The sequence below is a fragment of the Lemur catta genome, chromosome 13 (genome assembly GCF_020740605.2).
Source record: "Lemur catta isolate mLemCat1 chromosome 13, mLemCat1.pri, whole genome shotgun sequence".
Taxonomy (NCBI): domain Eukaryota; kingdom Metazoa; phylum Chordata; class Mammalia; order Primates; family Lemuridae; genus Lemur; species Lemur catta.
This window is the reverse complement of record NC_059140.1, coordinates 4725991-4798079: the sequence shown is the minus strand read 5'-3', so window position 1 is coordinate 4798079 and position 72089 is coordinate 4725991. Positions and strand designations below refer to the sequence as shown.

Sequence of the window (72089 nt, the reverse complement as noted above, 5' to 3'; positions counted from 1 at the left end):
ATGAAAAAATAAATTAGAATTTTTGCAACAAGTTTTTCCTACAAGAAATAATTTTCAAATTAATAAAAGTTTAATGAATTTATGTCCACTAGACCTTCCCTGCAAGAAATGCCAGAGAGTCCATTTTTCACATTAAAATAATGATGGAAGATAGCAACAAGTCACATGAAAATGTAAAGTTCTCAGGTAAAGGCAATTATACACTCAAATAGATTATTCTGTATTATTATAATCATGGAGAATGGAATGCTTTTAGTTCTCATGAAGACTTCAAAAGACAAACCCTTACAAATAATCATACACTTGTCCAAATGGATACAAAATACAAAAAGATATAGGTTGGATGTGGTAGCTCACACCTAAAATCCAAGTACTCCCTGGGAGGCCTTGTCAGGGGCATGGCTTGAGATCAGGTGTTCAAGAACAGCCTGAGCAAAAGCAAGACCCCATCTCTACTAAAAATAGAAAAGTTATTTGGGCATCACAGTGCACAACTGTAGTCCCAGCAACTAGGACATTGAGGTAAGAGGATCACTTGGGCCCAGGAGTTTAAGGTTGCAGTGATCTATGATGATGCCACTGCACTCTACCCAGGGTAACAAAGGGAGATTACATTTCAAAAAATATATATATATATATAATATCTGTGGTAACCATAATGAATATACCTATAGTAAACAGATACACAAAAGTTAACGAGAAAGAAATTAAAACATATCACTACAAAAATAAATAAAAGATAAAGATAGTAAGAGAAAAAAACAGAAACAATGTTGATATAAGATCTACAAAATATGCAATAGTAACTAATTCTCTTTCACTGATCATTTTACATATAAATAAATAAAATCGATCAAAATATGTAACTTTGCTGAATAAATTCAGACAACAAAATCCAATTCTATGCTTTCTACAAAAATATCACTTTACATCTGAGGACACATGGGGTCAAAATGAAAGCATAGAAAAATGCATTTTTTGGTTTTTCAGAAGGAAAAGAGACAGAAAAAAAGACTTAAAGATAAAATGTCTTAATACTCTTCAGATCTAGAAAAGGATATGGAAATACAGTTTCATGAATCTCAAAAGAACTAAATCAAAAAAAATTAATGAAGATTGCCCCAGGACACACTGTAATTAAAATATCAAAATTCAAATCAAAGTGAGAATCTTAAATGCAGCAAAACAGAAGAGACATTCACATACAAGGGAACATCTATAATGTTATGAGCATATTTCCCAGCACAAACCTTGCAGGCCAGGTAGGAATTAGGTAATATATTCAACGCACTACAAAAGAACAAAAACACTGGCACCTAAGAAGACTATATTTGACAACCGTCCTTTAGGAAAGATCAAGATGGTCTCAAATGACAACAGTAAAAAAAGTTGAGGGAATTCATCACCACTAGACCTGTCTTACAAGAAATGATTAAAGAAAATTCTTCAAGTTAAAATGATGGAATGCTAATTAACAATATGAAAACATAAAAGTATAAATCTCTCTGAAAATAAAACTATAATGGTAGTCTATAAATGACTTTCAACTCTAGTAAAAGCTACAAAACAGGAGTATTAAAAATGAAAACAACCACAATAATTTGTTAACTTAGATATACAATATAAAATATGAAAGGGAATATATATTGTATAAAATGTGTAGAGGGGAAGAAAGTGTTCAATTTTTTATGCATGGAATTTAAATTGTATGATTTGATGTGTTAAATCAATATATGAGTATACAACAAATATATAGTTATATAAATCTACATGCTACACAGACAATCATACATATACACACGTGTGTATATATATGAGGGACAAGGTCAAGGTAACCTTCAAACTAGAGAAACATAAAAGAAGAGTTATTAAAAATGTAAGATTATAAGTGAGAGTTTAATATATGCTCAGCAGTGTTCTAAGATCCCTAATGACATATTATATTTGAGAAATCTAGGAAGTGAGTAGATACATCAAACTATATTACAGTTGAGGAATATAAAAATATGATATAAATTATTAATCTGAGTTCACACAAAAGAATAAAACTGTGAAGTAAAATAACATTAGATTTGTTTTATATTTAGGGAGCTTCTTAGTGCTCTGATAAAATTTCTGAGCATAAATTGCTGCAAAATAACAATGAAAACTTCATATGATAAGAAATCATAAAGCAGAAAATGTACATCTGTCTCTGATGTTCCTGGGATTTCTGAAGCAAATCCCAGTAACAGCACTACTCACACATATTTCAGACACGATGTGAAAAGGAACATAAACAAAGGTGTAGGGCTCCTCTCAAAAATACACAGATACTCCTTTGTTCCCAAAAGCAATAGAAGATCACTCAGATCGTGCAGTTCCTTATAAGCCACGAAGAGGAATTAGGCTCAAAGGAAGATCACTGAAATAAGTAGGGTCCTAAGAGAATTTTAGAGCATGGGACAGAGGATGTCCTTATGTGACAGCAAGCAAAAGAAATCTAGGCTTCTCAGAAAGCATTTCCATTGGAGTAAAGCTTTGCAAACCACATTTGGAGGTTTGGCTTTCTCCTAGGCCTTTGGATCTCTCACCTATATTACACCTACCTGGGTGTTTGGCTACTGTCTCATGTCTCTCCACATTCCAGGGCTCTTTCCTTTGCTCCAGACAGATGATCAGGTCTGGCTTAGAGGCAGCAAGACCTATTTTATTAGAAAATATAACATGACTCTTGCTAGGATTCTCCAATTACCAGCCTAGTACTGTGCTCAGTAGAGAGGAGTGAACACTGTAGCAGTTTCTAGAAATTTCCCAGAATACTCTTTCCTGGGAGAAAAAAAACATCTAACATTAATATTTAGGAAATATTTTAAATTTGTGGTTCCTTCCATCCAATATCCAGTACTACTGAATCAAAAATTGGTGGTAAAAATTGGACTTTAAAGTTTGGGCAATAATGTTTTATATCACTGAATTTCTGCAATTGTCACCAATCTAGAGTGAAGTATTCATATTAGTTTGATGTAGGGAAAGGTTTATGTCAAGATGAAACATCTTGAAAATTTTATATTCTACACCAACAAGCCTTCAAGTATCCCTTGAAAGCAGGGATCTAAAACACATTCATGCAAAGAAGAAACTCCCAAAAAACATTTCACAAAGAAAGGAAATGAAACCCTTAGGGTGTATTACAAATCTTAAAGGAATATTATCCTCACCCAGGAAGACCAGGTTTCTGTAATTCTGGAGCATCACATGCCTATACAAATTCTGTTCAGCAGGACCCAGGCATGCCCACTCCTTTACAGAGAATTCTATGGCCACATCTCTGTAAGTAACCCGTCCCTGGAAATAAAATACATATTTACCAAGTAGCCATGGGAAGCATTCTCAATTTGACTAACAGTGAAATTACAGAATGAAGAGAACTAGCTCTGATTTACAATAATGAGTAGAATTATCCAATAATTAACATAGTAATATTCACTAATGTATTCTATAATTCTGAAGACAGAGGATAGCAAAAAATCTACAAAACAACTGTAGATACTATAATTTTCTGTATAATAAAGTACAAAATTTAGGGCATCGGCTAGGCAGGGTGGCTCATGCCTGTAATCCTATCACTCTGGGAGGCTGAGGTAGGAGGATTGCTTGAGGTCAGAAGATCAGAGGCCAGCCTGAGCAAGAGCAAGACCACATCTCTACTAAAAGTACAAAAATAGCTGGGCATGGTGGCATGCACTTGTAGTCCCAGCTACTCAGGAAGCTGAGGAGGGGGATCACTTGAGCCTAGGAATTTCAGGTTGCTGTGAGCTAGGCTGAGGCCATGGCACTCTACTCAGGGCAATGGAGTGAGACTCTGTCTCAAAAAAAAAAAATTGAGGGCCTCAACATAGGCATATGTATTTTTAAGTGTTGTCTATACCTTACACAATAAGTTGTATATGTTTCTCATATGGAAAAGTCATTATGAGTTAGAAGGGTACTTCTAAAATTTTAATGTGTACTACAGTGAATTGGAGATCTTGTTAAAATGCAGGTTCTGACTCAGAAGATCTGGAGTGGGGCACAGGTTTTTGCATTTCTAACAAACCCACATGTAATGCCAACTCTTCGAGCCCAAGAAAAAAATTTTGTCAAACATACAGTAAGTGGTAGAATCTGGGTTTTATCCTAGTTCATCTGACCAGTAAACAAAGACGAGAGCTTTCATTTCCCAAAGCAAGCTAAAGAAACTAAGAAGAAGGGGGACCTTTCAGATTAAATGTAATGGTTTTTATACATCACTCAGGAAAACTCCCCAGGAATTTAATAAGAAAAGTAAAAATAATTACTTGATAGTGGAGGAATCTGTCAGAGAGCACCTTATCCAAGTGAATGAAATTAACACCAACTGTCAGAGAAAACATTGGTGTGAGTTGCTGATGAACACATGACACACCACTGCTGTGAGTTTTTGGGCCAAAATTTTTAAAAAAAGGTAAATCGTAATCTGAATCTAAGCATGAGAAAACATCAGTTTTATGCAAAGCTTAAACCACATATATTTCCAATGATCTGCAATCTCTAATGGTGTAGTTAATCTTTCTTTAGCAGCCTAGAGCAGTGGTCCCCAACCTTTTTGGTACCAGGGACCATTTTCATGGAACACAGTTTTTCCATGGACAGTTAGGAGGGGTGATTTTGAGATGATTCAAGTGCATTACATTTATTGTGCACTTTATTTCCTTTATTATTACATTAAAATTTATAATGAAATAGTTATACAACTCACCATAGGTTGGGGTCCCCTGTCTTAGAGGACACAAGTCTTCTGATTAATCTCCTTTTTAGAATTTTCTATCTTTGGCAATTAATACCATCCTTTTAAAATGTGTTTTTAATCCTGTTTGACATACAGATACTGGTGCATTCTGATGTGACCTCAACCATACATATGCTTTTTCTTCACTGATATCCAAGGATCTAACCCCATTCCCAAGAGGAATCTTGGGTATCCACATTTTCCCATGTTGATCTGTCAAAAATGGAACATTTTCACTATTGCAGGTCATAAATGCATGGTGAGCATTGTTCACAGTGTACAAAAAGCCTGGGTGCAGCAAATGGAGGGAAGGCTCTGGCATACAGGGGAGAATTATTTTAAAGAGCCTCTTCAATATGGTAAGAAAGAAAAAAAGCTGAGACAATCTTGTTATCAGAAACGTCAGAAGTAGAGAAGCAATGATCTTCAAGTCCCAAATACATGACATTCTAGGAGTAAAAATGATCACAGCCCTGGGAGACATTTACCTGAGAACCAGTCATTTCTCCCTCTTCCTCCTCCTCTAGGGTTCTTCTCAGGTGAGATTATCTAAACAAATCACAGCTGCATCTTCAGAATATGCTTTTAAATACATCAGCACCATCCCTTCACCTGCTACCACCACACCCACAGGCAGAAGAAACTTAAAGTGCAGAAAAGCTGACACTCATCTGTCCTTTGTCACCGGAGAGATTCAGTAATATTGAGCTCCTACATAAGATCAAAATGTGAGTTTCTTCTTTCCTGCCCTCAGGTGCCCACCCCTGCCTCAGACACCAACGATTTCTGCTGCAGCAATGGCAATATGGCCCACACTGACTCACCTTCACAAAACCCAAGCAAAGCAGACCCTGTGACCACCCTTTGGAAAAAAAGTCTGAACTCAATTCTCATAAACAGATCTGGAAGCCCACATGCTTGACCCTGAACCTCAGCTTAGAAGCATCTGAGGTACTTAATTAAAACCACATGGATGGTATCACCCATACCAATAGATAGACTCCGTGGGGGTGCACAGGTGATGATGTTTCTTCAAACTGGCCATGTGATCCTAATTGGCGGAAAGCCACTTTGCTAAGCATTGCCTCTCAAGCTTCAATGTACATATAAATTGTTTGGGGTTCCAGGTCCCAGTCTAAGGAATGTGATCCTGCAGGTGTGGAAGGGATCCCTCGATTGGCTTCATTAACAAGTCTCCTGTTAATGCTGATGTTGCTTCCCCTGACCTGTCATCAGTAGTACTCAGCTAGAGACACCAGGCACAGCACACAGTCCCTTACACCCAACACTTCTATTACAACATAAATACTTCTGCTCCAAGTGAAGACCACCAATCATCATCCTGAAACAACATTCTCTGCTGGCCCTTTAAAGCTTACAGAGACTGGGGAAGGCAATTATATCAGAGGAAGTCTGCATTTGGAAAACAGTATGTACACATGCACTAATACAACGTTTGTTGAGCACATACTACATGCTCACAAGTACGCTACAGTGCACTGTGCTGGGAACCTCACATCGTCTGTGCTAATTCTCATAACAGCCTGGGAGTCAGGCACTGAGTGTCCCATAATTCCCAGCAGGATCTAGATGTGGGCTCCAACTTTTCAATTTTTCTCCCATTTATTTCTCCCTGATAATATAAGAATTGCAAAGAATAAAAGATATACATGGATGGGAGCGATATGGAAAGGAAGGGAGGAGGAGTAATACAGAGGGCCTTTTCATTGTTGCATTTATATTTACTTACCTGTGTCTTGTAGAGCAACTACTGGATCTGAAAGAATGGAAATCAGGTTGCCGGGTGAAATGTCTCTAGAAGCACAGGTTTTAATAAAAAATAAATCACCAAAATACACAGTAATATGTGAACATTTACCTGCTTTTCCATTGTGGAAAATTATGAGCACCCGCGCTGGAGAGATGGCAGGAGCAGCTGCCCTCACTTTTGTGCTGCTGCTTTATTTTTCTGTCTAAGCTTGTCCAAGAGAAATTCTACTTCCAGAATTTATATGCTTTTAATCATTTCAAAGTACTTCCTTATCTATTTCACAACATAACAAAACAAGCCATTTAACATACTGCATCAAGGTTTTCTAGGAAAATTATATTAGATACTAAATATTTATTCTGAACAAAGTAAAAGCAATAGAAATGCCAACAACAATTCTTTCCATGGATGGTGACATCAAAACTCACAACCGGGAAGTGGTCTCTGTGAAGCTGAAGTCCCCTGTATATCTCTCCCCTTCTTTGTACTGACCACACATGTTGCTGATTTTGACCACTTGTCCATTTGCTCTTTACTGAAAGTTCCTAGACAGTAGCTACTGTGACTGCTTTCCCACTGTGTGTGTGTGTGCTTTTTTTTTTAATGGTCATTTGAAATCCTTGAAGCAGTAGGTTTATTTACGAGCTTCAAACTAAATTTCTTCCTTGTTCTTCACTCAATTACCAGGAAATTGTAGCAAGTCCCATCTAGGGACCAACCAAGATTTTTTCTGTGAGGGGAGAAACAAATCCCAGGTGACACATTCCTCTCCCTCTGAAACGGAGAGAGGGTTAGACCCTGTTGTGAGCCTGACCTCAGTCTCTAAAGGACATCCCCAATGTCTCAAAGACTCCCAGGGGCTTGTGACAGGTTCCCTGGTGAGCCTGGGCTGAAGTCCATGTGGTGATCCAGGCAAAAGAGACTCACACGGACTCTGCAAAGAGGGATAGAGAATGAACCTGCCCTGGTGGAGCAAACATGGATCCAGGTGTAATGTTGCCTGTCCTGTGGGCTAACTCTGGGGTAAGTGGAAGGAGGAGAACACCCTACCCTAGTAACACAGGCTCTAGGCAGGGGAAGTTGTCATCAAGGATCTGGATATTTTGTGGTTCTGACCTTTGTATGTTAACCCATCTTCTCCTTTTTTATGATGTACCAAGGTAGGGCCTGGTGTCCCTGGAAGTGTTGGATTTGATTCTGTGATAATGGTTATAGGTTATACTCGGAGCACCGGGAGCCACTTACAGAACTAAAACAGGTCACTGGACAAGATCTGGAAAACTCCACAGGATCCACCTCGAGAGCCTTTCCACGCTTACAAAGTCAATGTTGGTCTCTTCTGCTTCAGAACATGTCTCCCCTGAGGACACTTTTGTACATCCACAGTGTGACGTCTGGCTCTGTCTTGTGAATCCCAGATGAAGGCCAGATCTTATGTGTATATTCAAGGAGAAATTACACTTGATTTCTTTCTTGGGTTTTACAGTGAGGGGAGGGAAACTGAACTCTATGCGGCCTGCTCTAGAGCATCCTGAGGAACCCCAGGCCTTGGATTTAGAATTTGAAACTGCAGACTCAGGGACCTAGAGAGGTGGGGAAGCAGGAACACCCATTGCACATTCCCTGGCATTTGGGCAGGAGGATCCAGCAGACCCTGAGGTTCTCAGGCTCAATCGGTGTGTGTGCAAAGATGTGGGTAGGCATCAGAGCCCCATGGTCTCTGATCACTGTGTCAATTTCAGGTCAGGAACACTGAAAGACACAGCTAGAATTGATGATTGTCACACCATGAGAGTATATTTTTAGGAATTTGGTCTAATTATACTCTGGAAGGTACTGCACTCCATAAATAGGCAGAGAGGCCAGAAAGCCTATGTATTTAAAAATTATAAAATATGTATTCATAAAGTGGTAGGATGTGATTAACAGTTAAAATTGCTTATTCCAATCAGATGCAGTGGCTCATGCCTCCCATCCTAAAACTTTAGGAGGCCAAGGTCAGAGGTTCATTTGAGCCCAGGACTTTGAGACCAGGCTGGGCAACACAGTAAGACCATGTATCTACAAAAAATAATAAAACAAAATTATGTGGGCATGGTTGCACATCCCTGTAGTCCTATTCAGGAGGTTAAGGGAAGAGGATCACCTAAGCCCAAGAGTTTGAGGTTGCAGGAAGCTAGGAAATTGCCCCTGAACTCTGTCTAGCCCAGGGGACAGACTGAGCTGCTGTCTCAAAAAATTGCTTATTTCTTAGGTCTTGGCTATGAATCAAGGTTATTAAAAGTTAGAATTCTGACTAACATATGGTAACCAAAGCTAGAGATAAGAAGAAAAACAATTCTACATCAAGAAAATAGGATGTGATTTTAGGTGGAAAAGCTTATCAAAAAGAAACATGAGAATGTGTTTTTTTCTTAAAAAAAGAAATTTTGCCTAATTTAGAGGTTATATGAAGGTCATATTGAATTGAGACAATAAAAGAAAGGAAAATGACATAAACTGGATACATAAAATTGGAGAAAGAAAAGGAATGGGAAAAATTGTAAAAGGTTAAAAAGGTTTATAGAAATTTTGTCTCATGTAGTTAGAGCTGATTCAGATTAACTAGATCTATTTAAAAGATTATATTAAAATTAGTTTCCTTAATAATACCATAATACAAGTATGAAACTTGGTGTTCTCTTTTAAACAAGATTTTCATGAAGTATTAATTAAAGATAATAAAAGAATTTTGAGTAAACTATGGGGAAAAACATGACCAAATTTCTTCATCAATAGCTTCTTTATCATGACCATTTTAAATCCTGTCTTATTTCTTCTTGGAGACTTCCTTCTCGTCTTCACAGAGATTGAGACATTCCTTCATTGGTAAAATAATGTGTTTATAATATATGTCCAGTTTTTTACCTTTTCTATTGTGTGTACCACCCTCAGTCTTCTAGACCAGCAAAATACATAAATGGGGTAATAAAAAGTCACTGGCAAAGTTTACAGAAATCCTTAAACTTCCCTGGCCTAAAATTCTTCTCTTTCTATTATTTAACATATGTTTTACTGTTTGAAAAACATTAGCTGTCTTTCTTTAAAATAATAACAGAAAGGTCCATGTACCTAGATGAAGTAGCCTACAACCACCTCTCTTCGAAGGAGATATTCTTCATTATCACCAAGGTCTTTAAAAAGTTGCTCACAAAAATATTCAAATTAATTAAAGTTTCTTTTAACAGTGAGCTACAAGGGGATGAAAACATCAAAGATCATGGCCTCCAACCTGAAAACTTTGCTTACTGGAAACACCATCAAATAAAACATTCCCTCCAACACCGTTGAAAGGAATCATATCAGATATTGTTGACTAATCCCTGTGCTACTAAATTTTAAGGCAATGTCTCTTCATATATTTGGTCACTCTTCTACCCACAGACAGCTCTGAGGAGAGCCAACACTGTACTTGTTCCCTCTAACTTTTCTCTATACATGACCGCCAATCTATTTTAGACGGAGATCCTATTGAGAAAAAAATGCTCATTTATCTGCCTGGCCATGACACAGAGAGCTCCATGCATTTCACTGAAAGCATACATTTGCCCTGGTGGGTGTCACTTCCCAGAACACAGGATTAGAAATCCTTCTATAACCTTAAAAAATTGCTCATAAAACTGCTGCCTCCATAACAGCTCAACAAAAAAAACCCAAAAACTATTGATTCAGTGGCTGAGGTTATACTAGGCAATCACATTGCTTTATATTAGATATTGGCTGGGCAAGGAGGTGTGTGTATGGTGGCAAACACCTCTTGTTGTGTATATATAAGTACTTCCCATCAAGTAGAAACTCATCTATGATAAATTAGAAAAAAGACACTTGGCTACAATAAATCTCTAAAGAAGAACATGGACTTAATTTTCCTCATGTTTTTAGTAGGCTTCCTAAGGGAATTGGTATTTTGTTATTGTTCTAGCATGCACATTCTTTTCTTATCCTTATAAGCTTTATATTTTTGATTCAAATTATTAATCTTTTACTTCTTCCAAGAAAATTAAAATCATGGTATTCCAAAGACTGGAAAAATTAAAACAAGTGACAGCAGTTATGTAAATCAATGATGTGGCTGAATTCTCATTTTTGCCACTCTGTGATGCCATCACAATTTGGCTTTTGGATGCTCTTATAATTCCTCACTGAAATGTCCCCCTTTTCCCCCATCCGAACATCAGACAGGACTATACAGGAATGACCCTTCCCATCAACAAGGAACCCCTTAAAAGTCCGACTTTGATTATCAATGCTTGTAAAAAGAAATATTTGGCTCAAAAGGAGGAGACGAAAAAGAAAATTTCAGCCAGATGTGGTGGCTCACACCTTAATCCTAGCACTCTGGGAAGCCCAGGCGGGAGGATCACTAGAGGTCAGGAGTTCGAGTCCAACCTGAGCAAGAGCGAGAACCTCTCTCTACTAAAAAAATAGAAAGAAATTATCAGACAACTAAAAGTATATATAGAAAAAGTTAGCCAGGCATGGGGGCACATGCCTGTAGTCCCAGATACTCAGAAAGCTGAGTCAGAAGGATTGCCTGAGCCCAGGAGTTGGAGGTTGCTGTGAGCTAGGCTGATGCCACAGCACTGTAGCCCAGGCAACAGAGCGAGACTCTGTCTCAAAAATAAAATAAAATAAAATAAAAATAAAATTATATTTTGTAGCTTGGTTTCTTCCATTAGGCCAAGCAACCTATAAAGGGTTAGCACTTTGGGACAAAAGCAAGAAAGACATTGTCAACAGCATCAAGATACAAACTTGAAACCATGCATCTCCCATTAGCAGTGGAAGGGGTGAGTAAACTGGGTGCCCAACAGCTGCAGAGAGTACTTTGTGTGCAACACACTGAGGCAAAGAAAATGTAAAATCCTTCAGAACATAATACCAATGGGACCGTAAATATACTAAGTCACTGAAAACTTGAAAGAGGCAAAACTGAGAAAAACTGTGCTTCATTATCAATATGTGTTTGAGCTATAAAGAATAACAAGAATCAGGCTGGGTGAGGGGGCTCATGCCTGTAATCCTAGCACCCTTAGAGGCCGAAGCAGGAGGATAGCTTGAGGTTAGGAGTGTGAGACCTGAGCAAGAGCGAGACCCCGTATCTACTAAAAATAGAAAGAAATCATCTGGACAGCTAAAAACATACAGAAAAAATTAGCCGGTCATGGTGGTGCATGCCTGTAGTCCCAGCTACTTGGGAGGCTGAGGCAGGAGGATTGCTTGAGCCCAGGAGTTTGAGGTTGCTGTGAACTAGGCTGATGCCACGGCACTCTAGTCTGGGCAACAGACTGAGACCCTGTCTCAAAAAAAATAAAATAAAACAAAAAAATAGGCCAGGCACAATGGCTCATGCCTTAATCCTAGCACTTGGGAGGCCAAGGAGGGTGGATCATTTGAGCTCAGGAGTTCAAGACCAGTATGAGCAACAGCAAGACCCCCATCTCTAATTTTTAAAAATAAAATAAAAAATTAAAAAGAATCAGTACTGCAGTCACCTCAGGGTGTAGAAGGCAGATGAGATCACTGGGAAATACCAGAACTGCCCAAGGCTGTTATTTGCCTGGATGTGAGTACATGGGGGCTTATGGTCTTATTTAAATTCAGAATAAAATGAATTGATTTCAAGAATTCTCTTTGCTCCAACCCACAGAGCAGCAGGCAAAAAAAAAAAAAAAAATTCTCTTTGCTTCTTGAGACTATATTACTCAATCCACTCAGATTTTCAAATAAGGAAACAAAAACCTTACCCTCATATCATGAAGTAAAATTGTTATTACAAATGTATGGCAAATTGGAATTATATGGCAAAAACATTTTATAACAGAAACAAAAGGGAAGCAGCTAAAAGTGAGCAGCTTAATTCACCCACACTTCACAATGAACCCCAAACTCGGTAGATTAAACAGGCTTCCAAGCTTGGGGACCACTCTCACTGTGGAGATGTAGCCCAGGGTTTCTCACTCTTAGGTAGAGAATGACAGAAACCTGAACAGCTGGCAAATTGAATTCTGGGAGCTCCACCCATCCTGTCCCCTCCTCTATCTGGAAGCACTCCCTCCTCCAGGATCACAATTGTCACCACCAACCAAACACTCACCCAGCGTCATTTCAAGGTCTGACCTGTATTATTTTTTTCTGACAGCACAATATTTAAAGTTTGCTGTACACCAACCAATTCTCCAACACTAACTGGGTGTCCCACAGTTTAATTCTGACACCACCCAGGGTCAGTTCAGACCCCACAAGTTCAGGGCTCAGTCCCACAGCACTGGCCCCACCGTAGATGCCAGCGGCAAGCCCTGGGGCCCGTCTGTACTTCCGAGCAATTGCCTATAAATCAGGGGCTCCCACAGCCCCTCCTCAAGTCTAATAATTTCACAGAATCACCCATAGAACTGTGCAAAACATTTTACTTATGGTTAACGGTTTATTATAAGGAGATAGCTCAGGAACAGCCAAGTAAAAAAGATGTGCAGGGCAAGGGAAAGTAGCAGGGAAAGACGGGTAGATATCCTGGTAAACAGCTGTGAGTCAAGAAATCCCACATTCTTTATCTGCCACAAGAGCGGCCAACTGCAGACCAAGATTTTCCGTTATGACTTAGATGATGTACTTGTTTTCACCTATCACTAAGCCAGACACAGACTCTGCAAATTCCCATTTTGCCTCATAAAAAATTAGCTGAACAATTTTATCTTCAGTGGTCAGAAAAATATACTTGTTAACCAAACATTCCTTACATTTCTGTCCTCCTTCCAGGCCCTTAAACTTTGACTCCCACACACCTTGAGCCAACATACAACTCCTCTTTCAGCCTCTCCTAAAAAGAGGCTGACTTCAGGGTGAAACATTTTCTGATCTAGGATCTAATTTTGCCCCCTTCCACTGTGCCTTCCCCTTCCCATATACTTTCTAATCTGTTTGTTCTTCCCTATGGAAAAAAGCCCTTGGCTTCCTAACCTTTGAGATGTTTGAAGATTTCAAAGTTGGTGCTTTTAATCTATTGTAATACTCTTAGAATAAAGTTACTGTTAAGCTCAATTTGAATTTATTTTATTTGGAGGTGTCTAGAATGAGCCCGAGGACAATAACACCATCATACAGCACCAGAAATGGCATCACACCTCCACTTTCATTCAAACCCCAACCACAGCTGCCTGTGGATCCCCAGCTCTCCAGGTCTCTGTAGCTTCTCTCAGTATGAAGGGCTCCTTTTCGTGGCTGGTGTAAACAGACTGGGTCACCTGGAAGGAGGCTCCCCAGGAAGAACTAACTGGGCCTTCAATGATCTTGTTTTGCTGGATCAGGATTGATCTTTACTTGGAGGCTCTGAGCCCAGGTCTCTGCTTCCCAATCAAGGTTATTAACTTAGTTTTAAATGAGAAAATAGGCAGTGTTTGAAGAATCCAGCAAAATCACTCAAACTCAGTGCTTATGTTTATAGGACGGAAGAAAATGATAAGGCAGTTACATTTCACATCAACAGGAAGAGCAAAAGTCTTTATCTCCTTCTGACAATAAGCATGTCATTTAATTATGATTTCTATAAGAAAATATTTACTAAACAATTAGACACTTGTGAACACTTTTAGTAACTGACAAGTCCTACCCCCTAAAATGTAGCTATAAACACTACCATCCAGATAATAGGATACAAAACAGAGTCATGCACTATCAAAAATTATCCCCCTTGCATAAGAGAAGATCTGATGTTTTGGTATCTATTTGTAATTCACTAATATATCTACCACAGTTTTTTGTGGAAATATATTCATTTTTCTGCAGCCATGATGGTAGAGACATTTTCCCTATTTCTTCTCCTGGTAGCATTCCCAAAGTTAAGTCCTTGTATACTGTTTGAAATCAAACAGACCTCAGAACCTTACAACACTCACTCTGGACAAGAAAAAAGGTAAACAAGAATTTTCTACAAATGAAATATGAGGAATATAAGACTACATTCTTTTTTTTTTCCTGAAAGCCACCTTCCATGCCTCATTGAAAATACTTTATTATCTTTTAAGTTTTACTGATAAAATACCTTTTACAGTCAATGGACAAATCTTTTTAAAGTGACAAATCCAGGGAGGGATGGTGCTGACTGCAACGCAGACATGTACGGCTCAAGTGTCAAGTCGGGCCATCCTATCCCTTGGGACGTTCTCCCACTCCCATCCTGCTCACTGAAGGACTCAGTGACCACCGTCCCAGGAGACACTGCTCTACGCCTCTGTGTGCCTGAAGTGCAAATTGTTTTGCGGGTTTTTCCACCGTTTCGTTGGGGTGGGTTTTTCTTGTCCCTTTGGGCACTTTATCCGTTCTTCACAAATGTAAAAAAATCCAGAGAACCAATGTCACTTCTGACCTTTCCCATCAATACCAGCATCCTATTGGCTGAGCATCAATGTGTCCCCAATCAATGGAAGCTCAGGTTGGGGAGAGAAAAACTTAATGTCCCAAGGAGTTAGCTTTTCAGATGATGGGTATAACAGGAGACTCCTCTCAGCACCAGGACAGCCAGCTGCCTCCCAGACAGGCTCCACCCTCACACCCCAGTTTGTCCTCTGAGACAGCATCCAGGGCTAATGTTCACTAGACACTCCAAGAGACACGGCTGCTGTGGGCATCTTGGGTCACCCTCAGACACTTGTGAAACCAGGACCAGGAAAAGACAGAAGGTAGCTGAAGACACTTTATTCTGTAAAGTTTCCAAAGCGTAACCTCAACGTAAAGATACTCTAATAAGATGCGTGTGCGTGTGTATGGAAGATTTTTTTAACAGGGGACTATCAAGTGATTATTCTCTGCTTTCCTCTCATGTAAAATGTTTAGAAAGAGAAAACAAATATTTTTTTAAAAAAGCACCCACAGCTCTGTGAAAAAACAACAAACAATTAAAATACTATGTCTGTTTGAAAAATAATGAACAGTTAATAATGTTATGAGCTGGAAAGCAGTATGAGGCATTCAGGAATGTGGGAGAAGGAAATTGAAATTTAGGATTTCTAACAGTCCCTACAACAGTTAGGCTGGGCAAACTGGATTTCTGTCTTGGATTTGAGACCGTCCCTGCTTGTGATACATTTGGAAAAGACAAAGAAAACCAGCATCCCTGGGGAGTGTTAAAATAATTAAATACGGAGCAATCAGACTGAATTGACTGTAGTGCCCTCCGTTCCTACTTAAGAAAACTCAACTCTAACTCAAATGCATTTCCTGTCAATTACAACTTAGAAGAAAACAAAACTTAGGCAAACCACCCCACACTGCCAAGAAACCTCTGCTTACATAACCAAAAATAGCCACCTGGACAGTCCAAATAAGGCGACTACACAGCTGTAACCAACACTGAAGTAGGCCAACTTCCTCATGCGTCTTATAAACGCCTATTCTTCAAGCCCGTCCAGTAGCCCCAAGACCACAGACCACTGTTGGGGCTTCTAGATTCACAAATGACCATTTGCTCAGATAAACTCTTTCAAGTTTTTACTCTTCCCCAGTATAATTTCTATTTATTTTTTTATTTTTTTTATTTCAGCTCATCATGGGGGTACATAAGTTCAGGTCATATACATTGCCCATGTCCCGCCCATCCCCCCAAGTCAGAGTCCCAAGTGCGTCCGTTCTCATTCTCCAGACACTGCGCCTGGCACTCACCATGTAGTCATACCTCCATCCCCTCCCCCCCCCACCTCCCCGGGTCTGCACCTTCAAGCATGACCATTTCCCAGAGGGTGTGCAATGCACTCATCATGTAGACATACACCCATCCCCTCCCCCCACCCACCATCCCAGTCTGATATCCAATTGGTATCCTTCCCTGATGTACATTTATGTGATGATCAGGGAAACCAGTTTTCTGGTGAGTACATGTGATGCTTGTTTTTCCATTCTTTGGATACTTCACTTAATATAATGGGTTCCAACTCTCTCCAGGAGAACCAAAGAGATGTGGTATCATCGTTATTTCTTATAGCTGAGTAGTACTCCATGGTATACATATACCACAGTTTACTAATCCATTCGTGGATTGATGAGCACTTGGGTTGTTTCCACATCTTTGCGATTGTGAATTGTGCTGCTATAAACATTCGGGTACAGGTGTCTTTGTTAAAGAATCACTTTTGTTCTTCTGGGTATATGCCCAATAATGGGATTGCTGGATCAAATGGTAGGTCTACTTAAATTTGTTTAAGGTATCTCCATATTGCTTTCCATAGGGGTTGCACTAGTTTGCATTCCCACCGGCAGTGTATGAGTGTTCCTGTCTCTCCGCATCCACACCAACATGTGTTGTTTTGGGATTTTTGATAAAGGCCATTCTCACCGGAGTTAAGTGGTATCTCATTGTGGTTTTGATTTGCATTTCCCTGATGATTAGGGATGTTGAGCATTTTTTGATACTTTTTTTGGCCATTCTTATGTCTTCTTTTGAAAAATTTCTATTCATGTCATTTGCCCATTTTTTGATAGGATTGTTTGATTTTTTCTTGCTGATTTTCCTGAGTTCTAAATAGATTCTTGTTATCAGTCTTTTGTCTGATGTGTAGTATGCGAAAATTTTTTCCCATTCTGTAGGCTGTCTGTTTATTTTCATGACTGTTTCTTTGGTTGTGCAGAAGCTTTTTAATTTAATCAGGTCCAATTCATTTATTTTTGTTGTTGCTGCGATTGCCTTAGGGGTTTTCTTCATAAATTCTTTGAATAGACCAATGTCTGTTAGAGTCTTTCCTACATTTTCTTCTAGAATTCTAATCGTTTCCCATTTAAGGTTTAAATCTGTTATCCACCGTGATTTGATTTTTGTGAGAGGTGAAATCTGTGGGTCCCGTTTCAGTCTTCTACATGTGGCTATCCAGTTTTCCCAGCACCATTTATTGAATAGGGACTCTTGTCCCCAGAGTATGTTTTTGTCTATTTTGTCAAAAATTAGATGGTTATATGAGGATGGTTTTATATTTGTATTTTCTGTTCTGTTCCACTGGTTTGTGTCCCTGCCCTTGTGCCAATACCAAGCAGTTTTAAGCACCACAGCTTTGTAGTATAGTTTGAAGTCTGGCAAATCAATACCTCCCATTTTGTTTTTATTGCTTAAAATTGCTTTTGCTATACGGGGTCTTCTCTGGTTCCATACAAAGTGTATAATTATTTTTTCTAAATCTGTGAAAAATGATGTTGGTAATTTAATAGGAATTGCATTGAATCTATAGATTACTTTGGGTAGTATAGACATTTTAACAATGTTAATTCTTCCAATCCACGAGTATGGTATGGATTTCCACTTATTTACGTGTTCTGCAATTTCCTTCCTTAGCGTTTCATAGTTCTCTTTATAGAGGTCCTTTACCTCTTTAGTTAAATATATTCCTAAGTATTTCATTTTCTTTGTTGCTATTTTGAAAGGTATTGAGTCCTTAATTTGGTTCTCCGATTGAATGGTATTGGCATATATGAATGCCTCTGATTTGTGTGTATTGACTTTGTAACCTGAGACATTACTGAATTCGTTAATTAATTCCAGGAGTCTCTTGGTTGAGTCCTTGGGGTTTTCCAGATACAACATCATGTCATCAGTGAAGAGTGAGAGTTTGATCTCTTCTGTCCCTATTTGGACACCTTTGATTCTGCTCTCTTGTCTGATAGCTCTTGCAAGGACTTCCAATACTATGTTGAAAAGTAGTGGGGACAGTGGGCAGCCTTGTCTGGTTCCAGTTCTGAGTGGGAATGCTTTCAATTTTTCCCCATTCAGTATGATGTTGGCTGTGGGTTTGTCATATATGGCTTGTATCATTTTTAGGTAGGTCCCATTTATGCCTATGTTGTTAAGTGTTTTTATCATAAAAGGGTGTTGAATTTTGTCAAATGCTTTTTCTGCATGTATTGATAGGATCATATGGTCTTTATTTTTGCTTCTATTTATGTGGTTAATTACATTTATAGATTTTCGTATGTTGAACCACCCCTGCATCTCTGGGATGAAGCCTACTTGGTCGTAATGAATTATTTTTTTAATAAGCACTTGGATACGATTTGCTAGGATTTTATTAAGAATTTTTGCATCTATGTTCATGAGAGAAATTGGTCTATAGTTTTCTTTTTTTGTTGCATCCTTTCCTGGTTTTGGTATCAATGTTATATTCGCTTGGTAGAATGTGCTGGGGAGAATTCCATCCTTCTCAATATTGAAGAATAGTTTATGTAGGATGGGCACCAGTTCATCTTTGTATGTATGGTAAAATTCAGGTGTGAACCCATCTGGACCAGGGCTTTTCTTTTTGGGAAGGTTTTTTACTGCTGTTTCAATTTCAGTTCTTGATATTGGTCTATTCAGGAATTCTATTTCTTCCTGATTGAGCTTGGGAAGGCTGTGTGTTTCTAAAAATTTGTCCATTTCCTCCTCATTTTCCAATTTGTGTGCATAAAGATTTTTGTAATATTCATAGATAATGTCATGTATCTCTGTGGCTAAAGTTGTGATTTCTCCTTTCATATTCCTGATGGAATTTATTAATGATTTTTTCTTTTCTGCTCTTGGTTAGTCTAGCCAGTGGTGTGTCTATTTTATTTATCTTTTCAAAGAACCAACTTTTTGTTTTATTAATTTCCCTTATAGTATTTTTGCTTTCCTTTTCATTGAATTCTGATTTGATCTTAATAATTTCTCACCTTCTACTGGGTTTGGGGTCAGTCTGTTGTTCTTTCTCCAGCTCTTTGAGTCTATTCATTAAGTTGTCTATTTGTAAGTTTTCTGTCTTTTTGAAATAGGCATTTATGGAAATGAATTTTCCTCTCAGGACTGCTTTAGCTGCATCCCATAGATTTTGATAAGTTGTGTCACCTTTGTCATTTAATTCAAAGAATGTTTTGATTTCTGACTTAATTTCTTCCTTTACAAAATTGTTATTCAGGAGAAAGTTGTTTAGCTTCCATGACTTTGAGTAGGAATGAGCGTTCCTGTTAGGGTTCATTATTACTTTTATTCCATTGTGATCTGAGAAGATGCAGGGTATGATTTCTATTTTTTTAAGACTTGCTTTATGTCCTAGGATATGGTCAATCTTAGAGAATGTCCCATGAGCTGTTGAGAAGAATGTATATTCAGTGGATTTCGGGTAGAATGTCCTGTAGATGTCAGTCAGGCCCATTTGTTCTAGCATTCTGTTTAAGTCTACTATGTCTTTGCTTATTTTCTGCTTGGAGGATCTGTCCTGTGCTGTCAGTGGGGTGTTAAAGTCTCCAACTATTGAAGTGTTGTTGTCTATCATTTGGTTTAGATCGAGTAGGATTTGCTTTATGAATCTGGGTGTGCCTAGATTGGGTGCATATATATTAAGTATGGTTATGTCTTCTTGTTGAATTGTGCCTTTCACCAGTATGTAGTAACCGTCTTTGTCTTTTATTACTTTTGTTGGTTTAAAGACTAAGTTATTGGAAATTAAAACTGCCACATCAGCTTTCTTTTGGCTACCATTTGCTTGAAATATCAATTTCCATCCTTTTATTTTCAGTCTAAATGCATCTTTGCTGGTTAAGTGAGTTTCCTGAAGGCAGCAGATACTTGGTTTCTGTTTTTTTATCCATTGGCCCAGTCAATGTCTATTGATTGGGGAATTCAGGCCATTGACATTTAGTGAGAGAACTGATAATTGGGACAGATTTCTGTTCATCTTATTGAGTAGAACTTCATTGCTATGTTTTCTCTCTTGAGCCATTGTGGTGGCTAGAATTTGATCTTTAGCTCTTGGGTGGTTTTACATTCATGGGTCTTTGTTGTGATGATCCATGTGTAACTCTCTTTTGAGTACTTCTTGGAGGGGTGGTCTTGTCTTGGTGAATTCCCTCAGTCCTTGTTTATCTGAGAATGTCTTAATTTCTCCTTCATATAGAAAGCTTAGCTTAGCTGGGTACAAGATTCTAGGCTGGGCATTATTCTGTTTCAGAAGAGTGAGAATGGGGCCTCAACTTCTTCTTGCTTGTAAAGTTTCAGTTGAGAAATCTGGCATAATTCTAATGGGTCTCCCTTTGTATGTTACTTGTTTCTTTCTCCTTACAGCTCGAAGAAGTTTCTCTTTAGTGGATATTTTGGTCAGTCTGACGACTACGTGGCGTGGTGTTTTCCTATTTCCTATGAATCTACCAGGGGTTCTTTGAGCTTCTTGAACCTGTATATCTAAAGTTTTAGCAAGGCCTGGGAAATTTTCTTCTATTATGTCTTCAAATAGTTTATCCAGCCCTTGCTTATTATCTTCTTCACCCTCAGGGATGCCTATAACTCTCACGTTAGGTTTCTTCACATAATCCCACATTTCTTGTAGACTCTGATCTTTTTTCTTATTTCTTTGCTCTATCTCTCTGACTGTCTTATTTAATTGGAAAGAGTTATCTTCAATCTCTGAGATTCTGTCTTCTATTTGATCTACCCTGTTCTTGAGACTTTCCACTGTGTTTTGTAGCTCCCTGAATAAATCCCTCATTTCTAGGAGTTCGGTTTGGTTTTTCTTCAATATTTCTCTTTCTTTAGTGAATTTTTCTTCCAAATCCTGGAATATTTTGTGGTTTCTTTGCATTGGATATCTATTTTTTCTTGTATATCATTCAGCTTATTTATAACCCAAGACTGAAATTCTTCTGGTAACATGTTGGTATTATGAAACTGGCTTGTGCCAATTGGAGGAGAGTTGGTATTTCTCTTTGGGGGCGAGGTTTCTGTTTGGTTTCTTGTGCTCCCCATATTTTTCCGCTGAGCCATTCCCATCTGGCTCTATCGTTGGATCTTTTCTCACAGCTTTAGTCTAGTTAACAGCACGTCTTATACTCTGTTCTTAGGCTGTGAAACAGTCTAGGTATGTTGCTTCTTTTGTCTAGAGGGGGAGACTGTTGTGTGTTGTTTAGAGTTTTTTTTCTATCTCAGTTGGGGGACTGCTTCTGATGGGTCCACCCCCAGAGGGTTGGCTTGACCTAAGACCAGTTTGGCAAGTTAAATCACTGTGTTGTGGACTTTCAGTTAGTAGGCAGGATTCACACTATTTGCAAGCAGAAAGCCTCTTGTCCCTCTCTTTTTTTTTCCCCCTGTCTTTTGGTTCTTCCTCTGGATGTGTGGTTACTGTCTCTTTCCGCAAGAAAGACACTGGGTAGGAGGAGGAGGCGGTGCCCTCACTCACTCAGTGCCCCAGCTGCTGCAGCTCCCACAGGCAAAGGTCTACCCTGTCCCAGTGTTCCCAAGGTCTGGGCTCCACACTCTTGTGTTTGGGGAAGCACTCAGTGTTCACACCTGGGAAGGGGACCTGGAGAGGGTCTATGGATCAGGGGATGGAGCCTCCTGGGGAGCCTCCTGGCACCCTATGGCTCTGCAGCAGTTAAACCTTGGGCCGCACAATTGCTGCTGCCCACCCGCAGATCACTGGCACTGGGGGGCAATTTTCAGGGTCCGATAGGAATCAGAGCTGGGGGTCTGGAGCACTCAGGAGTATACAGTAGCTCCTGGGCTGGAGGGCCACCGAAAAGGAGAAAAGAAAAAGAAAGGAAAAAAAAAAAAGAGAAACAATATGAATAACAAGAAGAAGAAAGAGAAAACGAGAAAGAAAAGAGAAAGAAAGAAAGAGAGAGAGAGAGAGATAAAAAAAAAATCCCGCTTTAATATTTCAGGCTCGCGGCCCCTGCCTCAGTGCAGGTCCGCGTCTGTCCCTTTAAGAGATAGGGCACCAAGGAGACCTGCCGGAGTCTAAGCTCTCTCCCGCTTAGCTCCAGGTCTCCCGCGGTGATTCTGCACCAATTTCAGTCAGATCCCTGACCGAGTGGATGTGGGGGTCAGTGGGGAGATGAAGCCGCTCTGCTGTGGGGCTGAACCTGCCCCACTCGTCGGTGAGGCGGGTACAGCCATCCTGCACTCCGCTGTCTATTTTCCGTCCCGCACTCTCCAAATCATCTCGGTCTGATTTCCCACTCGCCTCTGTTTTTTCTCGTTCTCTGTGTCCCATGGTGATTCTCTGTGGGTTCACACCGCCATTCCTGTGGAGGAGCAATCCTCTAGCGTTGTGGCAGGTCGAGATCCATGCCTTCCTTTCCGGGAGCACAAATCCAGGAGGTCACCTCCACTCCGCCATCTTCATTCCCCTCTAAAGTTATTTTAGCAAAGAATTCAATTCTAGGTTTAATAATAGTTTCTCTGAGTATTGTTTATTTTTCTATTTTTGGCTTCACACAAGCTATGGAAATTTTGTTCTCATTTTCATAGGTTATCTTTCTTCTCTCAGTCATTTTAAGTGTTTCCCTCTTCTTTGGTGTTATACAGCTTGACTATTATTTTGTTTAAGCCTTTTTAAAAAATTATTCTCATTTTGACACTGCATTTTTTAACTCAGTGGATTTAAGGATTCATGGATTCATGTCTGGTTTTCAATTTTAGAAACTTATACGTAACCAATGCCTTGACTATTACCTTGCATTTTTTATATATCTAGGTAAATAATGAGATGTGGCCCATTTGTTTTTATTATGTTCTTCATATATGTATATTTGTATTTTTCATAATGTTTTCTTTTTTTACTGTATTTGACTACGTTGTGTTCAATATTCCAGTTTACTAACCACATTAGCTCAGTATAATTTAGTATTTCATCCATAAGTTATAGTAAGTTACTTAATTATATTTTCAATTGTTTACTTTCTATTTGGCTCTTTTAAAAACATGGCTTGTCAAGCTTATAATTGCTTGTTTTTTCCACATTATATATTTTTTCCTATTGGATTGACTTACACATTTTAAACATTATTCCTATACCTGAAATTTGTGTGATATTGAATTTCTTCTGACCCTCATCCTGACAATTTATTTCTTTATGTGCAACATAAATTATAATTTGGTTCTTATATATGAGAGATTTTTCATTTGGGATGTCTGCAGTCAGGGTTAAAAGAGCAGATTTTTAAATGTTTATACAACAGAAAATTACAAATATGTGAAGGAGGATTTGTTATTTAGCGTAATATTTTCCCAATGTAAACGTACACCAAAATATCCCATTACACCCAATAAATGCCACTATTTTTTAATTAAAAATAAAATTTTTCAAAGTTGATTATTTTTTCCAATGAAGCTTTGAGCTATTCATTTTATATTCTTGTATATTAAGCCTATATATATATTGGCTTAGAATAGTGGCTAACATATTGTGTGGCCTAAATGCTAACCACACTTATTGTCAAATTATCTCTTGTACATAGCATTCTTCAAATATATTATTTTTTGTTTTTTCTTATTAAAAGTTTTATTCTCATCTAAATATCTCTAACAAAAAATAAGAGGCAACCTTGCTTTCCATGATTTATAGATTTCAAAGTCCAATGGCAGTTTCACTAATTTTTATATATCTCATTTAATAAATGTGAATTTTTTTATGTGTGTGGTTTTTTTTATTTCATATTATTACTAGGGTATAAATGATTAGGTTATATATATTCCTTTTGCACTTCCTGAGCCAGCTCTACAAGCATGTCCATCCCCCAGACAGTGTGCACCTCACCCATTTGGCATGAATATACCCATTCCCTCCTCCTTGCCCCTACACCCAATGAATGTTACTTATGTGCACATAAAATTTGATTAATAAATACCAATTTGATGGTGAGTGAGTGCCTATGGTGCTTGTTTTTCCATGCTTGTGATACTTCACTTAGGAGAGTGGGCTCCAGCTCCATCCAGGAAAATAGAAGAGGTGCTAGTTCACAACCATCTTTTTGTGGCTGAGTAATACACCATGGTATATATATACTATATTTTATTAATGCACTCATGTATTGATGGGCATTTGGATTGTTTCCATACTTTGCAATGTGAATTGTGCTGTTATCAACATTCAGGTCCAGATGTCTTTATTACAGAATGTCTTTTTTTCCTTTTGGTATATGCCCAGTAGTGGGATTGCTGGATCAAATGGTAGTTCTACTTTTAGTTCTTTGAGGTATCTCCATATTACTTTGCATAGAGGTTGTGCTAGTTTGCAGTCCCACCAGAAGCATATGAGTGTTCCTATCTCTTCACATCCATGACAACATTTATCGTTTTGGGACTTTTTGATAAAAGCCATTCTCACTGAAGTTAAGTGACAGCTCATTGTGGTTTTGATTTGCATTTCCCTGATGATTAGAGATGTGGAACATTTTTACATATGGTTCTTGGCCATTAGTCTATCTTCTTTTGAAAAGTTTCTGTCCATGTTCTTTGCCCACTTTTTAATGGGGTTGTTTGATTTTTTCTTGCTGATTTCCCTGAGTTCTATGTAGATTCTAGTTATCAGCCTTTTATTAGATGTGTAGCATGAAAATATTTTTTCCCATTCTGTAGGTTGTCTATTTGCTCTAGTGATAGTTTCTTTGACTTCTCAGAAGCTTTTAAATTTGATCAATCCCATTTATTTATTTTTGTTGATGCTATGATTGCTTTTGTGGTCTTCTTCATAAATTCTTTGCCTAGACCAATTTCTATAAGAGTTATTTCAATGTTTTCTTCTAGAGTTCCTGTGGTTTAATTCCTTAGGTTTATCCATCATCAATTGGTTTTTCTGAGAGGAGAGAGGTGTGGATCCTGTTTCAGTCTCCTACATGTGGCTATCCAATATTCCCGGCACCACTTACTGAATAAGGATTCTTTTCCCCAGTGTATGTTTTTCTCTGCTTTGTCAAAGATCAGAAGGCTATATGAGGATAGTTTTATATCTGGGTTCTCAGTCCTGTTACAGTGGTCTATGTCTCTGTTCTGGAGCCAGTACCATGCTGTTTTCATTACTATAGCCTTGTAGTACAGCTTGAAGTCTGATAAATTGATGCCTCCCAATTTGTTCTTTTCGCTTAAAGTTGCTTTAGTTATATGGGCTCTTCTCTGGAGTCATACAAACTGTAGAATTATTTTTTCTAGATCTGCAAGAAATGATGTTGGCATTTTATTAGTGATCACATTGAATCTGTAGATCACTTTGGGTAGTATAGACATTTAAACAATGTTGATTCTGCCAACCCATGAGCATGATATGGTTTTCCTTCTGTTTACGTTCTTTGGTATTTCCTTCCTTAGCAATTTATAGTTCTTCCTGTAGAGGTCTTTCACCTACTTAGTTAAATGTATTCCTAGGTATTTTGTTTTCTTTGTTGCTATTGTGAAAGGTACTGATCTTTGATTTGGTTTTCAGTTTGTCTGTTGGTGTATATGAATGCTACTGATGTGCGGATGTTGATTTTGTAACCTGAGATTTTGCTGAACTTAGTTATCATTTCCAGTAGTCTCTTGGCTGAATCTTTGGGGTTTTCTTGACATAAGATCACATCATCTGTGAAGAGCAATAATTTGACCTCTTCTACCCCTGTTTGGATGCCCTTGATTTCCTTCTATTGTCTGAATGTTCTGGTGATGAATTCCAGCACTATGTTGAAGAGAAATGGTGATAAAGGGCAACCTTGTCTGGTTCCAGTTCTAAGCAGGAATGCTTTCAATTTTTCCCTGTTTATTATTGTGTTGGCTGTGGGTTTGTCGTATATGGCTTTTACCATTTTGAGGTAAGTCCTGCCTATGCCTATTTTGTTAAGTGTTCTTATCATAAAAGGGTGCTGAATTTTATCAAATGCTTTTTCTGTATCTATTGCGAGGATCATATGGTGTTTTTTACTTCCGTTTATATGTGAATTACATTTATAGATTTACATATATTAAACCATCCCTGCATCTCTGGAACGAAGCCCACTTGGGCATGATGGATTTTTTTATAAGGAGCTGAATTTGATTTGATAGGATTTTATCAAGAATTCTTGCATCTATATTCCTAAGGGATATTGGCCTGTAGTTTTCTTTTTGTTGTTGAGTCCTTTCATGGTGTTGCTATCAGGGTGACGTTGGCTTCATGAACTGTGTTGGGGAAGCTTCCTTCCTTCTCAATATTGCGGAATAATTTCTGTAGTATAGGCACCAGTTCTTCTTAGTAGGTTTGGTAAAATTCAGGTGTGAAAGCCTCTGTTCCAGGACATGTCTTTTTGGAAGGTTTTTTATTCCTGCTTTAATTTCAGTACTTGATATTGGTGTGTTCAGGAATTCTATTTCTTCCTGATTGAGCCTAGGGAGATTGTGTGTTTTTAAGAATTTGTCCATTTCCTCCACATTTTCAAGTTTATGTGCGTAGAGATTTTTATAATATTCAGAAATGATATTTTGTATTTCTGTGATATCAGTTGTAATTTCTTCTTTTTTATTCCTGATTGAGTTTATTAGAGTCCTTTCTTTTCTGCTTCTGGTTAATCTAGTGAGAGGTGTGTCAATTTTGTTTATCTTTTCAAAGAACCAACTTTTTGTTTCATTAGTCTTTCATATAGTTCTTTTGTTATGGACTTCATTTAGTTCTGTTCTGGTCTTGGGGTTGGTTCACATTTCTTTTTCCAGTTCTTTGAGTTGATTCACTAGATTGTTGGTTTTGTGATCTTTCTATCTTTTGGATGTAGGTATTTAAGGCTGTGAATAGTCCTCTCAGGACTGCTTTAGCTGTGTCCCAGAGATTTTGATAATTTGTGTCCTCCTCATCATTTAGTTGAAAGAATCTTTTGATTTCTGTCTTAGTCTCCTCCTTGACCCAATAATCATTCAGCAGTAGTTCCTTTAGTTTCCATGACTTTGTGTAGAGATGAGTGTTTCTGTTGGAGTTGATTTCTAATTTTATTCCACTGTTGTCTGAGAAGATGCATAGTATAATTTCTGTTTTTTAAAATTTTTTGAGACATGTTTTGTGGCCTAGGATGTGGTCAGTCTTAGAGAGTGTCCCAGGAGCTGATGAGAAGAATGTATATTCAGTGGTTTTGGGGTAGAAAGTTCTGTAAATGTTTGTTAGTCCCATTTGTTCTAGAGTTCTGCTTATGCAAAATGTTTGTTTATTTTCTGTTTGAAAGATCTCTCCTATTCCATCAGTAGGATATTGAAGTTTCCAGATATTACTGTGCTGTTGGTTATTATTTTGTTTAGATCAAGTAGGTTTTGCTTTATGAATCTGGGCACACCTTTATTGAATACATAAATATTTATAATTGTTATGTCTTCATGTTGAATTGTTCCCTTTACCATTATATAATGATGATCTTTGTCTTTCATTTCTTTTGTTGATTTGAAGACTACATTATCTGATATGGAAACTGCTATACCAGTTTTCTTTTGGTTTCCATTCACATGGAATATTCTTTTGCATTCCATCACCTTGAGTCTGAATGAGTCCTTGTGGGTAGATATGTTTCCTGAAGACAGCAGATATTTGACTTCTATATATTTATCGATTTGGCCAGTCTATATCTCTTCAGTGGGGAGTTCAAGCTGCTCACATTTATTGAAAGAATTGATAAGTGGGGTGGATTTCTGTTCATCCTGTTGAATAGAACTTTGTTCCTTTCTTTTATGCCTTGAGCCACTGTGGTGTCTGACCCTTGACCTTTACCTTTTGGATGATTTTACACTGGTGTCTATTGTTCTGATCCATGTGTAACACAGTTCTGAATAGTTCCTGCAGGACTAGTGTTGTTTTGACAAATTCTCTCATCTGTTTGCTTGTATGAAAAAGTATTTACTTCCCCCTTATATATGAAACTTAGTTTTGCAGCATACAAAATTCGAGGCTGGGCATTATTCTGTTTGAGAAGACTGAGAATGGAGCCCCAGTCCCTTCTAGCTTGTAAGGTCTCAGTTGAGAAATCTGCAGTTACACTGGTGGGTTTTGCTTTGTAAGTCACTTGCTGCTGTCACCTTATGGCTCATAGGAGGGCTTCTTTCATGTTTATTTTGTGCAGTCTGATGACTACGTATTGTGATGTTTTCCTCTTTGTGATGAATCTCCCGGGAGTCCTTTGAGTTTTTTGTGCCTGGATATCTAGATTTTTGACAAGGACAAGGCAATTTCCTTCAATTATTCCCTCGAATACATTATCCAACCCATGTGTATTTTCTTTTTCACCCTCACAGATAGATATGATTGTTATGTTAGGCCTCTTTACACAATCATGTATTTCCTGTAGGCTTTGCTCTTTTCTCTTATTTCTCTGGTCTATCTCTGTGACTGACTTGTTGAATTGAAAAATGTTGTCTTGAAGCTCTGAAATTCTTTCTTATGCTTGATCTAACTTATTCTTAAGGTTTTCCACTGTGTTTTGTAATTTCCTAAATGAGTTTTCATTTCCAGAAGTTCTGTTTGATTTTTAATATTTCAATTTCATTAGTGAATTTTTAATTCATTTTCTGCATTTTTTTTTGTGGTTTCTTTGTGTTGGGTTCCCACTTTATCTTGCATTTATTGAGCTTACTTACAATCCATGTCCAAAGTTCTTCATCTGTCATCTCAATGTTCTGATTTTGGTTGGTATACATTGCTAGAGAACTGATGTTCCCATTTGATTCTTCATACTTCCAGAGTTCTTTTGCTGATTCCTTCTCATCTGGAGCAGCTGTTCCTCCTTACCTTTGTATTTTCTTTTGTATAGATAATGACATCCCCAGTTTAATATCTGAGCCAGTGGGTGGTGCTTGTGGCAAAGAATTGACCACACCCTGTATGATGAGTCAGTAAGTGCAGTAAAAGGGTATGTAAATGGAACTCTCTGTCAGTAGGTGGTCCTTGCTGGGAGGAACAACCTTCAGTTTTTTTTTTTTTTTGGGGGGGGGTTGTGTAACCAGCTCTAGTTTCTCAGGAGAAGCATTCTAATGCCCTAGGTGGTGGATGGGACCCTGGAACTTCCAGGTGTGTTCTTACTCTCCACCTCATAAACATGAATTTTAAGTAATAAAATCATATTCATATTCATTATCCTAACAATGGAGAGCATTTTGAGCCATTTACTGGTTGGGCTAAAGACTCATTCTTTATTTTCATTCCAAATAATTCCATGTCAAGTGCCTAGAATATTAATTTTTATGAAATACAACAAAATAGAAATAAATGTATTTATAGCCATAAATTATGAAAGTAAACTAAGGAAATCGATATGAATAGACATATATAATAAAATAGAATATATAAACAGTCATATAATAATAAAAAGAAAATAATTAAAGTATTTCCATATAGCAAAGTTCAGTATCAAATTGCTTAAATTGTAAAATCCATCAATATTTAATGAAGAATTAATATTAATTCTTTATGAGAATGTTCAGCAGTAGAAGATTTAATAGTTCCCAATTCCTTGATTAGCCAGCATACCATGATGCTAAGACCAGACAAAAGTATCACAAGTAAAGAAGAATATGAGCCAATATTCCATATAAATATAGACACAGAAATCCTCCTAAATACTAGTAAATTGAACTCAGCAACATACAATAATGATTATATAGTATGACTAAGTAGGATTTTTTCACAAATGAAATGTTAGATTATTATTCAAAAATCAACCAATGTATTGCAAAATATTATTTGAATAAAAAAGTAATAATTTAAATAGGCAGAGAAAAATTTTGACAGGTCCAATACCTATTTATGACAAAATTCCCAGCAAATTAGTAGAAGAGATTCTGAGACTTGCTAAAATGCATCTGTGTAAACCTATGGCTAATATCATTCTTAATAATTAGAGACTAGGTGCTTTACCCATAACTTTGGGAACAAGACAAGAATTTCTTCTTTTAGTACTCTCTTCAACATTGTACTGGAAGCATTAGTCAGAAAATTATACTGGAAACATAAATAAAATTCTTTTTTTTTTTTTTTTGAGACAGAGTCTCACTTTCTTGCCCGGGCTAGAGTGAGTGCCGTGGCATCAGCCTAGCTCACAGCAACCTCAGACTCCTGGGCTTAAGCGATCCTACTGCCTCAGCCTCCCGAGTAGCTGGGACTACAGGCATGAGCCACCATGCCCGGCTAATTTTTTTTTTTTTTTTTGTATATATATTTTTAGTTGGCCAGATAATTTCTTTCTATTTTTAGTAGAGACGGGGTCTCACTCTTGCTCAGGCTGGTCTCGAACTCCTGACCTCGAGCGATCCACCCGCCTCGGCCTCCCAGAGCTAGGATTACAGGCGTGAGCCACCGCGCCCGGCCAAAATTCTTTAATTAGAAAAGAAAAAAGTAGAACAGACTTTTATCACACATTTCATAACATTGTATAAAAATGTGTAAGGAATTTAATTTAAAAAACTCATTAAGCTAATAAGTTCGTTGTCACAAGATATAAGATCAGCAAACAAAATTTAATGTACTTTTATATAAAAGCAATGAACAAATGGAAATTAAATTAAGAAAATCATTTTTTTAATAATAGCATCAAAAAGAAGCATTTAGAAATAAATTTTTTAAAATAAGTGCAAGTACTTTATGTGAAAAAATTATTAAAAATGCTGAAAGAAATCAAAGAACTGAATATATGGAGATATATTCAATGTCCGAGGGTAACAATACTTAATAGTAACATCAAAATACCCAAATAATTGATCTATAAATTCAATGCAAATTTCCAAATAACTTTTCTTTAATTGAAATTGAGAAGCTTCCCCTAAAATTCATATAAAAATAAAATCAAATACACACAAGAATTTTGAAAAACTTCTGTTATGAATTCCTACAATACTGTTACAGTAATGAAATTTATAGTACTAGCATAAGGATAGATTTATGTAGATCAAAAGAATAGAATAGAGGGTCCATTAATAAACACATTAATTTGTGGTAAAATTGATTTTGTCAAAGTTGCCAAATAATTGTAAAAATGGAAAAAAATTCTGCTCAACAAATGATGATGGAAAAATTAAATATCCACATGCAAAAAAATGAAGTTGGACCCCTAATTCAAATCACACACATACAGAAATATTCAAAATGGGTTACATACCTAAATGTAAGAGATAAAATTGCAAAATTTGGGGGAAAAATATTAGAGTACCTTTTTGTGATCTTGAGTTAGGGAAAGATTTTTTTAGATATTACCCCAAAAGCACCATCAAGAAAAGAAAAATATAATTATACCTTATCAAATTAAAAAAATTATTTGAACATAATAAATATTAAAAGGAAAATTCCTTAGAATTTCCTGAGAGAAAATATTTTAAGTTATATATCTGTTTAAGGTCCAGTAGAGAGAATATATATAGCACTCTTGGTCCATTACTTGGTTATAAGTATAGGGACTCTGATATTTACCAGTATGTTCACAACCTAGTACCAAAAAATGGCAGTGGCCAATGCACTTTAAACGTATGGTTCGTGGCGTCCCTTTGTGCTGATGGTGACGGTTTGGAAGACACCTAAGACACAGGTGATGCTAATGGTTCCGTCTCCGGCCACACTGTGAACATGAAAAACAAGTTTGCATCCAAAATCACTGAGAAGATGTTTTAATCCAAAACGTGCTGTGATCTCTGAGAATTTCCTAGAGAGAATGATGAAATAGTTGGCTATGGTTGGATGACTAAGAACGAAAACAGTGCACTGTGAACTGTACCCATTAAAATAAAGGAAGATATAACAGTGAAAAATTTCTCAAGATTGCAATATCAATCTGAAAAAAAAAAGATTATTCCAAATTTTAAATCCATACAGGTCATTTTATTACTGTCCAACACTTAGCATACACACTCAAAAATAAAAGATTCTCCCTACACACATAAGTTTTGCTAAACTATTTCATAAAAAAATAATTTCAAAATTCAACACCATTATCTTTGATTCAGAATTTATTTCTAAGATATGCTTTCTCTTAGGATATTTAGGAACTGTTATTTTTCCTTACATAGCATTCACAATATATGGCTCACTGTTATTAATGCTTTACCTAATACAAGTAATTTTATATTTACCACATTTTGTGTTAGGATCTAATGACGTCTTCCTTTTACAAAGACAAACAATGCTAACTGCTTGATTTAATCCTCTTGTCCATGGCCGCTGAATCCTTCTTACCTCACTTAAGGGATCAGAATGTTGCATTTATAACCTATAAATTGTCTCGAACTCTCCACATAAAAAAAAAAATGGCCACATGAAAAAAAATCCTAAGTTCTCATAAGAACTTATAAAGTACTGTGTGAAATGACCTGGGGTGGGGAGAAGAGTGAGAAAGCTGTAGCCACAGAACCGGCAAAGAAGGACTGGGGTGCATGTGTAGCTGAGGGTGAACATACAGCAACAAACTCGACACAATTAGGAAATGAAAAGAAGCAGAATTCCTGTTTCTAAATTCAGACGAATTTTGCAGCCTCTAAACAAGTGATCTCTCTGCACATGCAGAATCGATGTCATTTCTTCACCTGGCTGTTTTCAATCTCTTACCTGGAGCCACAAAATCCCTTCAACAGAAATACTCACTGCTAATTATGTAACATCTATTATACAGCTAGTGCTGTCTTGTTTTTTCATTCCAATAAATGTCAAAACAACCTGATGACTTATGAAGCCTCTTCAGTGTTTATCTAGATTGGCCCAATAGTCTACAACTCAATTATGTCAATTACAAAACGTGAAAAAGACAGGAACTAGAGAAGTTGGCTTAAACAAATTTCGCTATTTGAAAAGAAAAAAATGAAATTTACTAATTAATACAATTTAACTTAGTATATTCACTATGGAATTACATCTTCAAATTATTTTGGGAACATAATGAAATTTCATGAAAATTATTTCTATAATCCCTAAGTCATATGAAGAATATTTCTTAACTTCAGCAACCAGAATTTATTTGATCTAGATAAACAACTGGCATTTGAAAACAGAGGATTTACATGGGGAGATTCAGAACCAGGAGCCATAAAGCGGGCGGCGAGCGGTGACCTGTCCACGGCTCCAGCGCCGCTTCCTGGACGCCGCGACGGAGGCTCCTTCAGCCCGCCGGGCCCTCGTCCTCCGCTCCGAGGAACCGCGGACGAAGCCCGTGGCTGGCGCCCTGGAGAGGGCGGGCCGGAGCCTGACTCGGACGCGCCTGGCCTGGCCCCAGAGGGCTCCCGCCAGAGGGACGCCCCGCCAGGCGAGGGTCGCCGTCATTGCGACAGCGACTGGCGCATGCGCAGTTGTAAGGTCGGCCCGCGCTCCGGGCAAAGCTGCCAGGCTGCTCCTTCGGAGGGTGTGGCGGTTCCGCGGCGCCATCTGGGGATCGGGAGGTCGGGTCAGGCCCCGGCGGCGGCGGCGGCGGGGATGAAGGGCGAGACTGCGCTGGCTGGGGTGCCCGCGAGGGCGAAGGAGGCTGTGCGGGACCCGGACCGGGACCGGGACCGGGACCACGGCCTAGGGGCACAGCCTCCCCGTCCTGTTCTCGGGACCCCTAGGAGCAGCCGGCCTCGGGGCGAGAGGCGAACATTCGGATCCTCCCCCTGGGATCTGAGCTGGCGTGAAACGCGGGGGACAGGGTGGGGGCCGCGGCGGCGGGGTGAAGTCTGGTGAGTGGGGACGGGGCCTGCGGGGCACAGGCAGTGACCTGAGGCCCCGAGGGAAGGTGCCAGGTAACAAAGTGTTTGCCGACTTAGGTGTCCCGTGCCTCCATGGGACCCGGGCCCACCAGGTGCCGCTCGCGTCTCAATGGCCAGCAGCTGCTGCCTGTGTCCCCACTGCTCTTCCGGGTAGGGGAGCCGCGCGAGTCCCAGGGACAGCCAATGCGACCAGAGGGGTGCCTGGGTAAGACCTGACATGCCAGCAGGGCGCTTCGAGGGAGACCGTTTTTTAATTCATCTTTTTTCTTCTGGATTGGACGTTAAGACTGGATAAAGCCACTGCTCACCTTCACCTTGCTGTGTCAGCTGATGGGAAACGTGTGGAATCCCTTTTATATGCAAAATTAATATTGTAATAAGTCTTATGGAAGTGGGTTACTACATGTTGCCATGAGAACATATAACAGTGAGATTATGCCTTTTCATGGGGTCCTAGATTTGATGAGGAAGTGACAGCGGGCAGAGATCAATGGTAACAAAAGGGCGTACTTACCTAAATGAGAGGATGAACACGTTCAAGGCAGGAAATTAACTAAATTCTGGAATGGGTGAGCCCATGGTTCTAGAAGAGGAGGCATCCTTTACGCAGAAAACCGAGGCAAGGGTACAAAGTAGGGAAACACCAAGAAATGTAGCAGCTTATCACCGTGCTACGAATTTTGATCATGATTCAACAACATTAAAAATTATAGAAGATTGATGCAGAAAATGGGTATGATGACTAGATTTTATTTCAGAAATGTCATTGTTTCTTCAAGGCAGGGAATAGACAGGAAGGGTAGGGGTACAATTTTCAGGGAGAAATTAGGAGGAATACACTGGGGGACATACTTCAGCTGAATAAATAGGTCTAAATAGTCACTCCATGCTTAATGATGTACTATGCAGTGTTTGCCTTGAAATTTACAAATTCTATTGAATTCTTAGTCATTATGTAAACCTAATAGAGTGTAATCCATTTAATGAAAGTAGTCCCAGTGAAAGAGAGAAGTCCATTGTAGTGTCTTTGGTACCTCTTGATGTTAATTTATTCTTTCATTTCATTTAGTTTGTCTCAAGGTGGAGAAAACTAACAGATCAGATACTTAGACTATCTGCTCTGGAGTCAGACTGTCTGAGTTTACGTGACACCTCTATGACCTAGCAGCTTCAATGATCTCAAAAAATTTTTTTTAAATCTCCTGGGGCATATCTTTTATGGTAATATGGCCATGATAATGGTGTCTATGCTATAGAGTAACTCTCAGCATTACGAAGATCATACATCTAGAAACCTTGAGACAGATTGTGGATTCTTTAGTACTGGTGCTGTTTTACAGTTATTTAATCTGTAAAATAGAATATGACTTTATTTTCATATACGGGACCCTGTGAAACCAAAATGGGACTAGTGTCTACTTAGTTTTGACTCACTTCTTTCCATGAAAACAATAAAGTCACTCATTTATTTTTCTCTTCTTTTTTATTTAAATATATTTAGCAGGTACAGTGTCGTTTTGATACATGGTTGAATTGCATAGTGGAGAACCTAGGCTTTTAATATATTATACCTGTCACCTGAATAATGTATTTTGTACCTGGCAGACTCATTTAAATGATCATGTAGACAATAAAAAAATCATCAGATTGAACATTCTCCTCTCACTTGCTGTAGTTCTATGGACTTAGCCAGTGTCTGGTCCTACCTAATCAAAATAAGTTTGAATGTCATCAATATCATGTGACCCAAAATCATTAACTTATCCATGTAGAGTAACAAAAGGATTTTTTGACATTAGATTCAGATCCACTTTCACTATTTTCTGCTAATTTGTGTTTGCTTGTTTGTGTTTCATCTAAACTCCCAATGCAGAGGGGTAATTCTTAGGTTGGTATTTTATTTTTAAATGGCTCATTGTCATTTAGGAAGACATATCCTTAGATAAGCTCATGAACATAATAATTGGTCTTTGTTCAAAATAGCTATGGGCTAAATTTATGAACCTGGGTGGAATGTGTATCTATTTCCCTGAATACACAGGCCCCAACATCAGAGATGATCATAAATTCAGTAAGAAATAATAATTACCTGGTTCGTGATTCTTACATTAGAGTCAATGGCCCAACATTATGTTGGACTCTAAAATCCTTATCATAACTCCAAGTTGGCCGGGCACAGTGGCTCACGCCTGTAATCCTAACACTCTCAGAGGCCGAAGCGGGCAGATCATTTGAGCTCAGGAGTTTGAGACCAGCCTGAGCAAGAATGAGACCCCATCTCTACTAAAAATAGAAATAAATTAGCTGGACAACTAAAATATATATATAGAAAAAATTAGCCGGGCATGGTGGCGCATGCTTGTAGTCCCAGCTACTCGGGAGGCTGAGGCAGTAGGATCGCTTAAGCCCAGGAGTTTGAGGTTGCTGTGAGCTAGGGTAACGCCATGGCACTCACTCTAGCCCGGGAAACAAAGCGAGACTGTCTCAAAAAAAAAAAAAGAAAAGAAAAGAAAAGAAAATATTTCCCCAGGATTCCAATTATAGTCAGCAATAAAGACATATCCCTATTGCCAAATCCCTGGAAGCCATTCTGCCTTTTTCCCTGACTGATATTCACGTGCAGACCCAGAGGATTCTGCAGAGAAACAAGAGTGTGGTGTTAATTTAAAGGTACTGAAGTCCAGTATTCTCAATACAGAAATTATTCACACTCAGAAACACTTATTTGCTTTCAGAAGTGATTATCTTTGCATATGTATTATTCTTCATACAAGACTTAAGAATAATTATTATTATAACTTTATATGCAATTTATGACTGACTATTCAACTCTGCAAAAGTGTTGATGTTATTTTCATGACCAATGAGGAAACTTAGGCAAAGACAGAGTAAAATACTCATTTAACTTCCATCCCAATAAGTTGCCTGAATCAGGATTTAAATCTAGGTTGTTTGTCTATCAAGAAAAGATTCTTACTCAGAATACTACGCTCACAAGGTTATGTATGTTTCCTTGATTCAGAAATGAGATTACAATAGTGCCAACCACCAATATCATTGTAGAATACTGCTGTGAGCTGATACATGAATGAGACAAAACACTGCAGGGTACTTACTGATTATGATCATATTATGATTCGTTTAATAATAAATGAAATGATAATAGTTAATGACAATGCAATCATTATTAAATTATACTCCAGTATAAGACAAATACATAAAGGTGCATCCAAAATGTATGGAAATAAGTGCGCTGAATAATTATTGGAGAGATTCATAATGAGACTAGAGGTGACATTGCAACAATTTTTAAAGCAGAAACTGTTGGCGGCCTTGCATTTTTTTTCCTGCTATCTGAAACCCAAGATAACAATGTAACCTTTTTCTTAATGGTGCCTTCCATTACTTCAACAGAGAAAATAATCTCAGCATAATCAACAGACAACAGAGGTTTTCTGTCAAAACAGGAAAGCACATAATACACTCAGCATTAGAGAAAAGATACTAGCATTCTAGTCACTGCCACTCAGATACATGGTTCCTATACCGCAGTTGATCATTGTATTATAGTTCCATTTAATAATCATGAATATTTTATACCAACATTTTTATTTTCCTGAAAATTGTGTCCATGATTTAAGTGGAGGAGATTAATTTCAGAATGATAATCATAGAAAATTTAAGTATCAGCTTAAATTTACTAAAATAAACATTAACTGCCATCCCTATGGATTAAATTATATTAGGAGATGACAGGGATCAGTGTCTAGGACCACCAGTCTATTTCTAAGAGGTCATCTGTTGCCTCAGGAATTACTTTTCCATCTTGAGTATATTTGGCACTGGACCAGTTTTAAATCCAGAATAATCCCTTTTCCAGACATGAGCACTTACACAGACTCCTGATAAGAGTCACCCTTACAGACTCTGCCTGTCATAATAAAATCTAAAATACTCCTCTTACTCTTTTCTGCTTTGGGTATGGTGGTCTTGGTATCACAGTTTGGGCAGTCAGTGTATACATGTGGAAGGGAAGGCAGGAAAACCCTGAGAGAAACTTTTATAATTCTGTGACCTCACCTCCCCACAGAACTGCAATTATAGTTTCATCTATAGTGGCAATCACAGTGCACACTAGTGAAGCTGAGACTGTATCTGAAAAATTCTATTTTTGTCATGAATTCCCCAAATAATTGCAAGTTCCTCTAATCAGCATCTCCAAGGATACTATGAAAGTGTTTGGGAGAGGCGCTTCTTTTTCCATGGTCATTGGAGGCAGACAGGGTGTCATGTGGAAGAGAGCAGGAAATGCTGAGGTCCGACACGCGGGACTGACAGTGAAGCATGTGTTGTACACTGGACTATGTGCTTCCCTGAGAAAGTCTTTTACCCAAAATTTAACACTTTGGTAATTCCTGAGTTCCTGCGATGCCGCTTTATTTAAGTTATGGGAAGAAAAAGGAGGTGACATGATGAAATTAACAAAGATGCATCAATGGGTTAGATGTAGAAGATTGAACATGATATCATACATTTATACTAAAATCATTAAAGAATAATTAGCAAAAGTCAATGTACATTCATTTGGAAAACAAGATGATATGGAAATTTTCTAGGAAAATATTCTTTACCAATATGGACCCCTGTTTTGATTCAAAGCCTAAACATAATAATGTCTATAGAAGCAGAAAAGTTTATAAAAGAGGCTCTCACAAATAAAGATCCAGGATCAAGTGTTTTAACAGGGAAATTCCACAGTTATTTTAGATATCACATAAATCAATGCTTTTAGCAATTCAAGAACATTACAACGGAAGTACATGGAAATCAAATGGAACACTGATAACAAAAACTTCTAAAAATTGTACAAAATAGAATATTACAGAAAAAGCTCATCTCTGCCTACACATAGAAACATGCAAGATAAAATACTAGCAAAGAAATCCTAACTGATTAGTAAAAACAATATATAGTGACAAAATGCATTTAACGCTTGGAATTCTAGAGTAATTCCATATTAGAAAATTCACTGGTAAGGTTCATCATTTTCATAGAGATAAATATAACAGTCATATGATCATGTTTATAGGTACAAAAATGTTTATTTAGGAGAATTTAAAATCCATTACTGTTAATTTAAAAGCATCAAAATTATGAATTGATAGATCTTTTCAAACTAGACAAAACAGTCTTTTTCATACTCATGGAAAACATCAGCGAGATTCCTACCATTTTACAAAACAATACTGATAGTATTCATGAAATTTACATTGAGCCTTATCCAAGGCAATTGAAAAAATGAAAACAAATAGGTAGACTCAATTTGCAGATGATATGGCTCTACACTTGGAAACAAAGGAATTGGCAGAAAAAACCTAATACAAAAATAAGTTCAGTAAACTAGTACAACCTACTGCATAAAACATACCAGTAGCCTTTTTTAAAATGGTACTAAAGCCTTTATTTACTGTAATAAACCAAATTTATTTACAATTTATATAAATATTTAACCTTCAACAAAAATTCAAAAAAACATTTCTCAAGATGCAAAACTAGGCCGGGCGTGGTGGCTCACGCCTGTAATCCTAGCACTCTGGGAGGCCGAGGCGGGTGGATCGCTCGAGGTCAGGAGTTCGAGACCAGCCTGAGCGAGACCCTGTCTCTACTAAAAATAGAAAGAAATGATTTGGACAGCTAAAAATCTATATAGAAAAAATTAGCCGGGCATGGTGGCACATGCCTGTAGTCCCAGCTACTCGGGAGGCTGAGGCAGTAGGATTGCTTAAGCCCGGGAGTTTGAGGTTGCTGTGAGCGAGGCTGACGCCACGGTACTCACTCTAGCCTGGGCAACAGAACGAGACTCTGTCTCAAAAAAAAAAAAAAAAAAAGAAAGAAAGATGCAAAACTAGGAAGCAAGTTCATTGGGGACACCGCTGATCTACAAAACACAGATCGTGAAGTAAACTGCAAGGAACAGAAAGGTAATCTCTCACTCTGGCAAGGAGGAATGGACGGATCATTCAGAAACAAAAGAACAGGCTCTAACACAGGTCAGCAGATTTCTTTCCTCAATCCCACAAACTTGGGCTCCTCTGTCCACTTGGCTTCAGGGTTCCAGTTGGTCTAGGTAGATAGGTGACCGTCTGTTGACGGACTTGTTGCCTCTCCTTTGTAGATGCAAAGTAGTTTTGTGTCAAGGTTTAGAAACAGGTGTGTGTGTGTGTGTGTGTGTGTGTTTTCTATTAAAGTCGTAACTTTTCTATTTCTACAAATTCAGAACATTTTGGCCAGTTCAACTATAAACATTAAACCACATGTTTTCAGTAGATGATGTCATAGACCATAAACTTCTAGTCCCATGAGCTAACAATTATGTACTTATCATCCACAGAGATGTCACAGCTAAGCACTGACAAGACTCTTTGCACTGAAATATACTAGCTCCACAGGCGGTCTGCCAAGCATGGAGGAGGTTGTCTTGTCAGTACTCAGAAACTACTTATGACAATAAGCATACTTCAGGGACAGCACACAGCTCTCATGGAGGTGCATCTGGTACTTGTCAGGCTTATTTACCTGCCTCATCTCCACGTTGCTTCTCTCCATGCCCACAGCCAGCCACTCGCTGGTGGGGCAGTATCCCAGGGGGAAGATCTTGGAGGTGAAGTCGTCCTGCTGCAGCCCTGTCCCTTGCACAGGTTCCAGGACTTAACCATGTTATCCAAACTACACTTCCAGAGCTTGATGCCATCATTAGAAATCATTAGGGATGACAGCTTGGTTGTGGATGTGTCTAATGAGGACACTTCTCTGTGAGCAATCATTGCCCATTTGCCCCAGGACAGAGAAGTAGAGAAAAATGGACCCCCTCTTTAAACATGGTATGAACGGGGACCTGACCAGCCCCAGCTCAGGGTATGCTAGTCCACACAACATCTCTCCCCAGATGAGCAATGCTACTGTGGTGGTGGCCTGTAGATGCTCCCGCATGGTGGGTTCCATCCTCACCCTCACATGAGAGTACCTACCATTTCTCCAAACCTGGCAGGAATCCCTGGGGGTAAACTTGCATACTCCTTCCACGTTACTGCGCAGGATCAGATGCAACCTTTTCCTTTTCCCCTGGAGCCCTCATTGGACCCGGAATATCCCAGCATGCTGACCAGATGAAAACCCTCAACCATGGGGAGGTGGTGTGCACGGTGACCATAAGAAACCCCACGAAACACTGTACAGGGGTGGAAGGGGCTGAGTCAAGGTCTGGGACATCAGCCACGATGGCAATAAGAGTCCTGTCTTTCAGCTCAACTGTCTGAATGAAGATAATAATTTTAAGTGTTCCTGTAAATTGCTACCTGATGGCTGCACTCTCATCCTGGGAGAGGAAGCCACTACTTTGTCCATTTGGGACCTGGTGGCTCTGACCACACGCAACAAGGCAGAGCTGACGTCCTCCGCTCCCGCTTCCTACGGCCTGGCCAACAGCCCCATTCCAAGGTCTGCTTCTGCTGCAGCGGCGGCAGCCTCGCGGTGTGGGATCCGCACAACCTGATGCTAGTGAGGCGATTCCGGGCCACACAGACAGAGCCGGCGTTGGGATGCCGCGCGGGCGTCGTGGATTTAAGAACGGGAGTTCCGGCTTTGTCAGTCAAGTTCATTTCTTTGGATTTCAAAGAAGTGGAACTTCCCCAGGAAGTCGTGGGAAGCCGGCCTGCCAGAGGCATCTTTCTTTGGCAGGTGATTTTTGTCGATTCCATTCTCCCCCAGGCAAATGGGCAGTAATTGCTCACGGAGAAGAAGGGTTCTCATTAGATATATCCACAACTAAATTGTCGTCGCTTTTGTCAGCAATACTGTCATAGTGGCTGGAGTCCTTACCATCCTCCTTCCTTTTCTTGATGTCGTTGGAAAATTCAGGCCCATGTCTGCATTTGTCTGTGGCTTTTAGACTGATCCCAGGAGGATTCATTGCTTGTGCCCAGGGCTCTGTCTCTGCATCGCCACGCTTCTTGTCATCTCCTTGCCAGGTGAGACTGCCCACTCAGGGCGCCAGCTGGTGCAAAAATGCCAGCAATGTCCCTGCGGGGAGGGATTCCAGGAGGCTAAAATCCTTAAGGGTGAGGCGTTAGCGATACTGCGGGTCCGTGGCCATGAGAAAGACGCTAAGCTTACAACTGCTGCTGCCTGCTGATGGCATTCAACCCTGCTATGCTCGCCTGTTTGGCACGCTGGCCAGCCTGGGCCACCCGTTGTTGATGTTCCTGAGGCGGGAGGATTGCTTGAGACCAGCTTGAGCAAAATAGCGAGACCCTCGTTTCAACAAAAAAACAAGAAAAAAAATTTAAGCGGCAGTGGTGGTGCCGGTGGGGTGACTCATGCCTGTAATCTCAGTACTCGGGGAGGCCAAGGCGGAAGGATGGCTTGAGGCCACGAGATTAAAGTTGCAGTGAGCTATTATGACAGTGAGCTACTATGACGTCACTTCACTCTAGCCGGAGCAACAGAGTGAGACCCCTAAAACAGAAATGGGATGATGTGCACAAATTATATTCAACCTCTCGGCGGTTTCTGTCTACTTAGGCATTTCAGTGTTTACTCCATGTGACATTTCATAACACATCACATAGTGCTTCTGCCTTTCTGTCTTTTCACTGGCCAGTTTCTCGCGTTCCATTTCAGGGCTGTAATACTGAGCCTGCGGGAACTGGAATTTCTCTTTAATCCGGTTCAGGGACTCCGGGATGGTGAACTTGAAGGTCTGGTGCAGCGTCTAGGGGGACCTGGGTGCCGGCTCTGAGGGACACATCGCTCTGGAGGTGGCCTGGACTCCATTCCCCGGCAATTCGATTCTCCGCTCAGTTTCCAACTTTAATCCCGCCGAGAGAAATACAGCCGGGAAGCAAGACAGAAGCGGGGAAGGGGAGGGGCGCCCGCAGCTGCTCCTGCTCCTGCTCCCTTCTGTCAAGCTCCCGCCCTCAGGGCCACACGGCCCCGGGCCCAACTGCTACAAGGACCTACGGGGCGACACCCGCCCGGGGACTGGGGCCCGCGCACTGGGGCCCGAGCTCCCACCCGCGGGCCCCAGTGCGCTGACACCCGGCTCACCCCTCCGCGATCCGTGTGCGCTGCGTCCGTCCTGGGAGAACAAATCCAGGCGGGCTGTTTTTGTTTGCTCTTCTCTGGGTCCGGGTTTTCCCAAGCGGCGGACGAGTTGCAGGTGGCGCGGTGGCCCCGGCTAACCCCACACAAACAAACTCGGCGCTTTCGGGGCGACCCCCGCATACCCCGTTGCGCCTTCAGCCGGACGCTGTGGGCCCCCGGGACGTGGCGGGGAGCGAGGTCGAGGCCGCGGCGGAGGCTCCAGGCCGGGCAGAGAGGGACGACGGCGCGGGGGGCAGTGCGGGGCGCGCGGTGTCCTCCACAGTTGCGCCAAGTTCCGGGCCCCACCGCTGCCCCGCAGAGGGCAGTTCGCAGCCTCCGCTGCTCTTCGAGCCCGGGGCGCGTCGGGGCTCGCACGTCGGGGCCCGCGCGGCCGGCCCGACCGTTCTGGACCCTTCCTCCAAGCCCCTTTTCCTCGGTCTTCTTCACGCTTTCCCTTCGTCTGCCCCGCTGCAAAGGGCGCTCCGTCCCGCTACACAGTTCTCTCAAGACCCGAGGGACGACGCCCACGAGACGGTGGGGAAAAGAGCGGGAGCGAACTCAGCCGCTCCGCCGCCCTCCTGGCGGGCAAGCTCCGCAAGTGAGTCCGGAGTAGTCGCGGGGCGGAGATCCGGGCTGGTGGCCCCCGGCCGTGCGAGGGCGAGAGTGGCGCAATCGGCTGCCTTGAGGATGCGGGGCGCAGGATACCCGCCGTTGCTGTTGCTGCTGCTGCTCTAGCAGCTGCTGCTCCCACCGCGCGAGTTACGCCGACACCGGCTTCCGCTGCGGAGCTGACCTGTGCCGCTGGGCTCGCCCCGCGCCGCGAGGGTCATGAACGCGGAGCGAGCCAACGGTAGCCTGTGTCTAATACACAGCATTTATGAGTACAGTGCGAGACGGATGCAATGAAAAAGTAAATATGAATAAATTTTAAAAATCAAAACAAAATTACCTAGGAACAAATTTGATGCTAAATGTGCAAATTCTATATGAGCAAAAATAATTAATAAAGCATTCCTGAAATATATGAATGAAGACTTAAACGAATGGAAAGTCACGTCTTGTTCTTGGATAGAAAAAATAATATAAGGAGGTCATTTATCCTTAAGCTAACTTCAACACTGTATTTGATCTCATAATAGAGTGTCAGTTTTTTTTAAACTGGCAATGATTTTTCAAAGTGCATATGGAAGAACAAAAACATAAGCATAGCCAATATTCCTAGTAAAGAAACATAAGGAGGGCTTCTAGTTCTACAAGAAATTAAAACACATTAAAATATTCTATAATAAAAGCAGTGCGGTGTTGATGCAAAAACAGGAGAACAGACCAGGATGGAAAATTCAGAAATATACCAAAATGTATAAGAGAAGTTGTGGAATAAAAACTATGGATGAGGAGACTTTATTAATACTTTGTGTTTGGTAACTGTATGTTCCTATAAAAAAGATAAAAATGGATTCATTCTTCACATGCTAGAGTAAGATAAAGGAGAAATCTAAATGGTAAAAAACTCAAAATATACAAATAATAGAAGAAAACCTTGGTAAATATTTCTACAAGCTGTGATAATAAATCTGGCCTATGACTCAAAGAAATATTAATAAAAGATTGATAGAGTACACAATATAAAACCAGAATATTGTGCATGATAAGAAGCACAATAACTCAAGTAAAAAGGAAAATTCTAAAGGGGACATCTATTTACAACTTACATAACAGACAAAGGGAAGCACACGTGTCTGTTTGTTCCAGAAAATAAACTCTCAAAACATATAGACTCATGGCACAAGGACACAAGAGCCAATGTGAAGGATCCTTCCCTGACCTAAGATGGGACAATTTGAGCTTAAATATAGATACAAGCTACAGTGTATGGAATCCCATCAAATACACACAAAAATAATGTTATGAAAAATATATTTTTTCTTTATTGGGGCCATACCATCATTATTATGACAATTGATAAAAGGAAGAATCAAGCTTTTATCCTTCCTTTTCTGATAGGCTAGGTTTTTTTTCTTTTTCATTTGGATATTTTTTATTTTCTGTTTTCAGCATGGCTAGAACATAAAAGTTATTCCTCACCTATTGTACTTATGAACGAAAAATCTACAAATGGTCATTTACCACTTTCACAAAAGAGTCCATCTCTGGCAAAAGCAATACCAGATCTGTGTTTTTTTTCTGATGAATATATCTTTGTTAAAAGACCAACAAAAAAAGAAAAACCAAAAAATGACCAAGAACTAGTCAATAGAATAACCCCAAAGAGAGAAAATAAAGATCACTTTGAACTTGACTGCACAGTACTATCTATTGAATCATCTTCCTCTTCAAGAATGAAAAAAACATTTTCTGAACACGATAAAAAAATGGGAGAATGATTTGGACCTTTTGAGCGACTTTACTATGCTGTGATATAAATATAAGACTTGCACCTCAAAGCCTGAAACCACAGATAGTGATGGAAAAGATGGTGGGTAATTTAGCAATATTTTGGCATAGACATAATAGACTCAAGGACTACATCTGATAGGCCAGTTTTTAATGTAATGAAGAACTCATGAGGAAATACAGTTCTTAATAGAATGAGAACTTATACATGCAGAGAATATATTAATAATTAGAAAACTGCTATTTTACACCCTCAGTGAAATAAATGAAATCAGGAAATATTAATCAATAAATGCTAAGCAATTATATAAAAGGAACAAGCGGGCATTTTCTGGACCCATCGATCAACCTGAATATAAATAAAAGTGGGAAAACCAGACAAGTGCATGCACATCTGCTGTCTGAATTAGGATGTGCTGGAAACTTAAAATACAGAGTGACTTTGAAAGATTTAGTAACCCCCGAAAATTCATTAAGAATATTACATAGATCACATTTAAACGGTAATATTTTGGACATATTGGGTTAAATTATTACCATCAATTTTACGTTTCTTTTTCCTTTTTTTTTTTTTTTGCTTCGCTACTAGAAAATTTAAAATGACAGTGTCTCATATTTTATTTCTACTGGACATTGCTGCCTGAGAGTATCGACTCCTTTTTCAAAACTCAGGCTGCGCAGCCTGCCTCCTCTAAAGACCAGAGACTATGAAGGTTATGAAATCTGAAATTTTAATATAATTGTCACTGTATTATCCCAATTTTAAATATTATATATATTATTCATAAACGGATATAACTTAAAATACAAGGTTAAATGAGAATGTTCCCCAGGAGGCGCCAGGTCCAAGAGCTATAACCAAAAACTTGTCATTCTGGTCTTAGCCACGTGCAGGATTGTCTTTCCTGTCACTCAATGCGCGAGGGGGCGGGCCCCGAAACACTATCCAATCAGGAGCACCGGAATGGGGACTGTCTAATCAGGCGCGCGGCCGGAAAAGAGGAGGGGCTTCGGGGTCCGGTTGGGCCTTCCTCTCACATTCCCGGATGTCGGCTGCGCGGGTCCACGTCCACTGCTCCTTCTCCTTCTTTCTGGGAGGTCCGGGTGGCTGTGCCGAGTTTCTGTTGCCCTTCGGCCTGAAGGTACTGGAAGGGAAATCGGGAGGACCCGCAGGTACCTCGGAAGCCGGGAAATGGTGAGTGTGCGGAGCCAGGTATCCCGACGCGGGGAGGGGTGCCGGTTGGAATCGGCCCAGCTGGCCGTGGCGCGCCCCGCGCCTCCCCGCGGTCAGCCCTGGAGACTGCGGAGCCCAGTCGCCCCGGCGCAGCTCGGGCCTCGGTCCCCTGTGGCGCACAGTGGGTGCTGGGCCAGGCCCCTGGACGTACTGGCTTGTCCCGCCACTTTGGCACCCACCTGGAACCTTCTGTGGGCAGCTCTGCACCTGCAGCCCCGCGTCTCTCCCAGATTGTGTGGTGACAGTGGGAGGGTCATCAGGGGGAGAATCCTGACTCGTGTGTGGGAGGAGCTGTGGTCCGTGGGGTCCCTAGTCCTTCTTTTTGTTGTTGAAAATTAAACTGAGGCACCGTTAAAACGTCAATTTCAGAGAAGCACTGATTCGTGAATTGGGAAGCCCCTAGCCGTTATCTGTGGCTTCAGGGTCCATGGCAGGGGCTTCAAGGAAAGGCTTTTGTAAGGTCCGTAAGGAAGCAAACCAAATTAAACGGTTGATTGGTTACAGTTATGTAGTCGCCTTATTTGGGCTATACAGGTGGATATTTTATGGTTATGTAATCAGAGGTTAATTGGTGCTTTAGTGGTTCTTTAGTTAAGGCTAAGTGTTGTTTCCATTTGTTATTAATTTACAAGAAATGCATGAGTTATATTTTGGTTTTCTTAGGTAGGAACGGAGGGCACTACAGCCACTTGTCTGATTGCCTCCTGTTGAATGGGCAGGATGGGGGTGGGCAGATCTCTCACGTGCTAGGATGGCCTGACTCTCAGCACTTGAATCAGACATGTCTGTGTTCCAGTCAGCACCACCCCTCCAAGAGTTTGTTGCCTTGAAAAGATTCATTCACTTATTTCAGCTTCAGTTTTTCATTTCAGTTAATGAAACTTTTACTTTTTTTGTAAAAGAAAAAAATGAGAAAAAAAGTAAATATCCAGTCATATATTCCATTTGATAAAAATTCTTGTGTACCTTTTTTTCTTCCCCAGAGTGAGTTTAGTAAGTTTCTCAGGTCTGTTTTTTTTCTTGGGGGGAGGGGAGGAGGGTGATTTCAAATGGAGTTCCAGGGCTTAGTTTTGGGAATGCCACCAGGGAAAATAATAGGAAAAAATGTCTCCTCCACATTTTCTAGTAGAAATGAATGCATTTCCTTTTTTAACAAAGATTCTCCAAAACATCAGTTCCTCTTTTTTGCAGGGTGGAGGATTTATTACAGTAGATAACTCTCTTCTGTATCCTGTCACCTGGATATTGGAGTTTAATGCTAAATCTTGTGGGACAGGAGTTGGCAACTCCTGGAAGTGTTCATGTATGATTATTTACTAAATGATTTATTGTCATGGAAATAATAGTTAAATGACATATTTGTTGTCTGAAAGGGATAGATACTTATGTTGTTCCAGATGAAATATGAAATGTAAGTCCTTAAAATCTCTATCCCTCCTATAAAAATAAACACTGAGTTTGAGTAATTATGCTGGGTTCTTCAAACACTGGGTATTTTCTCATTTAAAACTAAATGACTAACCTTGACTGGGAATCAGACGTCTGAGCTCAGTGACTCCAAGCTAAGGCCAATCTTGAGCCTGCAAAGAAGGCTCACTGAAGGCCCAGTTGGTTTTTCTTGGGGAGCATCCCCAGCGGGTGTCCCAGCCTGCTCACACCAACCATGGAAGGAGCAGTTTATATTAAGAAAAGCTACAGAGCCCTGGAAAGCAGGAGATCCTTAGGCAGATGCTATTGGTGTTGGGGTGGAAGGACACTTTGAAGCCCTTTATGAGATGTAATTGTTGTCCTGGGGCTGTTCCTAGACATTATTTACTAAATGATTTATTATTTAGTAAATAATGTAAGGGACTTTATTCTAAAGAAATATTGCAGTTGGAGAAGCACCAATTATACCGTCTGCAAATATCTCAATGATTAGGAAGAAATGGACTTTCTTTCATAGGGAAGAATGCACAAGAACAGAAGGAAGGTGGGAGGGGGAGGACAGGGTGGAGGGTGGCAAAATCAGATCCTAGGTCAGAGAATGTTTTACCCTAAAGTCACTCTGTTCTAAGAAGGGACATAGAAGAGGGGGTTTTATGTTGACTCAAGCTGAGGGTAGGTCAAAGTTCAGGAACGTGGGGGAAGGAGAGAAACTTAAGCAAAGTTTGGTTAACAAGTATTCAGACCACTGAAGAAAAAACTGTTCAGGTAATTATTTTTGAGGCAAAAAAGTGGGAATTTGCATCTTTGGCGTATTCATAATGGGAAGGATATTTCCCTGCAGCAAGCTGTTCTTGCAGAACACAAAGGTGAGGGATTTCCTTACAGCCATTTACCAGGATTATATGTCCATCCTGTCTTTTTCCCCCACCACTTTCCCTTGCCCTGTGCTTTTCTTTCACGTGGCTGTTCCTGAGTTGTATCCTTTGTAATCTGGTAAACATAAGTAAAATGTTTTGCTGAGTTCTGTGAGTAGTTCTATCAAATTATTAAACTTGAGGAGGGGGTTATGGGAGTGTCTGATTGACAGGCAGTTGCTCAGAAGTACAGTCGGGCCCCAGGGCTTGCCGCTGGCATCTACAGTGGGGGCCGTGCTGTGGGACTGAGCCCTGAACTTGTGGGGTCTGTTCTAACTCTGAGTGGTGTCAAAATTGAGTTGTTGGACACCCAGTTGGTGTTGGAGAATTGCTTAATGTTAAACTCCGCACTTTTGGAGTCAGAAGTGGTGTCAGAAAAAAGACGTTTCAGGTCAGAAGCTTAAACAGACCTCTGGTGAGTGTTGGGTTGTTGTTGAGAATTGAGGCGCTGAAGGAGGAAGTGTTTCCACACTGTGAGGAGGGGACAGTAGAGTGTATGGAGCTCCCAGAATTAAATTCCTGGCTGCTCAGGTTTTTCCTCACTCACTACCTGGGATTGAGCCACCTTAGGCTACATCTCTGCAGTGAGAGTGGTCTCCCAGTTTAGAAACCTGCTTAACCTCTTGAGTAGGGGATTTCTTGTGAACTGTGGATGAAACAGGCTGCTTCCTTTTTTTTTTTTTTTAAATGAAGCTTACTGCCTGTTTCCCCAAGTGTTTAACAATTTCATCATTCCATGATTTGAGTGTAAGAGATTTATTTTCTTGGTTGAAAATCTGAGTGATATGGTCTGAAGAAGCAAAGAATGTTCTTGAAATAAATTGTTTTACACTGTGTGCAAATAATAAAAATATAACCCCTCGTGGACTCACCATCCAGGTGAATAAACAGGCCTTGGCAGTTCTGGTGTGTCTGTCTTTCTGATCTCGTCTAGAAGTGAGCATACTCCTGATTTTTTGTGGCTTAACCATCTGTTTATCATGAAGCAGAGTTTTGCTTGGTTTTAAGTCTTTTGAGTTTTCGGTAACCTAGTGTTACCATTGATACACTTTTAACGTCATGCTGGAAAGGTTTTTTGTGGTTTCTTTGCCTCAGTCTGTTGCACACATGCTGCTGTCTGAGGCTGTGGGTCACCAAATTTCCTCAGCCATTCCACTACTGATGTCACTTGAGTTTCAAGTTTATTTTTTGACATTGTGGACAATGTCATTCTTGTTTGTCCCCAAGTTCTAATGTTTCATAAATTTATTACTCATTGGGAAAAAAATGATGAGTTGTAGATTATGGATGAATTCAGTTTTACCAGGAAATGTCAATGGAGTATATGGATTAACTGACCATTCGTGCACGTGAGTTTATTCCTTATAAATATTTTTATTTATTGCTGTGTGATTATGTATTGCTTTTTACTGATTACCATTGGCTTTGAACATTTTTATTATGTAATCATCTTCTATTAATGTTTTTAGTCATTTTCTCACCTTTAATTCATTTGTATCTTTATTACTTTTGTGCCTTTTTAAAATTTAACATACTCTGCATGCTAATTTATTTTCAGTTGTAGGGGCTGTAAATATTTTCCCCCAGGTTGTGTCTTATTTTTTCATTCCATTCTACAGTTTGATGTAGTCTTCTTACTTTTCAAGAAAACTTGTAAGACAGGAAGGCACGTTGAGCTCCCAGAGTTAAATGCTTAGGTTTCCCTGTCTTATCACCCGGGCTGATCTCCTCTGGGGCTGCATTTCAGCAGTCAGTCTGGCTCCCAAGCTTGGAATATGTTCAACCTTCTGAATGGTGGTTTTCATGGTGAGCTGTGCAGGCTCCTTATCTGAGTCAGTTAAACTGTTTACTTTCCTTCCTTTTTGATTCCTTTGTAGAATATTGCTGCCATGTAACTCCAGTTTCTCCATGCAGCTAGATGCCTTGGGGCTAAGAGGAGTCTCCTAATGTACCCTTCATCTACAAAGCTAACCTCTTGAAACATTAAGATTTTGTTTCCCCGACCCCAATTTCAATTCTTTGAAGACACGTCGATGGTCAGCCAATCAGATGATGGTATTGAGGTGGAAAAAAATAAATGATTCCTGCCCTTTGCATTCTCTCAGACTTATGAAGAGAGCAAAACTATACCACATGATAAAGCAAACCCACCCTAGAGAGGCAAGAACCTGCAAAGCAAAATGCATCGTGGCACCGGGAGGTGCACAGTGCATGATCTCCCGGGAGGGTGGTCATTGAGCTCTTGAGATAGCAGGATGGGGCCAGGAGGAATGTCCCTTGCGATAGAGTGGTCTGACTTGACCCTTTAGTCAGACATGTCTGTGTTCCGGTCAACACCACCCCTCTTTTTGTTTGTCACGTTGAAAAGATTTGTTCCCTTATTCGAGCCTCAGTCTTTCATGAAATATAAAATGTATTTTATCAAGAGAGCTTGAAAGAAAGATAAGATGAGATATTTGCAGAGGCAAGAAAGAAGGGGGTTTCAAAAAATAAGTGTTTAGTTAACAATTCTTATTTACCTTTTAACTTCCCCTGATCGTGTGTAGTAAGTTTCTGAGGTCTGCTCTGTTCTTTTGGGTGATTTCAAATGGAATTCCAGGGCTTTTACTCAAGAATGCTACCAGGGCAAAAAATAAGGAAAAAATCTCTCTTCCATTATGGCTGCAGAAATGAATACAGTTTTGTTAAAAAAAAAAAAAGTGTGATAGATAAATCGGTGAATTACAAAGATTTTCCAAAATGTCAAGGTGGAGAATTTGTGACAGTGGCTAAGTCTGTTCTGTTTCCTGTTATCTGTACTTGGCAGATTAATGCTAAATCCTATGGGACAATCTTAGCAACATCTAAAAGTATTCAAATATGATCATATGTTTATAAATAATTTATTATCATGAAATAATAATTAAATGGCATTTCTGTTATATAAAAGGAATAGATATGTGCCTTTTTTCATAAGGAAGATTGCTAATTCCATTCATAGAGCTCCCTCATGATCTCATCTAATCCTCATTTTGCCTCCCAGAGATGCCACCTCCTAATACCATCACATTGAGGTTAGGATTTCAATATATGAATTTGGGGGGTGCATAAACATTCAGTCTGTAATACTCCCTAACAGTGTTTTGTACAACTTTTTGGCTAGTCTTAGACATTTATATGTGCTTTCAGTTTTTAGAAAAAGTTTTTATTTAGCTAGATACCAAAAATCTGGTTATGAATTTCATGGAACTTAATAAAACACTAGGCTGGGCGCGGTGGCTCACGCCTGTAATCCTAGCACTCTGGGAGGCCGAGGCTGGAGGATCGCTTGAGGTCAGGAGTTCGAGACCAGCCTGAGCGAGACCCTGTCTCTACTAAAAATAGAAAGAAATTATCTGGCCAACTAAAATATATATATAGAAAAAATTAGCTGGGCATGGTGGTGCATGCCTGTAGTCCCAGCTACTGGGGAGGCTGAGGCAGTAGGATCACTTAAGCCCAGGAGTCTGAGGTTGCTGTGAGCTAGGCTGACTCCACGGCACTCACTCTAGCCTGGGCAACAAAGTGACACTCTGTCTCAAAAAAAAAAAAAAAAACACTAGATCTATATGGGATAGTTTACAACATGGCAATGTTTAAGTTTTTTCTAAGAACATATACAATTTTTCTATTTTATTATACATTGATGTCTTTCAATGTATACTTTTTCTACTGCAGTGATTTTGTATCATTCATTAGACACAAGACTTCAGGAAAATTAGTTTTAATAGGTTATGTTACCTTCTAAAAATTTACTTTTATTTACTTATTTATGTATGTATTTATTTATTTATTTCTGAGACAGGGTCTCACTCTGTTGCCCAGGCTAGAGTGCAGTGGCATCATCATAGCTCACTGCAATCCTCCTGCCTCAGCCTCCCACATAGCTGGGACTACAGGCATGCGCCGCCATGCTGGGCTAATTTTTCTGTTTTTTTTGTAGATATGGGGCCTCACCCTTGCCCAGGCTGGTCTCGAACTCCTGGTCTCAAGCAATCCTCCCTTGGCCTGCTAGAGTGCTTGGATTATAGGTGTGAACTACTGTGTCAGGCCTAAAAATTTACTTTGAATGGCTTTTTGGTAGCAATTTGAAATACTCTGAGATTTGTGTATTGAGTTTGCATTCTGGAAACTTACTACAAATATTGTATGTACAGAAAATACAGAAAACCATTGCACAGTCAACTTAAGCACTGAAAAGGGAATGTGTGTAATGACAACCAGATGAAGACTTGGAAGAAGACTTCACAACCACATGCTCCACTTGAAGTGATTCCTCAAAGTTAAATCATCCCCTTTCTCTGCAGATGGAGCCAGTATTGTGAATTATAAGATAATTTTCTCTATTTTCTTCATAGTTTTAAACCTTGTGTATGCATCTATATGTTACTATGTATTTTTTCATGTTTTATAAAAAATGTTATTTTATATGTAAAGACAATAACACTTTTTTGCACAGTTATGAATCTTCTATGGAATACTGTGAGTTTGTTTTGTTTTTGCTTTTTTAATAGACTTTTTCAATGCTGTTTTAGGTTCAGGGAAAGATAGAGTAGGTATCATGAAGAGTTCCTATAACCCCTCCCCAGCTCATAGTTTCCTCTGTTCTTAACTTCTTGCGTTTGTGTATTGTATCTGTTACAATTGAAGAACCAATATATTGTATTCGATGGTGATGAGAATTTATGAAACAATATGTTATTATATACTAAAGTGCATACTTTATATTAGGGTTCACTCTTTGTGTTGTGAAGTTTTATGGGTCTTGACAAATGCATGTGTCATGTGTCTCCCATCACAGTGTCATACTAAAGAGTTTCACTGCAACATCCTCTGTTCTCCACTTGTGCATCTCTCATCCCCTTCTTCTAGTCCCTCTTTCCCTCCTACATCCCTAGCAACCATTGATCTTTTTACTGTCTCCAGAGTTTCGCCTTTTCTGGAGTGTTATTTACTGAGAATCATATTAAATGTAGCCATTTCAGACTGGCTTCTTTCACTTAGCAATATATGTTTAAGGTCTCTCCCTGTCTTTCTGTGGCTGGATAGCTCATTTTCTAGGTAATATCCCATTGCATGGATATATCGCAGTTTATCTCTTTTGAAAGGTGCATCTTGGTTGTTTCTTTTTTGGCAATTATGAATAAGGCTGCTATAAATGTTCATGTGAAGATGTTAGTTTTCAGCTCATTTGGGTAAATATCCAGGAGTGCAATTGCTGAATCATATGGTAAGAACTTGTTTATCTTTGTAAGAGCATGCCAGACTGTCTTCCAAAGTGGCGTTTTATTTTCCATTCATACCAACGATAAATGAGAGTTCCTGTTGCTTCCCATTTTCACCAGGATTTGGTGGTTGTCGGGTTTAATATTTTAGCCACTCTACTAGATATATGTTCGTACCTGACTGTTGTTTTAACTTGCTATTCCCTAAACACATATGTTGCGCAACTTGTCACGTGCTTATTTTCATTGTATCTTGGATGAGATGCCTTCCATTTGTTCATTTTTAATTGGTTGCTTTCTTACTGAGTTTTAAGAGTTCTTTGTATATTTTGAATATTAGTTCTTCATCAGATATATACTTTATAAATATTTTGTCCCAGTCTGTGCCTTATCTTTTTATTCTCTTAACAATGGCTTTCACAAAATAAAAATAATTTCAATAAAGTCCAGTTCATCAATTTTCTCATTCACATATCACGCTTTTGGTGTTGCTTCTGAAACTTCACTGCTGAGCCCAAGGACATAAAGAGTTTTTCCCATGTTATCTTCCAGAAGTTCTAAATTTTGCATTTTATATTTTGAATTATAATTCATTTTGAGTTAATTTTGTGAAAGTTGCAAGGTCTATGTCTAATCAATTTCCTTACATATGGATGTTCAGGCATTTCAGCATTTGTTTAAAAGACTATACATTCTCCATTGACTTTTCTTTGCTCCCTTGTCAAAGATCTGTTGACTGTAATTGTGTGGATTTATTCCTGGGTTTTCTGTTTTGCTCTCATAATGTATTTGTCTGTTCTTTTCCAAATATTACACTGCCTTGATTACTGTAGCTTGATAGTAACTCTCAACATCAAGTAGTGTCAATCCTGTGAATTAATTCCTCTTTATTGTGTTTACTATTCTGGGTCTTTTGTCTTTCCATATAATCTTTAGAATCAATTTTCTGTTACCAACACCATAAGTTAGGACTTTTGTTGGGTTTGTGTTGAATGTATAATTCAGATTGAGGAGAACTGATATCTTAACAATATTGAGACTTCCTATTCATAGACATGAAATACCCATTTATTTAGATCCTCTTTGATTCTTTCATTAGAAATAGGTAATGTTTGTCATACAGATCTTTGTCATATATATATTCATGTTTGTCATATATATATTTCTCTTTTTTTCTTGATGCTATATAAGTGGTGTGTTTTTAATTTTAAATCCAACTGTTTATTGCCAATATACAGGAAAGTGATTGGTTTTTGTATATTACCTCATATTCTGCAACTTTGCTATAATCTATTATTAGTTTCAAGAAATTTTTTTCAGCTATAAGAAATAACGATGATACCACATCTCTTTGGTTCTCCTGGAGAGAGCTGGAACCCATTATACTAAGTGAAGTATCCAAAGAATGGAAAAACAAGCATCACATGTACTCACCAGAAAACTGGTTTCCCTGATCATCACCTAAATGCACATCGGGGAAGGATACCAATTGGATATCAGACTGGGATGGGGGGTGGGGGGAGGGGATGGGTGTATGCCTACATGATGAGTGCGTTGCGCACCCTCTGGGGAATGGTCATGCTTGAAGGTGCAGACCCGGGGAGGTGGGGGGGGGAGGGGATGGAGGTATGACTACATGGTGAGTGCCAGGCGCACTGTCTGGAGAATGAGAATGGACGTGCTTGGGACTCTGACTCGGGGGGATGGGCAGGACATGGACAATGTATATGACCTAAACTTATGTACCCCCATGAAGAGCTGAAATAAAAAAAAAAAAAAGAGATTTTTATTAGTTCTTTGGGATTTTCTACATAGACAATTGTTTCATCTGTGAACAAAGTTTTATTTCTTCTTTCTCAATCTTAATGCCTTTTCTTCCCTTTTCTTGCCTTATGATTGTTCTGCATCTCTTTTACATGATAATATGATTTTTATTGTTTAGCTTGTTGATGTGTTGGATTACATTATTTGATTTTTGGATTTGGAATTAGCCTTGCCTATCTGTAACAATTTCCATTTGGTTGTGTTATATAATTCTTTTTTACACATTTTTAGATTGAGGATTTTTGCATCCATGATCATGAGAATTCTTGGTGTTTGTTTTCCCCTTTTGTCATATATCTTTGTACTTTGGGTTTGTTTCCATTTTCTGGAAGGCCTTCTAGAGAGCTGTCAATTCTTCCTTAAATGTTTGGCAGATTTTACCAGTGTGATCATCTAGATCTTGTCCTTCCTTTTTGGACATTTATTAGTTAATGATTCAATTTCTTTAATACATATAGGCCTGTTCATGTTGTTTTTCTCTCCTGTGTGGGTTTTCGGAGATTGTTTCTTTCAAAAATTGGACCATTTCATCGAAGTTATCAAATTTGAGATCATGAAACTGTTCATAATATTCTTATATGGTGCCTTTAATATCCATGAGATTAGTAGTGATGACCCCTCCTTCATTTCTGATCAGTAATTTTTTTGTCTTCTCTCTTTTTTTCTTAGCCTGGGTATAAATTTATCAATTTTATTGATGTTTATGAAGAACCAGCATTTGGTGTTATTGATTTTCTCTATGGATTTTTTTGTTTGCAGTTTCATTGATGCCTTTTTAAATTGTTATTAAGAAATAAAAAGTAAAGCAGGTTTACCTTACTCTTCTTTTTAGTTTCCTAAAGTGGAAGGTTAGGTTATTGATTTTAGCTCTTTCTTCTCTAGCATACACATTCAATGCTTTAAATTTCCCTCAAGCACTGCTTGTGCTGCATTCTACAAATTGTCCACAAGATGTAGTTTTATTTCATTTCCTTTAAAATATTTAAATTTCTCTTGAGACTTTCTTGGACCCATGTGTTATTTAGAACTTTGTGGTTTAGCCTGTAACTATTTGGAGGTTTTTCCAACTATGTTTTTGTTATTGATTTCTAGTTTAATTCCAGTATGTTCTTAGAGCATACTTTGTAAGTCTGCTTTTTTTTTTTTTTTTTTTAGATTTGTTAAGGTGCCTTTTATGTCTCTGAATGTGGCCTATCCTGGTGAATATTCCCTATGATCTTGAGAATGTATACATTGCTATTGTTGGTTGAAGTATTCTATAAATATCAATTAAATCCAGTTGATTTATGTTGCTGTTGTGCTAAATTATACCATTACTGATTTTCTGCCTACTTGATCTGTCAACTACTGATAGAGTTTAGAGATGTGTTTGAGTCTCCCACTGTAATTGTGGATTTCTCTATTTCTCTATGCATTTTTAAGTTTTACCTGATGTGTTTTGACCTTCTGTTTTAGGTGCATACATAGTGCAGATTTAAGATCCTTGATTTAAATTCTTTGTCTAGTAATTCTAACAGCTGGGTTCTCAGAGATGGCTTAAATCAACTAACCATATTTTTTCCATTGATGAGCAATATTTTTTCATGTTTTTAGTATCCTTTGTACTTTTTTGTTGTTATTGAAAAGTGGACATTTGAATATTATAATGGAATAACTCTGGAAATCAGTTCTGCCCCTTCTTCAATGTTTGCTATTCTTGTTTAAGGAAGGCTGTAGTTGTCCGTTTGTTTAGTTAGTTTTCTGAAATATTATATTTTTGAAGAGGCTGTGTCATTTTGTTGTGTATAGTCATTAAAGTTCCTGTTCTTTTATAATAGCTTGTGGTCAGCCAGTGTTTTCACAAAGATTTCTTTGAGTTCCAGGAGCTGAAAAAGTAAAAGAAGAAACAAGAAAAACCTCACCTCTTCCGGTTTTTGTGGATGGCTCTGTGGTGGGACATTCCTCTGACACATAGCAGGCTGTTTAAAACTCTGCTTCAGCCTTCACTTCCTGCAGAACCGAGCCTGGAGATCAACCAGTGCTGAAAATGAGGGTTTTCTCAGGCCTTTTCTGACAGTGTGTTTTTTCCCCTCAGGCACGCATAGGGTGTTTTAAATTCCCCAGTACACCTGAGTGCTTCTGAGTACTCGAATTTCTGAAAGAAATTTTCACTTCAGCTTTTCTTCCTGGGCTTTATGTGGCCTGATGTATATGTCAGCTGTAATCTATTCTTCCAGGCAACTGTAGGCTTTTTGTTTACATAAAACATTCTCAAGCAATTCTTGTCAGTTTTTCACACTGGTTGGCTACTGATTTAGACAAATTAAAGGAAAGCCTGCTTCAGACCCTTGAGTAGCCTCCAGACAGATTGTGATATTAAAAACACAGTAATTTGCAGATAAAATCTCTGCTCCGTCTGGAGTTAGTGACCAGGGTCCCACAGCGGGAACTCAGGCTGCTGTCTTCAGTACTGGCACCACGTCGGGGAAGGGTTGGAAAAGGATGAGTTAAAAGTCCACAAGTCTTTCCTCCCTTTTCTTACTTTTTTTTTTTTTTATTCACATGGTTGCAGTAAAGCTTTGAGAGTTTTCAAGATATTTGACAAAGCTATTTAGAAACAGCTTCCTGCTTGTTTTCCTTGTTTCTCTGGAGGGATGAGTATTTAAAGCAGCTCACTCTTCCATTTTGCTGAACTCACTCTCACTGGGCTCTCTGTTGTGTTTCATTAAACTAAATAACTTTCCTTGTGCCATTACTACACTATCTAGATCGCTGTTGCTTTGAAGCAAGTTTTGAAATTGTGAAGTGTGTCTTCCTACTTTGTCCCCTTTTCAAGATTGTTGTGGTATTCTATAGTGTCAAATTCGAATCAGCCTAGTTGTGCTAACTTTAACCAGGGGGTCCGGAAGTTTCACAATGACTCAGTGACCAATTAAATATTTTCATCATCATGACTTATTGTGAAGCTTTCACACACCAACAATCTTTCAACTATATTCAATACACACACACAAGAAGTAATGGTGAGAGGGGGCTGAACCATGGTGAGTATGGTGAGTAGCTTGGGAGACCAGCATGCTGACTAACAAATCAGGCAGGTCTGGATCTGCCTTGAAATTCCAGTGGGGTTAGGGAGGCAGCGATCACTGCTGTTCTCTGGCAGAGCTTCGAGTGGCCGCTGCCCATCAAGGAGAGGCCTCAGATTACTCACAGGCAAAGCTTCTGCAAGCGTGTTGGACATAATCAGTTTCTTTGCTGTTTTTAGGGGTGTGCATGATCATTATCTCAGCCTCCTTTTAGCGCTACTTTTTTGTCAGGTCTCAGGGGTGCCTGGCCACAGCAGGTGTTACCTTATCACCTCAGTCCATTTGCTTATCACATTTTGAGGGGTCAGCAGTTTCACTGTGGGCTGAGTCACATGTCATAATTACCTAAATGTCATTTTGAGACATCTAGGGTCACAAAACATTATTATATATCATATTCTGAGTCTTCTATATTTTCATGTGACCTTCAGCATCAACATTTCACTTTTTACAAAGTAGTCACCTGGGCATTCTTAAAGGAGTAGTATTGAATCTGTAGATTGTTTTGGAGAGTTATTGCCATCTTAATGGTAAGCCTACTGATCCATGAAAATGAGGTGGTTTTCCATTTATGTAGATCTTCAGGTTTTTTTCAGCAAGGTTTGCATTTGTCAGAGTGCAAGTTTTGTTCTTCTTTTGTTAAATTTATCTCTGTGTATTTATTCTTTGGGTGCTGTTTTAGATGATTTTTTTGCCTTAACTGCATTATGAGATATTACATTGCAAGTGTATAGAAGTAGAATTGATTTTTTAAATAATTTTATACTTCTGACCTTGGTGAATACATCTTCAACTTGATTGCCACCAAATTTTAAAAATTGTGACTAATGCTGCTATAAATATCCCTGTGCATGTTTTCCTGTGGAGCTACATTTTCAACTCTTTTGGGTAAACTAACCTTTGCAAATTGGTTTGTGTTCGGGGAGACAGTTCTGTGCCTCATGGGATGGGGTTGAGTGATTCACTTTGTGAAAATCAAGTGGATGTGGGCTTATGATGAGGTTTGTGTAAAAGCAGTGTATATGTGTGAGTTTGAACTCAGTGATTTATCAAGTATTAATCTCTTCCCATGTAACAGACCTTCTAGTAGGTGCTGCAGTGAATGAAACAGAATAATCCTTTCCACCTGAAGTGGATTTTCTAGGAAACAAGAAAGGAGAAATACAAGGAAAATATACAGTCTATCAGATGGTAGTTATTGCTGTGGAGGGAAAGTTGGTGAAGAAAGCAGACACCTGGGCTGGGTGCATCTTTGAGCATCTTTTGGTGTCTTTGGGCAGATATCTCTGACTGTTAGTGAGCTTGTGTGTCTGTGTCTAGGGGTACCCACTTGTATGTACAGTGACAAAGTCTATGTGATTTTGTATTTCTATCTGGGTGCTAGTGTACTTATGTGCTTTAAAATCCAGAATACTTCTATTTCATTTTGTTGTCTAATTTCCATGGTAGTACCTCTCTCCATGTTGAATAGAAGTGGCAAGATCAGACATCCTTCTCTTGTTTCTCATCTTAGGAAGAAAGCATTCAGCCTTTTAGCATCAAGTATAATGATGTTAGCTATGGGATTTTTATAGATTCCTTAAAGCCTCTTGAGGAAGATCTATTAATATTTCTAGTTTATTGAATGTTTTCATCGTGAGGAGGTATTGAAGTTTGTCAAATGCTTTTTCTTTCTACATTTTCAATAGTAACACCTTGCCAGATACGTTATTTACAAGTATGTTCTATAATTCTGTGGGATGCCTTTCCCTTTATTGATAGTGTCCTCAGAGGGACAAAACCTTTTAATTTTGATGAAGTCAAATGTCTATTTTTTGTTGCTGACTGAGCTTGTAGTGTCATATGCAAGGAATCATTTCCACATCAAATGTTAGAAAACATTTACTTTATATTCTCTTCTAATAGTTGTTTAGTTTTAGCTCTTTCTTTTAGGTCTTTGATCCATTTTGATTTCGTCTTCATATATGGTGACTCCAACTTCATGCTTCTGTATGTAAATATCCAGTTTTTCCACTACCATTTCCCCCCCAAAACTTCCTTTTCCCACTGAGTGATCCTGGCACCTTGTTGAAAATACAGTACCCCCTTTGTTGTATATGTAGGTTATCTTTCTGGGCTCTATATCCTGTTTCATTGGTGTATACGAATGTATTTATGCCAGTATCACACTGTTTTGATCACTGTAACTGATCAGATTTTGAATTTAGGAAGAGACTTCCAACTTTTTTCTTCTTTTTCAATCGTTTTGGGTATTTATGATTCCTTTGAGGTTCCCTATAAATTTTAGGATAGTGCTTTCTATGTTTGTAAAAAAAAATTATTGAGCTTTTGATAGGGATTGCACTGAATTTGTAGATGCTTTTGGGTAGTACTGACATTTAACAATATTAAGTCTTTCCACCCATTAACATGAGATGTCTTTCCATTTATTTCTTAATATTCTTTAAATTCTTAAAATTTCTTTCAGCAATATTTTATAGCTTTTAGTATACAAACTTTTATCTTCTTGGTTAAGTTAATTCCTGAGTATTTTATTCTTTTCAGTGCTTTTGTTCATGGTATTCTTTTCTTAATTTCCTTTTCAGAGTAGTCATTGTTAGTGTACATCGAAGCAACTGAGTTTTGCTTGTTGATTTTTGTATCCTGCAACTTTTCTCAATTTGTTTATTAGTTCTGTTTATTTTGTGTGTGTGTGTGCAATCTGTGGGATTGTGTACTTATAGGATCACTGTGAATAGGAATAATTTCACTTTTCTTAGTAATTTCTATGTATTTTTTCCTTTATTTTTATTTATTTATCTTTTGCTTAGTTAATCTGACTAGGATTGCTTATAATGTGTTGAGTGTTGAGTGGAAGTGGTGAAAGCAAGGATTCTGTCTAGTATCTGATCTTAGGGGAAAATCTTTTTTGAAATTCACCATTGGTTTTGATGTTTCTGTAGGCTTTTCATATATGGCCTTTATTATATTGAGGTAGTTTCCATCTAGTCCTAGTTTTTTTGTGTGTTTTTGTTACTAATGGGTCTTGAATTTTGTTACGCTTTTTCTGTACCAGTTGAGGTAGTTTTAGTGTTTGCCATTTTATTAATGTGCTGTATTACATTGATTGATTTTTATATGTTGAATCATCTTTACGTTGCAGGTATAAATTGGTCATAGTGTATAATCCTTTTGTTTGTATTTATTTGAGGATTTTTGAATCATTATAAAGAACATTTGTCTGCAGTTTTCCATTTTGCAGTGGCTTTGTCCATTTGTGATGTCAATGTAATTATCCCTGCCTCATAGAATGGGTTTAGAAGTGTTCATGTATTCAGTTTTTCACCAGAGTTTGAAGAGAATTGGTATTAATTCTTCTTTAAGTGTTTGATAGATTTCAGCAGACAACTATTTGGTCCTGGGTCTTTATTTATTGAGAAGTTTTTTATTACTGTGTCAATCTCCTACAACTTGTAGGTCTGTTCAGTTTTTTTTTTTTTTTTTGATTTTTTTTTTTTTGTGATTCAGTCTTGGTACATTGTGTATTTCTACACATTTGCCCATCTCATTATTGTTACCCCACTTGCTGGTATTCCCTTAGAGGCTTCTTAAAGTCTTAGGTATATGGTTATTTTAGTTGTATTCTGCTGCCATTATGTATGTGTTCTGCTGTTGACGTAGTGAGAATGTGTGGGGTAAGCGAAAGCATTTTATTGACCTATGATTTTGGCTTCATTTTGGGGAAGACTTTGTCTCTCTGGGTTATGAGTTTCATGTGCATTTCTCAGTTTTCACTCTCTTTAATTTAGGCAGGAAGGTCAGCAGGGGGTGGATTTGGGTATTTCCTTTACCCCAGGAAGTTTGGCTCTGGTAAAATCTCAGTTGGTTAGGCTTTTGAGAAATAGCTTCTTTTGAAGACAGAATTTCCGTTTTTTTTTTTTTTGAGGCAGAATCTCACTCTGTCACCCTGGCTAGAGTGCTGTGGCGTCAGCCTAGCTCACAGCAACCTCAAACTCCTGGGCTCAAGCGATCCTCCTGCCTCAGCCTCCCAAGTAGCTGGGACTACAGGCATGCACCACCATGCCTGGCTAATTTTTTCTATATATTTTTAGTTGTCCAGCTAATTTCTTTCTGTTTTTTAGTAGAGACGGGGTCTCGCTCTTGCTCAGGCTGGTTTCGAACTCTTGACCTCAAACAGTCCACCCGCCTCGGCCTCCCAGAGTGCTAGGATTGCAGGCATGAGCCACCGCGCCTGGCTCCAGAATTTCTTAAATAGCAGAATTCTCTGTGAATATTTCAAAATGGTTACTTTCCTCTTTCTCCTTCTGGAAGCAAAAGGCAATTTTTCTGTGATCTTCACTGTGAAAGCCTGGTAGTATTTCTGGAGGTAGAACTGATGAATTTGTGGGTTCAGACTTGGCACCCTGGAGAGTTTAACTCAAAGTTCAGCAACTCGCCAATTACATGTTAGGTTTTTCTTTACCTATACTGCTTTCCACAAGGTTTTCTTTGGTTTTCTGATTAAGTGAGTTATTCTCTGCATGCGCCTCTCCATCTCTTCTATTTAGGATGGTTGTTTGCCTTGTGACTTCAAGTTTTTGATGGGTCTAAAAACAGTTGTTGATTGATTTTAGTTTGTTTTTTACTTATATGGATGTGAATGTTGCCTTCTGTGTCCTTACTGCTTTCCACAGGGCTTTCTTTTGATTTTCTGATCAAGTAAGTTATGATTCTCTTCATGTTCTTACCTATGAGACTAGAAACCAGAATTATCTGTCTCCATTTTTTGTTGATTGACTGCTGACAGTTTTTAATTTTAAACCGTCTTTCTTCCACTTGTGGCCTCAGCTGAGGATAACATGAAAAGAAACCTGAGTGCCTCTTTGAACACTGGCAGCAGATTGAAACCATGTAAACCCCTGCCCATGGGAGTGAATTCTCACCCTGGTTTCTCACCTAAGCTCCATTTAAAAAAAAAACCAAGCCCAGCTCCTTTTCTTGCTCACTCAAGTCATGTAAGACCACCTGAGAGGGCTGCCTTACTCTCTACACAAAGGTAAATTATGTGAACAGTTATTTCTTACCCATTCAAAACCACATCTCTGCAGGTGACCATAACAGTTGGCACCATTAGCAGGATGTCCAGACATTACCACCCCCACTGTAAGCTAACCTGCTCTGCTGCCTGTTGGTCAGCGTGTAGTTTGACCTGTTGCTTCCTGAGTAGATACAGCGCTTTAAGCTGTGCTTCTGTGTTTCTTTATATGCCAAATCTGTGAATTAAAGCTCACAGACTGCCACATTTCAGAACAAACATATGCAAATTGTGTCCTTTGCCAACGTAATTAATGCTTTAAATTTTTATGAAATATAGTCACAAAGGAAAGAATAAACATTTGTCATAAGTATTTAATAATAGAAACATCCCTGGAATCATTGTCAAGATTTATTCCTGGACCTTGGGCAGTCATTACAATTTCCTAACTGTCATCTCTGGTGCTCATCTTCGTCTAGCCTCTTAGATGACCACTATTCTGATTCTTTGTCTGTTTTTCATATTTTTGCCATTTGTTACTTTGATGGGTTTTTTTGTTAGTTTTACCTCCTTTGAACTTTCAAGAAATGAGTATTAATGGAATTAAAATGAAAGGTTTATCCCTGGTTTCCTTGCCTCAATATGTTTTACACATGCTAGTGTGTGAGGCTCTGTGCCGTCCAATTCACTAATCCATTCCAGTAGTTACAGTGTTTGGGTTTTTTCAAGTTTATTTTTTGCTCTTAGGGAAAAATACTGCTCTTATCATTTTAAGTCAATTTCCAAGTACAAATGCACAAGAAATTTTACATTGGAGAAAAATGGGCTATAGATTGCGGTAAAATTCACCTTACAGGAAATTGCAATGGAGTGTGTCCATTGGCTTCTCCTTCATTCGTGCATAACTTTATTTATTTGCTATGATTATCACCAATTAAGATTCCCTAATGGACTAATTTTTGTCATTCTTATTAATATCAAATGTTATCTACGTGACATTTTACTTGGGTATTTCCTCATAACCAAGGAGGTTCATCTTTTCTCATATATGGTCTTTTTATCTTCTGTTAAATATGTTTTGCTTACTTTCCCTCTTTGTAATCATGTGTTCATTTTTACTCCACATGGTAATATCTTTTATCTTGCCTTTATTGCAGATTTTTATTACATTGTTTCTTATCTTTTATATGTATATTTTTTTATTTCAGCTCATTATGGGGGTACAAAAGTTCAGGTTATATATATTACCCATCCCCCCCATCCCCCCGAGTCTGAGCTTCAAGCGTGTCCATTCCCTAGACAGTGCTCATCGCACTCATCACATAGGTATGCACCCATCCCCTCCCCCCAGCCCCCCGAGTCAGAACTTCAAGCGTGTCCATTCCCCAGACAGTGTGTATTGCACTCATCAAGTAGTATACACCCATCCCTTCCCCCCAGCCCCCACCTCTGTCCGATACCCAATTGGTGTTATTCCCAAATGCGCACTTAGGTGATGATCAGGGAAACCAATTTGCTGGTGAGTACATGTGGTGCTTATTTTTCCATTTTTGGGATACTTCACTTAATAGAATGGGTTCCAACTCTCTCCAGGAGAACGGAGATGCCACATCACCGTTATTTCTTATAGCTGAGTAATATTCCATGGTATACATATGCCACATTTTGCTAATCTATTCATGAATTGATGGGCATATATGTTTGAATTTGTCAGTCCCTTTCTGTATTGATTACTCTTTTTCTTTTATAAAAATACTCTGCCAAAGCCAGGCACTGTAGCAGACACCTATAGTTCTAGCTACACAGGAGGCTGAGGCAGGAAGATAACTTCAGACTAGGAGTTCAAGGCCACGATGCACTATGATTGTGCCTATGAATAGCCACTGCACTCCAGCCTGAGCAACATGACAAGACTCTGCTTCATTAAAAAAAAAAAAAATTGGTGTCTTATTCTGTCAAAAAATACTTGCCTGTGACTCCTCCAAGACAAAAGACTACCTTTATCTTTCACATTTTAATCTGAAATAAATTGATTGTCATTCATGGAATAAAGAAGAATACAATGAATGCATTTTTTCAATTAAATACCAATTAGTTTCACTCCAGGTTTAAAGTGCTTGAGATTTCCTCCACTATTCTACAATGCCTGCTGTATCTTTGATCAACTTTCCAAATAAATGCCAGCTCATTAAACACTCTCTTCCTTTCCCTTGACCTATTTGTGTTTCTCTCTGCTAATCCTTTTCTGTTCCATATGTTATATTTGAAAATACTTGGCGTCTTTTAGATAAGCCATGGCACTTTTGTTCAAAAAACTTTGACAGTCATTAGACATGCTATCTTTATAGGTTTGGAAAAGTATTTTTTGTTGAATACAAAAAACTTTGGGGATTTGTGAAATTTTATAAGGATATAATTTGTAAGAGGTGACATCTAAGTGACACTGAGAACTTTCTAAGAACATGCAGTCCTTCAGTTTAGGCCATTCTGCTTTGACATTGTCCAATAGAAATTTTAACCTTGTGCTGTTTGGGTCAGTAAATATTGTTCATTAGTTTTATTTACTTCTTGATTAAATTTGGTCTGCAGTAAACCATGTGTAAGCTTCCAAATATTCTCTCTTGGTGTAGTTACATGGAATAGCCCAATTCTCTAGTTAACAAGGTGTGACAACATACATATGTAATATTGTGTATCAGGGTAGCTCCTTAGATACTCTGCTCATTGTTATTTTGGGGTTGATCCCTTAGGCACTGCTGCAAGGATGGAATGAAAAATATGCTTTCAGATGCAAAACAAGAGGTCATCAAATACTGTATTGTTAGGATAAACTATTTAGGCACAATGAGCCAGTCTTATCGCTTAGGCTGATGGGATTCCCTCCTATACTCTAAGTTCCCTGACACTAGCAAATGTCAAACATTGTGAGAAGGCATTTCTAAGGATAAGTATTGTCAGGACTGCTAATAATAACTTTCTTATGCACAGCTGGTAGTAGGACTTTGTTATGACAGGTACTACAGTTATACTTTATGAAGTGAAATTAGGTATAGCCAAGCAGCACATCTTACTCTCTGGACCCACCAGTGAGAGGGGTGTTTCTGCTCTGCTGTTGCCTTTCTGAAAGTTCAATTTTGGCATCAGAAAGGGGAGAGAAAGTGGGAGAATGTAAGTGCAGATGGAGAGTAAGAGTTCTAATGACCGAGTCATGGAATGTTTGAAGACCATAGAGTCATGTGGAGGTCTTATAAATTGACTAAACATTTTCAGTGTTGTCATTCTCACCCATCCTCTTCTACACATAATATGTGGGATGTTTTTAGGACTCAATGGCTTTTGAGGATGTGGCTGTGAACTTTACGCAAAAGGAGTGGGCTTTGTTGACTTCTTCCCAGAAGAATCTCTACAGAGATGTAATGCAGGAAACCTTAAGGAATTTGGCTTCTGTAGGTAAGAATGACAATACTTTTTCACTTAGTTAATTAGAGAATAAGTATTTTATGGTCATCAATACTGTTCCATGATTTGGAATGTGAAAAGGGAATAATTTGATGAATGAATCAGGTATTGCCACAGTATACACAGAACCTAGTGTCTTATTCCATTTTGTGTTGCTATAACAGAATGTCGGAGACTGGGTAATTTACAATGAAAAGAGATTTATTTTGATTCTTAATTTTGGTGACTGAAAAGTCCAAGATTGGGTAGCTGCATCTAGTGAGGGGCCTTAGACTACTACAACTTAGGGCAGAAAGTGGAAGGGAAGTAGGTGTAAAGAAATCACCTGGTGAGAGAGGAATAGTGGGTCTAGGAAGCTAAACTTGCTCTTATAAAAACCTGTTCTTTGGTAACATCCAGTTTTGCAAGAAACACAGTCACACCTTCGAGAGGTCATTATTCTATCCATGAGTGATCTACTCCCTTGGCACAAACACCTTCCACTAGGCCCCACCTACCAATATTGCCACATTGGGGATCAAATTTCAACATGAATTTTTGTGGATACAAACTATATCCAAACCATAGCACCTAGAATCTATAATTTCTAATAATTTATATTTTTCTGGGTCTGCATTTTAGGAAGCAAATGGGAAGACCAGAACATTGACAATTACTACAGAAATTCTTGAAGAAATCTAAGGTAATTTGCACTTGCAGGAGGAAGCAATCTTAGCATATCATGATATTTTAGAAATAAGGAAACAAAAGAAATAAGCACAACTTAAATTTATTTAGCCTTAGAAAATTTTCTTTTCTTTTCTTTTTTTTTTTTTTTTTTTTTTGAGACAGAGTCTCACTCTGTTGCCCGGGCTAGAGTGCCATGGCGTCAGCCTAGCTCACAGCAACCTCAAACTCCTGGGCTTAAGCGATCCTACTGCCTCAGCCTCCCCAGTAGCTGGGACTACAGGCATGCGCCACCATGCCCAGCTAATTTTTTCTATATATATATTTTAGTTGGCCAGATAATTTCTTTCTATTTTTTTTTTTAGTAGAGACGGGGGGGGGGGGGGTCTTGCTCTTGCTGAGGCTGGCCTCGAACTCCTGACCTCAAGCAATCCACCCGCCTCAGCCTCCCAAGAGTGCTAGGATTACAGGCGTGAGCCACCGCGCCCGGCCTTAGCCTTAGAAAATTTTCACCAAAAATATTTACTTCAGTGTAACTTAGATGTTCACTGTTTTCAAAATAGTTCGCTTGGACAAAGGTCTAGAAAGTGCATATAAGAATATCACTGTTTTGCTAATAGCTTGGGAGAGGGAGCCCTGTTGCAGAGTGATCAGTCCACTTACTTTCAAACAATTCAGTCATGGCAGAAAACCTGTACTTTCTCTGATATCGGTAGCAATGTAAGTTCAAGATCTATTAATAAATAGAAAATCATTAATGAACCAACCATTAATAATGTGCTTGTCACTTTTTGCAGAAGTCATATGATAGAGAGACTGTGTGAAAGTAAAGAAGGTAGTCAGTGGGGAGAAATCTTCAGCCAGATTCCAAATTTTAATCTGAACACAAACATTTCTACCAGAGTAAAACGATGTGGATGCAGTGTATGTGGAAAAGCCTTCATGTGTCATTCATCCCTTCATAGGCACATCATATGTTGCTCTGGACACAAACCGTATGAGTGTGAGGAATGTGGCGAGAAGCCATATAAATGTAAACAATGTCAGAAAGCCTTCATCTCCCTCACAAGTGTGGGAAAATGCATGGTAACGCACACTGGAAATGGACCTTATAAATGTACAGAATGTGGGAAAGCTTTTGATTTTCCCAGTTCATTTCAAATACTTCAGAGAACTCACTCTGGAGAAAAACTCTATAAATGTAAACAACATTGTAAAGCCTTCAGTCTTTCCAGTTCCTGTGTAACACATGAAAGAACTGACACTGGAACAAAACCCTATGAATGTAAGGAATGTGGGAAAGCATTCAGTTGTCCAAGTTTTCTTAAAAGACATAAAAGTATTCACTATAGAGAGAAACCCTATGAATGTAAGAAATGTGGTAAAGCCTTCAGTCATTCCAGTTCCCTTCATAACCACGAAAAAACTCATATTGCAGGGAAACCCTCTGAATGCAAGGAATGTGGTAAAGCCTTTAGGCACTGTGGTCATCTTTATAACCATGAAAGAAGTCATATTAGAGGGAAACCCTATGAATGTAAGGAATGTGGAAGAGTATTCAGTAGTCCCAATTTTCTTAAAAGACATGAAAGGTGTCACTCAGCAGAAAAACACTGAATGTAAGGAATGTGGTAAAGCCCATAGGCATTGCAGTCACCTTCATGACAATGAAAGAACTCATACTGTAAAGAAACCATATGAATGTAAGAAATGTGGAAAAGCATTAACTTGTCTCAGTTCTTTTAAAAGACATGAAAGGATTCACTCTGCAGAAAAACCCTATGAATGTAAGAAATGTGGTAAAGCCTTCAATTGCTCCAGTTCCCTTCATAGCCATAAAAGAACACATACTGGTAAGAAACCTTATGAATGTAAGGAATGTGGTAAAGCCTTTAGGCATTGCAGTCACCTTTATGACCATGGAAGAACTCATACTAGAGAAAAGCCTTATGAATGTAAAGAATGCGGGAAAACATTCTGTCTTTCCTGTTCCCTTCGAAAACATGAAAGAATTCATACTGGAGAGAAGCCTTATGAATGTAAAGAATGTGGGAAAACATTCTGTCTTTCCTGTTCCCTTTGAAAACATGAAAGAACTCATACTGGAGAGAAGGCTTATGAATGTAAGGAATGTGGGAAAGCATTTACTCTTGCCTGTTCCCTTCGAAAACATGAAAGAACTCATACTGGAGAAAAACCCTATAAATGTAAGAAATGTGGTAAAACCTTTGGATATTCCAGTTGCCTTCGTTACCATGAAGGAACTCATGCTAAAGGAAAACCCTATGAATGTAAGAAATGTGGTCAAGGCTTCAGTTGTCCCAGTTCTCTTCAAAATCATGAAATAGCTCACACTGGAGAAAAATCCTATTAATATAAAATTTTTGGTAAAAACTTCAGATGTTCTAGTGAACTTCAAACATATGAAATAACTCATACTGGAGAGAAACCCCATGAATGTAATCAATGTGGGAAAGCATTTAATTTTCCCAGGTTATTTAAAAGATTTGGAAGGAATCCAACTAGAAGAAAGTCCTGTGACAGTAAGAAATATGGTTTGAAAACATGAAAGGACTCACTGAAGCCTTATGAATATTGAAATGTGGAAATGTCCTTTGTTCCAGTTCCATTTGGTGACATAAAATAACTCATTCTGGAGAAGACCTCTATGAACATATGGAAGGGAGGAATGCCTTCATTTCTCTCATATCCATTCAAAAACACATGATAATGCACACTGGAGATGGACCTCATAAGATATAAGAATGCACACTTGATTGAATCCCTAATAGTATGGAAAACACAGTAAAGTTCTCATTTTTAACAATTACTTTAAAAGTTATGTGAAAACTCCTCCTGGAATAAAACCCTATAAATAAATGTAAGTAATATGGAAATGCTGATGCAAATTAGTTATTGTATAATGCTTGAGAAAACTCACAAAAATGAAATGTTATACAAGTTACACATATACTGCATTTATCTGTGGCTCGTTATTAAAGAGGGTCTCTGGACTATGGATTTTCACTGCTTTTGCAAGGAAACATTGATGTGAGAATTCTGTGGATCCTTTTTAAGCAGTAGTATGTGAGTTTAACAGGTACCTTTTTTTTTTAAAGCCAGTTAAAATTTTTTCTATCCATTTTTAAAGTGTGTTGAATCTATGGGTAAATTGAAATGTCTTTCTACTATATAGGTAGGTTTAATTTTTATATAATTGTTTAATCATTCTATTAATAAGCCATTGAAAAATGAATCTTTATTAATTATTGGGATGTTTCATACCTTATGTGGCAAGTTCTGGATATATTTTCCCTCATTTTATATATTCTACTTTTAATTCTTATGGGAGAAACTTCTTTTTTTTGGTGTCAAAAAGTTCATTTTATTTTATTTGCTAATAAAAAGTTGGTGTCTATTTGTAAGCATGTAAAGTTTATCATGGAGTATAGGCTCATTAATTATTATTTTCATTTGTTGCCCTTTACTCTTTGTCATTGTTTCTGGCTGTTATTTGGATATTTCTCTTTAAATCAAAGAGAGAGAACTATGGTAGGACAGTATGTTGTATCTAATCAGAGGGAGAAAGCATCCAGTCTCACTATTAAATATGATGTTAGCTGTTGAGTTTTTTATAAATGCCTTAAAGAAGTTCAGAAAGTTCCTCTCTGTTCATTATTTGAGTGTTTTATTGTCAAAAGTGTTATA

The 72089-nt window shown here is 38.8% G+C and overlaps 1 long non-coding RNA gene and 2 pseudogenes across 1 annotated transcript; 2 read left to right on the top strand and 1 right to left on the bottom strand.

Annotated features, from left to right (window-relative positions):
• The first annotated feature begins 40858 nt into the window (after positions 1-40858).
• LOC123649441 lies at positions 40859-41582 on the top strand (annotated as a pseudogene).
• A 3-nt stretch (positions 41583-41585) lies between these two features.
• Positions 41586-42831, bottom strand: LOC123649439 (annotated as a pseudogene).
• A 3754-nt stretch (positions 42832-46585) lies between these two features.
• On the top strand, positions 46586-71031 carry LOC123648938. The gene is made up of 4 exons (XR_006738825.1): positions 46586-46729; positions 67580-67706; positions 68337-68397; positions 71006-71031. It is a non-coding gene; the product is annotated as an uncharacterized LOC123648938 (long non-coding RNA).
• Positions 71032-72089: the final 1058 nt, after the last annotated feature.